General features: G+C 49.5%; 1 protein-coding gene across 1 annotated transcript; it reads right to left on the minus strand.

Annotated features, from left to right (window-relative positions):
* Window positions 1-1,679: 1,679 nt before the first annotated feature.
* CTR9 (CTR9 homolog, Paf1/RNA polymerase II complex component) lies at window positions 1,680-31,163 on the minus strand. Its single transcript, XM_002708814.5, has 25 exons — window positions 30,777-31,163; window positions 29,357-29,455; window positions 26,051-26,290; window positions 25,446-25,563; window positions 25,007-25,096; window positions 22,698-22,846; window positions 20,360-20,467; window positions 18,795-18,902; window positions 18,430-18,666; window positions 18,119-18,208; window positions 17,882-18,010; window positions 17,593-17,776; window positions 13,517-13,605; window positions 11,613-11,798; window positions 11,439-11,526; window positions 10,767-10,915; window positions 9,027-9,143; window positions 8,762-8,907; window positions 7,741-7,812; window positions 7,094-7,229; window positions 6,767-6,913; window positions 5,848-6,005; window positions 4,829-4,925; window positions 4,502-4,614; window positions 1,680-2,741 (listed from the first exon to the last, which is right to left on the minus strand). The coding sequence occupies exons 1-25, from the start codon at window positions 30,819-30,821 to the stop codon at window positions 2,315-2,317; spliced, it is 3,522 nt and encodes a 1,173-aa protein (XP_002708860.1). The 5' UTR covers window positions 30,822-31,163; the 3' UTR covers window positions 1,680-2,314.
* Between the last annotated feature and the right edge of the window lie 39,603 nt (window positions 31,164-70,766).

The raw sequence follows: 70,766 nt of genomic DNA on the forward strand, positions 1-70,766 counted from the left end.
CTGTGTCTCCCACATGGGTGCAGGGGCCCAAGGACTTGGGCCACCTTCCGCTTCTTTCCCAGGTGCATTAGTAGGGAAGTAGATCAGAAGTGGAGCAGCCAGGACTAACTGGGACTCATGTGGGATGCTGGGGTCCCAGGCGGCGGCTTAACCTGCTGCACCACTACACCGTCCCACAGAGGGCACTTTTGTAGCTAAAACCTGTAGTGGGAGGCAAGTCACAGAGAAATCACAACACACACCCAGCCGACTCCCTTTGTAGGTGGCTTTCCAAGGGCCTCGCTCCCAAGCTACATCCATTGAGAAACATTCTTTAACTCAGATTCTTGTCACTTGGGGTTTAACAAATTCATCTCAAGTGACCCATGGGAACAAGCATGGAAAGAGACAGACCTGGGTTCTGGTCTGAGCTTCACCAGTACCAGCTGCACCCCACCAGCCAGGCTCCGCCACTTTGAAAGCAGGGTACCTGCAGGTTCCTCTCATGTAATTGTTCCTAGCGTTGCACGTGAGACTCCCTATGCCTCCCGCCCCCTCTCTGGACATCTCCACTGGGCCGGGCCTGAGTCAGCCCGTCTCCTGTCCTTTAGGAAACCCTGCCTTAACCAGGAGCCATTTGACAACTGCTTTCGGACCAACGTTAGCCCCCCAGTTCTCACACCACAGGGACAGGCAACTTGTCTCCACCAGATTTTTGAGGACAGGAAGAACAGTTTATTATTTAAAAAATATTCCTTTTTTTTCCCTCATCTACCTGAGAGGCCGAGTGACAGAAGGGGAGACAGAGACACAGAGAAATCTTCCATCTACTGTTTCACTCTCAAAATGCCTGCAACAGCCAGGAGTGGGCCCAGTTGCAGACAGGAACACAGAACTCCCTCCAGGTCTCCCTGGTGGGTAGCCGAGGTCCACACACTTGGGCTTCCCAAGATGTGTCAGCAGGAAGCTGGATGGGAAGCTGGGACTCAAACCAGCACTGACATGGGATACAGGCAACCCAAGTGGCAGTATAACCTGCTGGGACCCCGCCCACCTCAGGAAGGGCATCTTATCTCAATGTTCTCAATTCTGTGTCTAATACAGTATACTTAGTATGTGCTGACTGCATTCATTAAAGCTCTTTGCAAATGGCTACATAAGATTATTCTTACATTGATGACTGAAAATAAAAATACATACTAGTATCTCTCCACAAACCTCAAAAGAATTACAAAAGTCTTGAGAAAGCGACCTTTGGCCTAATGCAAGTTATTCCAAATATCCACATAATTTCCTTATGCTAAATTTTCATATACAGAGGCTGGCATTGTAGCATAGCAGGTAAAGCTGCTGCCTGAGACACCAATGTTCTATATGTGTGCTGGTTCGAGTTCTGGCTGCTCCACTTCTGATCCAGTTCCCTGCTAATGGTCTGGGAAAAGCAGCAGAAGGCCCAAGTGACTGGGCCCCTGCCCCCATGTGGTAGACCTGGATGAAGCTCCTGGCTGTGGCCTGGCCCAGCACTGGCCATGGCAGCCATCTCGGCCATCTCAGAAGTGAACAAGAGGATGGAAGATCTTTCTCTCTCCCTCCCTCTTCTGCTGTCTCACCCACTCTGTAACTCTTTCAAATAAATAAACAAATCTTAAAAAAAAACTCATATACAAACATTACTGAGAAAAAACACACAAAGTTACCCATGAAAGTTGGTAAAGAATTTTATTACGTGGCTTAGGTAGGCTTTTGCAGTCTAGTAACAGAAAAGGGGTTTCCACACCTCATTCAACCTAACAAATTATAGATTTGTGATTTGTAACTGCATGGCTGCAGTATCACCCTCCTTTCATATGTACTTTGGTGCAAGAATACAGTAGATACCTCTTCCTCCAGAAAATAAAAATGTTCTCAATCTAAACTCAAAAGGGAGCAAAGACATTAACACCAAGTTTCTGCAGCACTTGGCCAAAGATTGCAATAAAAATCAAAACAGGATGCTGCTGAACACACAAAGGAGATGCGGGAGACATCTGTGCCGTTTCAGTCCGGTCTTGGTAGGAATGGTTTAGCATCTGCATTTACTTTTACTGCAGCTTTCACATATGACAGGTGGAACTGTACCACGATGAAGGACAGTCTCATTATCACGAGAGACTCAGATACTGGAATTGAGCACTGGAAATGTCTCTTGGGGCATAATATACAAACAGATAGGAAAAAAATTGCCTTAAGAAAAAACTTCACAATTGTTTGACTAAACATCCGAAACGTGTTTCTCACAGCTTTCATATATTAAAAAAGTTTCCTGCAGAGATGCTGTTTCTTTATGACACACAACCTAGTCGCTGTCATCTGACCCACGCTCTGAGCCCCGATCCGAAGCCTCGTTGTTGGAGCCCTCGGGTTCCGATTCGTTTCCGGAGCCTTGGCCAGAGCCCTCGTTATCCGATCCCCTCTCGGATTCGCGATCAGACTCGGCGCTGGGGGAGGCCGGGCGGGAGTCGTTCTCGGAGCCTGCCGAGCGGCTCCTCCCGGACTGCACGGACTCGTTGTCAGACTGCTCGGCCCCTGAGGCCCGCTGCCGGGACGGCCGCTCGCTGTCTGAGTCCTCGTCGGACTGCTGTCTCCGGGGCCTGCGGGGACTGCCCGCCTCGCTGCCGGACTTGTTCTGGTGCTCGTCCGAGTCGCTCTCCTCCGACGAGGCCCGTTTCTTCTGCCGCTCGTCCTCGTCCGAGTCGCTGTCACTGTCGCTGTTCCTGGGACGTCTGGCAAAGAGAAGGAAGGGTACTTGTCTGTCCTTACTAACAAGCTCACCTCTACAGAGGCCGCGCCAGGACCTCTGCTGGCCAGTGCCACCAAGGGCCGGCCCCTCCCCGGGCTGCAGGAGTGGCCCACCGCGCCTCAGCCCCCTACTGTCAGGGCCGTGTGAAGGGAGAAGGACGAGCCGCTCTGCTCCGCGGGGTGGTGGCACCAGCGAGTCTTGGCCGGGAGAGCCCCTGCCACCGGGACAGCTGCTCTGGGGCGGACACGTTTCCCCAGTGGAGTCCCTGCTTCGGGTTTCTGTGGGAGAAGTACTGACCCGCACAGAGCTTAGTCTGGGGGAGGCGAGGGAGGTGACACACAAGGACATCACCGCAGGCGGGCAAAAGGCTCGAACTGGGAAAGAAACCCAGGTATGCAACAGGTGACCCAGTCCACTCTGAGAACATCAAGAGTGATGCGGAAGGGGGCTCTGTATATGTGTGCAGGCCCAGTGGGCCCACTAGCTAGGACTCGGCTCACTTCATGTCACCTGGGCAAATAAGCACATGCACTCCATGCTGGCCAGGATGAAGGTTAAGTGAGGCAAGTGACTTAATAAACTCGGCCTTGACTTCGGGTTGGGTGTGGCGGCAGGTTGCCGCCCACACTGGGCCTTCCTCTCTACGTGTAGTCTCCACAGTGCTCATATTTAAAAGCCACACACTGCTCAGGCGTGATCAAACCAGCAGACCAGCATGGGGGTGAGGACAAAGCACCACCTTAGGGAAAGGCGCCCCAAATGCGTGTCCGACGGAGCTGTCAGAGGGAAGGGGTGCAGTAGACCTTACAGCTGCTTCTCTAGAGATCTCTCCCCCGCCAGGCCGGGCCTGCACCGCACCCTGTGCTCTCAACATGCTGACCCTCTCCCTCTGCCTCACCTCCGACCCCCAGGACGCTGTACTTCAATGCAAACACCTCTTCTTTTACGGAAATACATCTTAGACTCCTACCATCACCCCAACTCCAGATTAGGTATGGTCCCTGGAGCGCCGTAAACACAAAGCAAGCGTTAAACTTGTTCTGTTGTTATTCTCCAAAACCCCCCAGGGGGAATTTATGGGCTCTGTTTTCTTCCCTAAACCCCCCGCACTTCACGCATACAACAGATGTTCAAGTGTCTGTCGAATGAAGGAATAAAACAATGGCCAAAGAAGCACACGGTGCGGTGCAGGTGCAGTAGTGAGCTCGAGTCCAGGCCTCCACAGGGAGGCGGCTGGAGCCTGAGGGGAAGTTTTGGACACACAGTACCCTGTACCACCTCATCAGGTGAGCGGTGAGCTGAGGGAGAGTCGAGGCTCAGCCGCCTGGGGAGCAGGCCGAGGCGAATCCCACTGCCCGGGAGGGAGGACGGGGTATCCCGTCTCCAAAGTCCAGGCGCAAGCTACTCGCTAACACTTTTAGTCAGTGGCAAGGCAGTAAAAGGATTTGTCTCCTCTAGGAGGCTGTCATCTAAGAAACACCAGCCAGTGTCCATGAAGGAACGAGACTGAAGAACAGGTCTTCTTTGAGGGAGGAAGGAGTCGAAGGACAAAGTGAGGGGTGAGGACAAGATGTCTGCTCGGGCTCTAAGAAGCCAGAGAGAAGACATCTGGCACCGAGGCTATCCATCTGCTCCCTCTTATTAAAAGACAGGCATATTTTCCCTAGTGCAGACAGCCAGATTACCAACCACTTCTGCTTTACCCACAGCACTAGAGGGATTCCCCAAGGGAGCAAGTCCTACCCTTCGTCAGCAATCTTCAGTTTGTCCTCATCTGAAGAATCATCGCTGGATGATATTATGGCTTTGGATTTTATTTTTCCCTTCATTGAAGGAGGCAGACGTTCTGGCTTGGGCTGAAGAAGAAATGTGACACATAACGGATCAGGCAAGACTCTTCCATAGTGAAGACTTCCTGCTGAACTGGATCTGTACTACAACGAAACCATCAAGCAGCCTCCCAAAGGATGCCAAGCAGCACTTGCGCCTGTGGGAGCTGCGGGGAGGGAGGCCTTCCAGGGCAGGTGGTGGTCTCCACCTACGGGGCAAGGACAGAGCCCTGAAACTTACAGCCTTCTTCTTCTCTGCTCTCGGAGGACGGCGCTTTTTCGGTTTGGGGCCATTTTCTGTCTCATCGTCGTCAGACCCTTCTTCTCCCTTCGGAGGTCTTAGAGAACACCGAGAGAGAGTTTGTCAGCAGTCACGCAAGCCTCTCACCTCACACTACTCTGCCATCAAGACACTCTTCATTCTGAAAACCCCGCTGAGCAGGAACTGTCCTCGACAGACCCGACACTCCGCGGGGGCGGAGGCCGCGGCTCAGGACTTGGCAATGAGCACGCCGCGTGCCCGCGACATCTGCTGCCTGACTTAGTCAAGCGTGCACTCTCTCAGCACTCGAAGTTTGCATCTGGCGCTGGGTGGGGTGAGAGCAACTCTGTAAAAACACCCGCTCCAGACCCCCACATCTTGCCCCGTTCCTTCCTTCCCAACGACTAATTCCAGGCCTGCTGCTAATGTCCTCATCACAGCTTCAACTCCACAGGTCTGGCTGGGCCTGAAAGAATTTATCAGGTTCTTTCTCACACACAGCTGACCACGACCGGGAAGGGCAGCCTAAGGAAGGCAGCCGGCAGGGGCTCCTGGACACGGCAGTGCTACGTGAGGGCACGGGAGAGCTGCGAGAGGGGCAGGGCAGCCCTGACCGGGCAGTGTAAGAGGAGCTGCCATACATTCACATTCTGCGCACGCAGCCAGGTAGGCACTGCTGTTCCAATGCACCAGTGGGACTGGAGGCTGAGACTGTGTGCACAGCTGAAGCGCACACCTTCAGAGAAGACAGAGAGGTCTTCTCTCTCTCTGTCGCCTACATCTGCCAACAGATACCATGGTTGTAAAGACACAAGAGGGCCCCACTGACTGAGGACTGCGGAAGGGCATGTGCTCTGTTTTAGGGTTCCGGTAGGAAGCAGGAGCACACAGCATCACTGGGAAGATCACGTGATCCGGCTGGCAGACAGATTCAGAAGGTGAGGGTTTCTCCTGCTATTTTCACAAGGTTATCTAGGACACATTACGGATGGTACTACCTTCTCCTCTTTTTCTTCTTTCTCTCACCACCCTCCTCTTCTTCACCTTCTTGTTCACTACCACTGCCCTTTCTTTTCTTCTTCTTTTTGGAGACAGGTAAGTCATCGTCTGTGTCATCATTGACAAATTCATCAAACTCTCCTCCCTTCTTTGAACGCTAAAATCCAAACAAAATGAACTCAGTTATTTCCTGGAAGGTGGAGTGCGGCCGGAACTCTAGGGTATAGGAAGTTGGCACATTCTAGCAGCCATGTGCCAAGTGAGGGATCTTTTACTAAGTCACATGCAAGAGATGCCTGACCAGGCCCAGATGTCTACAACTTCTAATTGGGTTGACTGTCTCAACTGGTTAACACTGCGCAAAAGTCATCAACTACTCCAAGGCCATTACAAGGTAAAACGTACTTAGCTAACCTTGGAATGCACTTCTTTTTTTTTTCTTTTTTTGACAGGCAGAGTGGACAGTGAGAGAGAGAGACAGAGAGAAAGGTCTTTCTCTTGCCGTTGGTTCACCCTCCAATGGCCGCCGCGGCTGGCGCGCTGTGGCCGGCGCACCGCGCTGATCCGATGGCAGGAGCCAGGTGCTTCTCCTGGTCTCCCATGGGGTGCAGGGCCCAAGCACTTGGGCCATCCTCCACTGCACTCCCGGGCCACAGCAGAGAGCTGGCCTGGAAGAGAGGCAACCGGGACAGAATCCGGCGCCCCGACCGGGACTAGAACCCGGTGTGCCGGCACCGCAGGTGGAGGATTAGCCTAGTGAGCCGCGGCGCCGGCCGGAATGCACTTCTAAACACTGGATGCCATTCTCTGTGTCAGAAGACTGTCTCTTAGTAAAGGAGGAAGTCAAAGCTAAGGACTAGGGACAGAGGGAATGTATCAGATTCACTTCTGTCAGCGCCAGCAGGGGTCGTGTCTTACCCGCCCACCGCCACCACCTCTTTTCTTCTCTTTTGTTGCTTCGGTCTCGCCAGTAAACATAAGAATATTTTTGGTCTTCTCCACATATTGGGCCCGCTGTTCCAAAAGTTTCTTTTGCTCTTCCTTTTCTCTGAGACGTTTCTCTTCCTGTGAGGAAAACAAGGTAGGCGGAAAAAAAATCCCATCAAAATGTTCTTATGATGAAAAAAACTGAAGGCTACCATAATGAAAAAACTGAAGGGTTTAAAAAAAAAAAAAACCGAAGCACGTGTATGCACACACTTCTGTAATTCTAGCACACCTGGGAGACCCGATGGCACGAGGTACCTGCTCTTTCAGAAGTTTCTGCCTTAACAGCTCCTTTTCTTGCTCTTGTTTGGCCCGCAGCTCCCGCTCTTCCTCGTCCTGTTTGCGGGCTCGGGCCACGTGGTACTGCGCCTGGCTCAGCAAGTCAGAGCATTGTCTGGAACATGTTAGGGTCGGAGAAATATGAAAGTAGAAAGGACACGTTCTTAAAACAAACGAGAAATTCAAGAGCACCTGATTTTTCCTTAAGTTAACAAATCTGAAGCAGAATCATTAGATGACATCTGTGTGAAGCCTTAATTAGCAAGACTAATTTTCTTTAGCACGTTAGTTCCGTCAACTATGTTAAGTTCCCAAATCACAAACACCCTCTCAAGGCACAGCTTAACAGACTTCTAACATCATCTTCAGGTGACTCAAGAGAGAGCCAGGCACCATGCTGACTGGTGACACTGCTGACATTAGTGAAACACACAGGTATTTCCCCACAACTTAAGTTCTTGTACTCAATCATTTGTGCCAAACTCCTTGAAAGAAAACAGTGTTGGCATGGGTTAGGGAGTCCTGACGTGTGTGAAAGACCGAGCCTTGCAAAGCCAGCAGTCCCTGTTTGCTGCTGTGTTGCTCTCCCAGCCCAACCAGGCACTCGCCACAAACAGTAACATTACCTTGCTTCTGTAGCAGCAAGCGCCAAATCAAATCTCATCTTGTCACCCACTTTACTCAGGTAACTGAAGTATCTAAATGGAATGAGGAAAAGAAAATACTTAAAAGAAAGGGTCTAATTTAAAAAGCCTGTTAGATTTTTAATCTGTTCTACCAAAACAAACTGAAGAAAGGCTTATGTCTTGACTGGCTGATTTACATGGATGCACAGAATGTACAAAGGACTATCATCTCAAGAGGAAAATTACACACCCAACTCACCTAAAAGAAGGTTGTTATCAATAAGCCACTCACCACGTTTAATAAAAGAGGAGTTTAGCAAGACGGGCAATGTTGTTTAATACCATCAGTAAGCTCACAAATAACAACAACAAAAAAAATCAATTCAACCAACGAATACTGACTGAACAGTAAATTTATGAAACACGTCAGCATGGCAGCCAGGGCACTTAGGTCAGGAAAACACCTACACTTCACTAAGCAAGGAAGAAATGTTAAACGAGATTCAAATAGGTTGCATAAAACCTGAAAAGATGTCAGGTTTTAATCTCACCACACACCGAATTACTGAAGAAATACTATCAGGTTAAGTAAATTTTGAGCTGAGCTGAATAAACCCAGTAAGCAGTATTCTAGAGTTAAGAACTTAATCCTAGTTCAACGAAAACCAACATCTCATCAAGACACACTGGTATAAAAATAAAACAAGCCTAATTGGAATCTAAATTTCTCACATGAATAAAATGCCAAATCAAATTATTGTCAGATTACTGAAAAATCTAAGGCAAGCGACCAAGCCAGTCAGCCAGTTCAAAGGGTGGGGCTCCATAAGCCACTGGTGGCTGGATTCTGGCTGCAGTATGGCGCCACCTGATGGCAGCCATCTGCCTTAGCACAAATATGCCTAGAATGATTCTGATGGAGTTTGCTTTTTAGGGAAGAATCTTTCAGCACCTCTGGAGACAAATGACTTAAAAAAAAAAAAGCATTTCAATTCAAAGGTGTTCCCCACAGGCTTTTTACCTGTGCGCAAGCTCCAGTTCTTTCACAGCATTAAGAACTTCCTTCAGATTACTTTTTTCATCTTTCAGGACAGAGGTAGCTAATCTCTGTAGGACCAGGGCCACATTAAACATGAGAACCGTATCACTGGGCGCCACATGTCTAGCCTGCAAGTAAAAAGTAAACGCAGACTGTTAGTAGCTATGTGAAAACACAGACGAAAGAATTAAAAATACACAGTCCAGCACAGAAACGCACGGGAGCCCCAGTGAGCTCTCGCTTTTACCTTCAGCAAAGTCTGCTTGCATTCCTGTAACTTGCCACACTTGAACAAGGCCCGGGCCAAATACAGCACAACTTCGGTGTTCTGGTGCTTATAGAATTTCCGGAGGCAGTTTTCATACTACGAAACAGAGTGAAATCCAACAGGGATTAAATGGTCTTTTCATTTTGCAGCAAAACTTCAAGTGATTTTGAAGCTTTGTATTTTACCCTGTAGGGTTATTTTCAGAGAATGATTTTGGAAATGATTTTTGGCATTCATCTAGGATACATTTTCACAACATAAAAATCTGATCCTTAGAAAAACTAGACACTTGAAATCATTTTCTCACTTGAAATTTGGACCAACACTTAAAGAAAGAGTAAGCAGGTTGGGAAGCCACGGAGAATCGGTTTACTGACCACTTATTAAAAGTCACACACCCAGCTCCCGTGGGCATACTCTCTAGGACCTTGCTGTAGGATTGCTGGAATCTACTGGCATGAGCATGAGAATTCTTACTGTTCTGCTTCACTTTTTGGTAAGATCAACGCAATAAAATTGTTAATTTTGACATGAATATCACACTTTTTGACCATGGAACACATCTTGTCATAGGAAAAGACCAGTGTCTCTGATAATTGATTTGCATTTATAAAAGACAACATTACAATTTTGCAGATCAGGAAGGCCCACTTCAAAAAACACAACCTCTCAGGTTGCCATATGCAATCGCAATTCTGTGAGTCCCTGTGATCATTGCCCTTCCAATATTTTGAACACCAACAGTAACTCACTCTTTTTAGAATAAAGGTAAACCTCTTCCAAAAGCCTCATCTGGTCTTTTTCTACCTTACGTAAGAAGCTAGTTCTTTCTGACCATAATATAACCTGCAGGTCTTTTTACTTTTTAATATATACATGTATCTTTAAGATTTATTATTTATTTGAAAGGTAGAGTTACAGAGACAGGGATAGATTGATCTTCCATCCACTGGTTTACTCCCCATAACAGCCAGGGCTGAGTCGGGCTGAAGCCAGGAGCCTGAAATTCCATTCACGTCTCCCACGTCGGTGGTGGGGGCTCAAGAATTTTCTGCTGCTTTCCCAGGTGCATTAGTAGAGAGCTGGATAGGAAGTGGAGCAGCCGGGACCTGAACTGGCGCCCATATGGGATGGCAGTGTCGCAGACATCACTTGTACTGCACCACATGCCGGCCCCACTTTTTAATATATTAAAGATGTTGGGTGCAGCTTTTATTTCAAATTCAAGTACTCAGCAAATAAGATAACCACAACAAAATTCTACAGTTACAAAAGTTTATCCCTATGAAGTTTTCTTTCTTTTAAAAAATATTGTCATTTCAGCTTTCTGAAACTCTGCAGTTTCAAAAACCAAGCAAACAAATGAATACTAAATCCTGTTTACTGGGTATTCAGTAATATGCTAGGCAAGTTAGTGCCAAGTACTTTTCATATGGATCCTGACAATATTCTATAAGGTTAAGGTACAATCATCTCCATTTGAAAGGTAGGATAATTGGCTCCGAGAGGATGTCCTTTGCCCAAGACATGCAATTAGTGGCAGAACCAGGACTCACATCTCTGGACCACAAAGCCTGGCCTTTACATTATGTAATTACAAATCTCTGAATAGACACAGCATCAGAGAGATAGCAGACAGCTCCAAGACAGGGCCAGCAAGGTTAAGAAAACATCTGCTCAACAATGACCATGACATAAAGATATCTTACAAGACATTACCATCTGAACGGCGCTGATATATTGCTTTTGCTCCACATAGATGTGTGCCAAGTTCAGCCACACATCACTGATATCTGCTGTTGCTTCTCTTACTTGGGCAAAAACATCACGAGCTTCACGGAAATACCCTTTGTGGGCCAAAACAGCTCCTACAGGTACAGAAAGGTTCACATTTATGAATTCTCTAATCATAGCCAGTAAAACAATTAAAAGTCTTATTTAAAGCAATTATAATTATCTATTACATTTGGAGATAAAGTCTGATTTACAAATACTCCTTCAAAATAGTCATTTCAGAAATCATTATGGATGCTCACATCTTTTTTTTTTTTTTTAATTTTTAAATTTGTATTTACTTGAAAGTCAGAGACAGGGAGGACAGGGAGGGATGGGGAGAGACATAGAGAGGTTCTTCATCTACTGGTTCACTCCCCAAATGCCCAGAACAGCCTTAGCTAGGCTGAAGCCAGGAGCTCAGATTTCAACTCAAGACAGGAACACAAATACTTGAGCCATCACTTGCTACCCTACAGGGCGCACATGAGCAGGAACTTGGAATTAGAAGTGGGGCCGGGATGTAAACCCAGGCACTGACAGGGCATGCGGGCCTCTCAAGCGTGTCTCAGCCACTGCACAAACACCCACCCCTGGATACCCACATCTGATAGTCACCTATGCCGTTGGCAGCATACAGATTCTTCGCATCATTTCTGAGTACCTGCTTGTAGATGGCCAGAGCACGATCCTGGTGACGCTTCTCCTGTAAAAGGAAACAAGTCTTATTTTAAAAAATTCAAACAAGAACACAGAATATAAGGTTAGTTTAAAAAGGCAAAAAGAGATGACCTTTTCTCGATCTCGAGTGGGCTGATGCAAAGTTTGGAGCCACACATTGCCAAGAGCTAGCATAGAGTACGTGTCACTCTGTGTGGACGGCTGTTTTAATATCCTCTCAAATTTCTTCTGGCCTGGACCCCATTCTTGTTTTGCCAGATGAAGATTACCAATCAAAGACCAAGCATCGGGATGATCCTGAAACACACATACAATGAAACAAAATCTGTAATTATAGTTTGAGAGAGTTCAATCAACTTCCTACAAAGATGGTTTCTGAAGAGGTTATTATTTACATTAGAACAGTGGTTTTCCAACTGAGAATTGAGACCCATTAGTAGTGCATAGTTTACAGCCCAAGAAATACAAAAGAAGGGGAAAAAAGTAGAAATATCAGCCCACTGACCACTGGCAAGAACAAATAATGACTTGGAAGCTTTTAGCTGTTTATACATATACGTATGTGTACACTAGACTCTGAAGTGAAATCTAATTCTTACTGTGGGCCACAATCATAAGGCTAACACGAGCTCTCCTCTATTGCTAAAATACTGTGATGCCACAAGCTTTTCTCAAATGGGACTAAAATTCCAAGTGAGGTAAACTACAGAGGGTAAGGCATACACACCAGGTCACATTTGTTGACGTGTATGTGAAGGGATAGGACGGGGGAGGGAAGACGGAATAAGGAGGTAAATAGAAGAGGCTATGGCCCCTATTTATTCCATGATTAATTAATAACAGAGGGGCAGGTGTCTGGCCTAGTGGTACCACCTGCATCCCGTATCAGACTGCCTCGGTTTGAGCCATGGTTCTAGCTCCTGATTCCAGCTTCCTGTGGCTGTAGACCCTGGGAAGCAGCAGGTGATAGCTGAAGAGGTTGAGTCCCTGACACCCATATGGGAGACCTGGATTGTGTTCCTAGCTGCTGGTTTTGGCCCAGCCTGGTCCTGGTTGTTTTGGGTAACTAGAGAGTAAATTAGCAGATGGGGACTCTGTCTCAAAAAAGTAAAAAATAAAATTTTATTTAGTTATCTGAGAGGCAGAGCGGGATAGACTAAGAGTTCTCAGGAACTAGAGAGAGAGAAGAGGAAGGGGGGAGAGAGAAAGAGAGAGAGAGCACATAAGCACTCCTGTTTGTTGGTTCACTCTCCAAATGTCTGCATTTGAGGAGTGAATTTTAGGGCTGAACCAATGCTGGGAGCAGGAAACTCAACCTAGGTCTCCATGTGGGTGGCAGGAACCCAAGTACTTCAGTCATCACCACTGCCTCCTGGGGTCTACACTAGTAGGCAGCTGGCTGGAATCAGGCATCAAACCCAGGCATTCTGATGTGGGACATGGGCATTCTTAACCAGTTTGTCTTTTTTTCTTTTTTTTGACAGGCAGAGTTAGACAGTGAGAGAGAGAGACAGAGAGAAAGGTCTTCCTTTTTCTGTTGGTTCACTCCCCAAGTGGCCGCTACGGCCAGCGCGTTGCGGCCAGTGCGCTGTGCTGATCCGAAGCCAGGAACCAGGTGCTTCCTCCTGGTCTCCCATGCGGGTGCAGGGCCCAAGGACCTGGGCCATCCTCCACTGCCTTCCCGGGCAACAGCAGAGAGCTGGACTGGAAGAGGAGCAACCGGGACAGAATCCGGTGCCCCGACAGGGACTAGAACCTGGGGTACCATTGCCTCAGGCGGAGGATTAGCCTAGTGAGTCATGGCACCGGCCAACCAGTTTGTCTTGACTGATAGATCAAACCCCTATCCCACTCTTCAGTATTCTTAATATATAAATGGAAAACAACAACAACAAAACAGAGAGATGCCAAAATACTACAAATATGACAGCCATTAAAAGAAAGAACTGATTTACAGGGTTCTTGGAAAGAAGTGAAAATATTATCTCTCAAACCTAAACATTAATATTACTAACCTGATTAATCTGAAGAGCTTCCTTAAACCAATCTGAAGCCTCATAAAAGTTTCCTTTATCTCTGGCCATGGCTCCTAGGCGCAAATAGCCTGAAAACATGTATTTAAAAGGTTTTATGTTCAAAATGTTAGCTATGCAGGATCACAATTTAAAGTCATACTCTAGAAATAACTCTTTCTTGTGAAAATGTCCATACAAGAAACACAAAGTCCCAGGGGTGAAAAACATCCAACATCAGCCTAACAAGTTCAAGTGTAATTTTGTCATGTCTTACTATTTGGAATCTAGGATTTATCTCTTCCATTCCATTCTCAATGCTAGCACCCTGGTCCAAGCCCTTATCTGAAGCTATATTTTAAAAAGCTTGGCTTTGGTCTCTGTTTCCAATTTCTCTCCAACACATACCACTGCCAGTAGTTTTTTCTTTTCTTTCTTTTTTTTTTTTAATATTCTCCACATGAAAACTTTAATTCAAGAAAACAAACATATTAAGAAGTTATTTCCCACAAATAACTGAAACAAATCACAACAGAATAAGAACAAAGAAGGAGATGACAAATAACACTCTCTGTAGTATAGAAAAAAAGCAAGAATAGTGCTTTTAAATGTTTCCAAAGACTATGGCATAAAAGTTAATGTCAGATTCCCCCAAACAATTGGAATTAAACTTTCAATTATTTCTGTAATATGATTCTAGTTTTTACATTCACCTAAATCTAAGAACAATAAGTAAAACACAGACAAGTATTACTTGTAGTATCTAAGGAATGTTTAAAATTAAAATTACAGCATATAGAGAAGCTAAGAATCCAGTAATTTTTTCTTAAAAGGTTGCCTGTCATATGACACAAGTGGAAGCATGTGACTATGGGGGACTACTACTTACTAGTCCTGGATTCGAACCATGGTTCTTGCACTTCAATGTACAACACAAATTCAAATTGTTTTCTCTAGAAAAGGTAATTCTCTTCAAGAAATCAATAATGGCTCAGTGCTATCAAGTCAATGTGAATTCAGTTTGACATTCAACTAAAATCTGATTTATTTGAAATCAGTTTTGCATCCACAATAGCTCTATAGATGCCAAGTTAATAGCTCCTGATGCGACTAAGACAAAATAAGAAAGTATGCGAGCTCTCTATCTGTCCTCTCAAATCCATAAACCAATGAAAATTACTTTTTAATTAAAAACCTTTCATATTTTTAATGTCTTGGTTGCAAAAACTCAAACTGGGGCCTTTCAGTGTGGGGAGCAATCCGGACTAGACTGTTACTCGAATTAAGACTTATTCTATGCATCTGCTCTCCCACAATATGGCGTTGGGAGAGAAGTAAACAGCTTCCGCACAGCTGCCTCGAGTTCAACTAATGAGCTGTAGGACTTGCTCCTGATTGGAGGAGAGCAGCGTACTCGGCGTGTGGGCAGCCGAGTTGGGATTGGCGGAGGAGGACTATAAAGGAGGAGAGAAACGGCATGCACCGGGAACATCTATGGGGAACATCTAAGGGAACCCGTGCAGCCCCCGAGAGAGCCGGCCGGCGGTGTGCCGCTCCCCTGCGGAAGTGGGGAATGTGGCCAGGGGGAACTGCCCTTCCACGGAGGTGGAAGGGATAGTAGCCAACCCGGGAAGAACCAGCAGCAAACCCGGGGAGGGCCGAGCAGACGAAAGAACAGCGCAGGGTCCTGTGTCGTTCCTCCACGAAGAGGGGGAGCGACATAATGGTGCCGTGACTCGGATAGGAAACCTAGGACGGATAAAAAACTTAGGAGGGAAGAAACGGGAAGAACTAGGGAAAATATCGGAGAGAGAGACTAGCAAACAGCCTAGGGAAAAGCCGGACGAAAAAGGAGCCGGAAGAAGCTATTGAAAGCCTAGGCATAGACTCGGATACGGACTACGGGGGGAAGCTGGGAGAAATCTCTAAGGTGGAAAGCGAAGGTGAAAGCTAGAACAAACAGACTCGGACGCGGACTGTGGGGAGAGGCCAGGAGAAATGAGGGAGGAGTATTGTTGGAGGAAAGCTTGGGGAAACATACCGGGTAGAGAAAAATGTTAGGGAAATTGAAGCCGTGGGGGGCAGGCCAAGGCGGACACGAAAGCCACTTTGGGATTCTCAAGTTAGCCCGGGAATAGGGGGCGAAAAGTTGAAACCAGAAGCTGAGACGTAAGCCAGATTGGGATCCGTCTGATTAGCCCGGGGAGCAAAGGACGGGAAGCCAAATCGTGGGGCGGAGACGTACGCTGGGTTGAATTCGCCAGGCTAGCCCGGGGAACTTAGATTGAATGCTAGTGGCGGAGACGCAAGCTACGCTGTGTTACTCGCGGAAGCCGCCGCGTGCAGAGAGAGCACGGGGCGTGAATAGATAGGGAACGCTGGCGTGGCTGTGGTTCAGACGCGAAAGGGTTAAGCGTGGAGACCGCGGAGCGCTTCGCGAAGCCAAGCCGCGCAAAGCCGAGCCGCGCAGATGAGGCGCGGGCTGAAGCTGCGCGGAGCCGTGAAGCTGCCGGCAGCGCGAGGCGCCGGGAAGCTGCAGGGATAAGAGAAACAGAAGTTTTAGAACTAAAGTGAGAAAAATAGGAATGCTGGAAGATAGAAGTAAAATGGGAGAAATAGGAATGCCCGGAGATAGAGAAATAGAGAAATAAAAAGGCCTCCCTACAACACTGCAATGTGAGAGCTTGGATTCGGTCTGCCTAATCAAGTGAGGCGATGAGCACCTGCGGGCAGCTAGCAGCTTATGCGCCGCAGGTCACCGAAGACAGGCACGAATTAACATCAGTAAGGCTTCCCCACAATACAACAATATTAAGCTTGGATTCGGTCTGCCTGATTTAAGGCGGTAAGCGCCAACAAGCAGCTCGACCAGAGTATGAGCTGCAGGTCACCGAAGATAGGCACGAACCAACACTAATAAGTCTCCCCCACAATACAGCAATGAGAAGGCTTGGATTCGGTTTGCCTGATAGGTTTTGTAAACACCTGCAGGCAGTTCTAGCAGAGCAGAGTATGCGCTGCAGGGCACCGAACACAGGCACGCATCAGCGCCTAAAAACCTCCTCACAATGGCGAAGAGAGGACCCGGATTCGGTTTTCCTGATTGATAGGACTTGTAAGAGCCTGTGGCAACTCTAGCAAGTAGAGCAGAGTGTGTGCCGCGGGACACCGAAGACAGGCGCGTATCAACGCTAAAAAATAAAAAGAAAGGGGGATCTGTGGGGAGCAATCCGGACTAGACTGTTACTCGAATTAAGACTTATTCTATGCATCTGCTCTCCCACAATATGGCGTTGGGAGAGAAGTAAACAGCTTCCGCACAGCTGCCTCGAGTTCAACTAATGAGCTGTAGGACTTGCTCCTGATTGGAGGAAAGCAGCGTACTCGGCGTGTGGGCAGCCGAGTTGGGATTGGCGGAGGAGGACTATAAAGGAGGAGAGAAACGGCATGCACCGGGAACATCTATGGGGAACATCTAAGGGAACCCGTGCAGCCCCCGAGAGAGCCGGCCGGCGGTGTGCCGCTCCCCTGCGGAAGTGGGGAATGTGGCCAGGGGGAACTGCCCTTCCACGGAGGTGGAAGGGATAGTAGCCAACCCGGGAAGAACCAGCAGCAAACCCGGGGAGGGCCGAGCAGACGAAAGAACAGCGCAGGGTCCTGTGTCGTTCCTCCACGAAGAGGGGGAGCGACATTTCAGTAAGAATTTTTTCAAGGAAAAATACTTTTTCACTATTATAAGCACTGCAAAAATGTTTACATGTCATAACATGTCACCATAGTTATAAAGGTAAATCCAGTATCGAATATATCAGAGTTGTTGGAAGCCTAATAAAATTAGCTGATTCCACTGAACACAGCCTAGTAACTGAGTATGGTCCAACTGGGTTACCTGTTTCTTTTGAGCATAAATTATAAATAAAGCTGCACTTTTTTTGTCACAAATTTGTACAGAAGGGAGACAATCAGAACCCGCAAATTTTTTTTTACTATCAGTTCTAAGAAAGATGCTTTTCCTGCAGGCTAAATTTTTGCTATTGTGGGAATTTGGGGATTTTATTCCATAAATTCAAAATTCTTACAGTCAACATAATTCGGATGTTCTCGTAAGATGTTTTTATATAGTTTTTCTGCTTCATGGAATTCACACATTGCCTCATACAACCTGGCTAGATTGTATGACGTCGTAACGGAAATGGCATTATAATAATGTTCGTCATGCTCGGCTTCTGCCTTTGCACGATCCAGTGATGCCAAAAAATATTTCTAGAAGAAAAGCAAAGCACGTTGTTAAAAGACCTGGTCAACACGTCTTTAAAAGGTGTACACTGAACTTAACCAACTATTACGAGAGTACTTCTAGTTCCCTACCTTTGCCTCCCCTAGGTTGCCAAGCCGGAAATGGAGGGCACCCACGTTATTCAGAATCTCGGGGGGGACATCAGCCTGCACTTTCTCCTGAAGGATCCGCGTGGCCGTTCCATAAGCCGAAAGGGCACCCTGCATTTTCATGATGGACAGAAGACGCGGAAGCGAAGGTCAAAGACAAATACTAGGCCAGGCTCACACTGAAAACATCATGTAGGAGAGAAAAAACAACGAAAATACCTGTATATCAGTCTGTTCTAAGATTTGCGCCAATTCAATCCAAGCTTCCACATCATCAGGATACTGTTCTGTGACCTTCTTCAAATGGCCCTGTGATGAAGAGGAGCACTAAGCTATCACATTCCAACCACAGGTGGTCAAAATGCAAAATGGTGGCTACTTCACTGTTTAGTAAGTCAGCTACTGTTATCCAAGCTGGAACAGGTTCAGCTAACAACTCTGTTCCTGCTTATCTCTCGTAGCAATAACAAGAAATGAGGAATGCAAGTCTTGGGATAGCTAACAAAATAGCACAGATTTTTCAAATGTACCTTGGCAATATCTCTTTTTTCTTGATCTTCTGAGGCAGCGTAAAGAGAGCCAAGAATTTTCATAGTTTCATAATTATTCGGATAAGCTTTCAAAACTTTCTCAAAGCACTGAGATGCATTTTCTTTGTCACCTCGATAAATATACATTTGTCCCAAACCAAAAAATGGTAGCACAAAAGAAGATGAGGCAAACTGTGTGGCTTGATAGTAGTACTGAAAAGCCTGGTCATAATCTTCCTAAAAAACAGAAATGAAACAACACCATAACAGGTATAAAAGTGTTAAAAAAAAGACTTGAAGAACTGTAAATATTATAAATAAAACAACAGGACTGGATGCTTAGGAAAGTTTTAAAATTATCTCACCTGCACGTGGAATGACCTAGCCAGCTGATAGCAACTTTCAGCTTGCATAGCCTCTACTTCTGTATTATGGAATGCATGGAGAGCCAGGTGCTGGACTTTACTATAATCCTGAATGATACAGACAGAGAGTTAACTGGGAGAATGAAATTGAGTCTGCGTAGTTATTTCTTCTTCAACAGTGACACTTCATTTACCTGTAAGATCCATCTCCCCTACACGGTTGCCTTTGGGTCCTGTGACACTTAAACACCACAGAGCTTAGTCAACAGTTCCTCATGGAAGGCAGGAAGCTTCCACAGCCAGAGTAAAACATAGTGGCTAGCAGCTGGGTGACTTTAGACTATTAACTGCATCAAATTACTCAAGCATAAAATGGCAGTAAGATTACCTATTTCATAAGCCTGCTATGAAGAGTACCTAAATAAATACATGGAATACATTTTAAGCAGCACTTAGCATTTGGTAAGCATGGAATGTATACTAATAACGAACAACACAGTAGCTATCATTAATAAGGATTGATTTGGTTTTGTAGCTTTTATTTAAATTGCTATTAAACTAGCTTAAAGTACCTGGTTTCAAAATGGAAGATTACATTTTCATGAATATTATATAAAAACTTTGTCAAATCTTTTTTAAGATGTATTTATTGGAAAGGCATAATGACACACAGAGAGAGATTTTCCATCTGCAAGTTTGCTCCCCAAAGGCTTGTAATAGCTGGGACTGGGCCAGGCTGAAGCCAGGAGCCAGGAACTTTATCCAGGTCTCCCATGTGGTGGCAGGGACCAAAGTACTTGGGCCATCATCCACTTCTTTCCCAGGTACATTAGCAGGAAGCTAGATTGGAAGCAGAGTAGACAGGAATGAACTAGCACTCCAATGTGGGATGCAGGTGTTGCAAGCGGCGGCTTAATCTGCTGTGCCACAACCTTAGCCCCATCAATGAATTCTAGATTTAGTATCTTAATTAAAATGCCATTGCTTCTACAGAATTAGTGGCAACAAATATATCATAATCAACAGAAAAATGTCACAAACTCCTTGTTGCCCACATCTGTACATCCAAATGTTTCTGACACAAGTCCTCATGCTCGAGATGCAATGCTTGCCCATCTCATGCAATGCTATTACCACACCAAACTGCTAAGACTGTTTTCCAGATCTGTGCCATTCCCTTCAACCACCTAGTGAGTGCCTCCAAAACACCTGCACTTTCAGAGCTCTTCCATGTTGGTGAAACCCTCTCTAGACGCCTGATCACTTCCTCATTTCTTTGCCACAAGTGGGTGCAGACCTTTATTTTTACATTTGTTTATATGGCTGTGTTTTCCATGAAGCTGAGTTCCTTGAGTACAGAAACCATGTCTTACTCATTTCCACATCCCTATCAGTGTTGGCTATGGTATAAAGGGTCAATAAAAATGAACAAATATACCTACCCCAAGGTAAATAATTTGGAAAAGCAAACAAACTGATATTTTCAAGTTTCTTTCCAAGTTAAAATACTCTTAACTGCAGTACAGAAAAACAAGCATCAGAATAGAAAAGTAAATGACTTCTACCTTTTTGAAGAAAAAGTGATTTGCCAAGTGGTTCAATACCATAGGGTTGCTAGGGTCAATAGTATAAGCTCTGGAAAGAAGCTGGACACCATTTTTGATGGAATCAGCCTAAAAAAAATTGCAATCAGATGGAGTGAAAAACATTACTTAATTAGAAGTTTTTTAGTTTTCTTTGTAGTCTTAAGAAATAATATAACTTTAAAATTCAGAAAGTGAAATATAGCTCTTGTTTTAGTTATTCTTTATCAGGGACCAAAAATTTCAAATAGTGAGTTACAAAATCATTAGAATTTAGTTTTCTTAATTGTGGAAGCACCCTCCATTGTAAAGAACTCCCTGTCCTCTGATATTGGGTGCATATATTTAAGTCTTTTTTTTTTTTTTAAAGCTTATTTATTTTCATCTACCTGAAAGGCAGAGTGACAGAAAGTGAGAGGGAGAGTGAGAGCAAGAGAGAAAGAGAAGGAGGGGGCTGCTGCTTCACTTCCCAAATACCCACAATAGCCAGGGCTGAGCCAAGCTTAAGCCAGGAGCCAGGCACTTGCTCAGGACCTCCCATTGTGGGTGGCAAGGGCCCAAACACTTTGCCCATCATCTGCCATGCCCCAGATTGCATTAGCAGGAAGCAGGATGGGAAGCAGAGGTGCTGGGACTGGATCTGGCACTCCATTATGGGATGCAGGCACCCCAAGCAGTTGCTCACCCACTGTGTCACAACACGCACCTCTGATACCAGTTTTAACTATGATTTTTTAATTGAAGATTTATTTGTTCATATGAAAGGCAGAGTTATGGGACAGAGCGAGAGGGAGGAGGAGAGGGGAAAAAAGGGTGTGAAGGAGGGAAAGGGACTAGAATTGGGGGTTGAGGGAGCAGAGAGAACGAGAGAAAGCTTCCATCTACTGGTTCATTCCCTAAATGGCCACAATGGCCAGGGCTGGGCTAGTCTGGAGCCAGTAGCCAGGAACTTCATTCAGGTCTCCTACATAGGTAGCAGGGGCCCAAACACTTGGGCCATCTTCCGCTGCTTTCCCAGGCCATTAGCAGGGAGCCAAATCAGAAGTGGAGAAGTGGAGCAGCTGGGACACAAATCGGTGCCCACATGGGATGCCAGCATCACAGGCAGCAGCTTTACCCATTTTGCCACGATGCCAGCCCCTCCTCTTTTTATTTTCCTGTCAATTCTTACTTGCCATCTGCTTTATCAGTTTCTGCCTTCCAAGAGTCACTTTTGGTGTTACTGATCTAGCCATCTTCTTGGAGTGGCAGATACTGGTGGATTACTCCACAGCCATTTTGCCCTGCCTGCAGACTATGCAGCCTCTGTAACTCTTCTTCTGATTTCTGGAAGGACACCTCCTTATCCTCTTTGCCAACACCAAAGAATGAATCGTAATTAACCAGTTGAGATAATCTACTCCCTTTCTCTGGAAACTGGCCTTATGTGCTGATCCTCAGCTGAGGACAATGTCACTTTTGATTATCAAAAATCAGGGTGGTGGTGGTGGGGATGTGCTACTGGCATTTAATGGGAAGAAGCCAGAGATGCTGCAATACATTCAATGGATAGGATAATTTCCCACAACAAAAGATGTAGCCTCAAGTGCCAATAGTATTGAGGCTGAGAAACACTGGAAACCTTGCTTTGCAGAATTACTATATGAAGGAGAGAATGACGGGGAGCTTCCTTCTCAGTGTAACAGGGAGTTTCTCAAAGAGAAAGCCTCTTATCCCTTCCTCCTCTCCGCCCATATATGACTACATAATGAGAAGCCTGAGATGCAGCAGCCATCTGGCGACTATGAGGTGACAGACAAGGATGAAGAAAGACACACATTAAAGAAAGAAGGAAAGATAAAACCCTAGATCTGATGATGCTGAGGTGCCAAATCTGAGACCTTAGACATTTGGTTTAACAAACAATAAAAATCATTATGTTATGGGTTGTGTTCTTGTTCTTTGCAATTCTTTAAAGTATTCCAAACTGGCATACAGCTCTATAATCCCTTAGCTGAAATTAAGAAATCCAAAAAGCTCTAGAAAACAATATTTTTCTTTTTGAATCTTGGAGCAAACTCATTTAGTGGCAACACTTTCCCTAAATTGTCATGCTAACCTACAGGGTGTGAAAAGTCACTCACCTTGCCACAGACCTGTTTGCTTTGGGGATGGTGCCCCAATAATGGGGGTGCTGACATCATACCGTATAGGCACCATGTTAACTTTCTATCATCTGAAATCTTTCATTTCTAAGACATAAGTAGCTCTAAGAACTTCAGATAAGGGACTGTGGGCCTTATCAGTCAGTCAGGAATGAGACACTTTTTCAGTTACATACCTCTTTATTGTTGAGTTCTAGAACAGCCAGTCCAACCAATGCTCCCACACATTTGGAATTGAGTTCCAGGGCTCTGCTGAATGCCAGACGGGCTTTCTCTAGTTTGTTAAGTTTCACAAAGCAATGGCCCATCCCTAAACGAACTTCCGCTAAATAAATAAAGTCAATCTGTCAAGCTAGAGTATTTTTAGGGTTCAAGTCAATTATAAAAATGCTTACACATTTTCCATTTCTGGGTTGCAAAATCTCCAAGATTAACCTCAGTGTACACCCTAAAATCTTTTGGCTTTCCACAAATTTGCCTTCACTGGAGGTTAGATGCACCCCTATCTCCTTTCATGGATGCCTCTCACACCACAGAACAGAACACCTGTAATACTATTTTTCTTGTCTTTTAACACCTCTGCTATACCAGACCTTCAATTTCTCAGAGAACAAAGTTCCAGTCAGACCTTCAATATTGTGATTGATTACAGGCACACTGTCATCCCCTTCAGAGCTATGCCGGCACATGCAGCCTCATCTCAAAGCCATGCCCAAACACAAACCTGTCCCTGAGGCCAGTCTGTCCACTGAACAATGGATGCTCTCTCCTCTACTGGCAGGCACTACTTCAATAATCCTGTCCTGTTTTTCCTGCATTGTAAAAGGGTGCTCCTCTACTGGATCATATTCATTCACATAAGTTTTCTCCCATCTCATAGAAAATCCTCATGATTTCATTTTCCTTTCCAGTTGCCAACCCATCTCCTTTTCCTTGACAGCAAAATTCCTTCAGAGATCCAGCTACACTTGTTGCCTCTGATTCCTTTCCTTCCATTTTCTCTTGCATTCACTCTAATGAGGCTCTCCCTTGCACTGTTCCAGTAGAACTGCCTTGATCAAGGTCACTGATGATGTGCATGCTGCTAAACGCAATGATCAATTCTGTCTGTTTAACTAGGGTGTGCCTTCAGAATTTGACAGTCACCTGCTCCTAGAAACGTTTTCCACCTGGCTTCTCCCCGTAGTTCTGGCTGCTGCTTTGCAGGCTCCTTTGCTGATTCCTTGCTGTTCTCCAACTCCCTAACCACTACTGTGCTCCAGGGCTCTGTGCCTGGGTCCCTTTTCTACCCACAGGTTCCTCTGTTAACCTCATGCCCCGTTGTGGCCTTAAGCACCATCCACAGGGTGATGGCTTCCAAATCAACTACTTCAGCCCGATCCATTTCCTGAGCTCCAGCACTTCTGATCTCTTCTTGTAGGTCTAAAAGGCATTTCAAACTTTTCCTGTCTAAAACAAGTTCTTCAAATGTAGTAAAATTTTCAGCACTCTTCCAACTGCTTAGGCAAAGAACTTATCTCTATTTGTCTCATATATCACTTCTACTCTATCAGCTCTCCCTTTAAAATCTATTTCGAATCTGACCACGTGTACCACTGCCACTCTCCCCACTCTGGTTAGAGCCACAGTCTGTGGCCTGAAGGACTGCAACAGCCGTCCCCCTGCTCTCCCTACTTCAGCCCTTGCCCCTCACTCCCCACTCTTCTAGAAGTGCCGATGACCCAGGTCAGGTCGTGTTCCTCTGCCCCAAGCCCTCCAATGGCTTCCCATCTCCACCAGAGTAGAAGCTGAAGCCCTGTAATAATCTACGATGCCTGACATGACGAGTTCCCCATGGGGGTTTTGATCCCATTTCTTGCCCCTCTTCTCTCTCCAGACTTGCTGGCCTCCTCAGTAGTCCTCACCCTTGGCGGGCACACTCCTTCCTCAGGGTCCTTACATCTCCTCTGCTTGCTCACTCTGGGAATGGTCTCCTCCCATGTATCTGCACAGCTCTGAAGTTGTTCAGTCTACTCAAATAGCACCATCTCTGATGCATTTCCCTGGTCACCCTTTCTAACTCGAAAGCTTCTCACAGCTCTCTCCAGCTTTCTTCTTCTCCTTAGCCCTTGCTACTAGCTTACATAGGATATAACTGACTCATCTTCCCCACTGCAAAGTGATTTCATGAAGGCAAAGACTTTTGTCTCCTTGGTTCACTTCTGCATTCCCAAGGTCTACTGCGGTGCATGGCACGTCACTGGTACGCAATAAAAATTCACTAAATGAATGAAATTTTGCAAAGAAAAATAGTACAGAGCAAAAAGCTTACAATTTGATCTCCTATCCAGCTTTTGAATCAAACAAAACACCAGAAAATCTTGATTCCATCATTTCAATAATCCAAGTGTCTTTTCACAACTAACTTCACAAGCAACTGCCAAATTCTCAATATTTTAAGTTGGGTCACACACAGCTTAGATCTAAAATAAAGTTCTTCTCTCACCTGGACATCCTGGGTTGGTACGCAAGGCTTTCTTATAATAAGCAAGAGCTCCTCTGTAATCCTTCTTGTTAAAAGAAATGCAGGCTTTGCCTGTAATGGTTTTTAAAAATAAACACATACTCTTATTACAGAACACAAGTCTACTATTCTTTACACTAACTCACTTAAATTAAGTACATCTCTTGCTAAGAAATACTTGAAACTAATAAACACATTTTCATATTAAATCTTCATTTTCCATAAGGGCATGTCAGTTTATGAGCAAAAATAAAAGTTCCTTTCTTTATATAAAATATTATAAAGTAATGATCAAAATGGCTTGGTATTGTCTAAGGAGAGATTGCTTAGTGACCCTCTAGAAATGGATAATAAATTATTCTTTTATTTCTGCAATTTCAAAAAAAGGAAAACTCTTAAGATGGTTGTCAAGATCACTTACCAAGAAGGGCTGGAATATTATTTGGAGACTGGTTGAGTACAAAATGAAACTGTGCATCAGCTTGATCCATTTTGTCACCTTCAAGGAGACAGAAACAGGCTCTTCCCAACAAATGGTTCTGTAAAGCAAATCTTAGATGTTACTAAAACTAATATCACTTACCATTACTGTGTACCACCAAACTGAAAACCATATAGGAAGGAGGTAGAGTGTAATTCAAAGTTTTCTGTCAATTGTAATGTGTTTAAACCACCAATACACTTCTTAGTTACAAAATGAGAAATTATCCTGAAATCCAACTTTCCTGTGCCAGTAATAATGACAGAAAGAAAAGTTCAAATTTTTAAAAATATGCTTAAATTTCCCTGTAGATGTTAGAATTGCTGACTCAGCATGTGAGAAAGTTTTATACTAAATTTGCCCATATTACTTCAACAATACAAAAACCAAAGAAATTCTAAATTTAATGAGGAACCCTTCTTTCTGGCCATATAAACCATGTTAAGAAAAATTTGTTCAAAACTCTGCCTATCATATGCATTTGGTTTTCCTGTGGTATTTCCTCCACTCTCTTTCATAAATTCAAAGAAATTGGCTGAACTTACTTGATCATACATGATAATTTTGTCGGCCATTGTATACAGCAAGGTGGCCTGTGTAATAAGATCCTTCTTATTGTCCTTATTCTTCTCTTTCCGAGCTTGTTGTACATAATAGGCTGCCAGTGTGTCTAAGCAAGTCATCTGGTCTTTCTCATGGTCTCTGTAATCCAAATTGCCATCTATACGTGCTGCTTCCAATAACTTCACAAACTCTTCCGTTTTTCCTTGCTTGTAGTATTCCAACTATAAGGTAAAGGATCCAATTAGAATTACTTAAGCATATGTCCATATAAAAAGCTATACACAACAGTTTTTAGCAGCTTCACTGGTAATAGCAAAACTCTAGAAACAATGCAAAAGATGATTTGTAAGTGAAGAAGAAATAAACAAGCTGTGGTATATCTGTATAATGAATACTACTCTGAAATAAAAAGGGATGAATTTTTTTTTAAAGATTTATTTATTTGAAAGGCCGAGTTATGGAGAGAGGGAGGGAGGGAGGGAGAGAGAGAGAGAGAGAGAGAGAGGCAAAGACAGAGAGAAAGAGACATCTTCCATCCGCTGGCTCACTCCCCAAATGGCCACAGTGGGCTGTGGCCAGGCCACAAGCCAGGCCAAAGCCAAGAGCTGGGAACTCCATCCAGGCCTCCCATGTGGGTACAAGGACAAAGGGACTTGGCTCATTTTTCGCTGCTTTCCCAGGTGCATTAGCAGGGAGCTGGATTGGAAGCAGAGCAGCCAGGACTTGAATGGGTGCTCATATGGGATTCTGGTGTCATAGGTAGCAGCTTAACGGCCTATGCCACAATGCTGGCCCCAAAAAGGAATGAATCACTGACACATGATACAACATGGATAGATCTCAGAATAAGTACGTTGAGTCAGAAGCCAGACCCTTAACCCACTAAAGAGTACATACTATGCAATTCCACTTATAAAACTCCAGAAAATATAAATCTTCAGTGACCAAAAGCAGATCAATGGTTGTCTTGCACAGACAAAGTGGGGAAGACCAGTACAGCAGAACCTTTTGGGGGTGATGGATATATTCATCATGATGACTATGGGGATGGCTTCACAGGTACATAAACACAACCAAACCTAACAAGTGGCACAAGCTAGGGTCTGGCTACTTGTTCCTTCAAGACTTAGGTTAACTCTTAATCCCCAAAGTCACGTGTTAATGGTACCTGAAGATGTGGCCTTTGGGAGGTAAGCGGGATTAGATGAAAGTCATGTGAAAGGGACCCCATGACTGCAATAGTGGCTTTATGAGAGACAGACCAGAGCTGGCAAGTATGCTGTCTTCAACAGATGCCACCTTGGACACTGCCAGGTCCCCACCAGCAAAAAGGACCTCACCAGAATAGCTAACAGATCTTAAATTTCCCAGCCTCCAAAAGTGTGAGCCAAGCCTTTATTCTTTCTAAATTACTCAGTCAGTGGCATTCACTTATAGCAACAGAAATGGACTAAGGCAGGAAACTTTAAATATGTGTAGTCTATTTTAGATCAATTAGATTTTATTACAGCTGTTAAAAAATTGGGGCTATTAAAAATGTTTCCAATCTGTTTCCTAACAAGAAGTAGTTGATTTCAAGCTTTAATCTTTTTTTTTTTAACTTTTTTTTTTATTTGACAGGCAGAGCTAGACAGAAAGAGACAGATAAAAAGGTCTTCCTTTCTGTTGGTTCACCCCCTAATGGCCACTAGGGCCGGCGTACTGTGGCCAGCGTGCTGCGCCAATCCGAAGCCAGGAACCAGGTGCTTCCTCCTGGTCTCCCATGAGGGTGCAGGGCCCAAGCACTTGGGCCATCCTCCACTGTCTTCCCAGGCCGCAGCAGAGAGCTGGACTGGAAGAGGAGCAACCGGGACAGAATCCGGTGCCCCGACGGGGACTAGAATCTGGGGTACCGGCACCACAGGCGGAGGATTAGCCTATTGAGCCGCAGCACTGGCCTCAGGCTTTAATCTTTAAATTAGCAGAGACTGAGAGAAAAAGTCATAAAGAATTCAAAGGCAAGGAACTTGGGTTCTGGTTCCAGATCAACCAAAAATTGTCTGTGACTTGGGCCTACTGAATAACTTCCCCAGTGTGTTTCACTGATAAATAGTAAAAAGCAGTATCTATCATTTATTAACCACCTACTGTGGGTCACAGTCCAAACAGGAACTTCACATACATTTCTCTCTGATCTACATCCACCCTATGAAGTAGGGACTCAAACACCCCCCTATGTTACAGGAGGAAACAGGTTCAGAAGTTAAGCCACTTGGCTAAGGTCACACATCTACTCGGCAGCCAAGCTGGGATTTGGACAAAAGCCTCTAACCCCAAAGCCATACTCTTTCCCCTGTAACAACCTATATTCCACAGTTTCACTAATATATTCTACCACAGATACCATGCAATTTCTCCAGTACTCCAATTTCCCTATTGGCGCTGCTAAAGAAGGCAGATAAACTAAAAACAACCCAAAGTTCCTTCTGGTTTTAAAAAATGTGTGATAAGTAGTCATGGGTTGGTCTTCATGAAACAGGAAAACTTGAAATTTAAGTCAGGATGGCACTACTTGTTACTGAAAGCACTCTTTCACCTCTCCACATCCAAAGGGAAGATACTCAGAACAGGCTTGCATACTAGCGACAAGCCCAATTGCAGGCCTACTCCTCCGGCCCTTCTAGGCCATACTGGGATCCTCCCCCATATATGAAGGCAGCCTGCTCGCGAACAGTGAGGGTGGTGCTGACACTGCCTTGCCCTGTAAGAGGAAGCATCGCAGTGCAGCAGCCCTGGAGCGCAGGGTACAGATGAGATGTGGCCTTTCTGAGATTTTCCCAAGGTTCTTCATAAACATTCAGAGTATGGAGGTCACCAAACAGGACAAAACCCATCAGCTTGTGATAAGCTTTGACCAAAATGGCTTGTGTGGGTTAGCCTGGAACCTAATCACCTTGTAGAGTTTTGTAGTGAAATCTTTGACTTTCTGGAGAGCAATGTGGGTGGCCATGTCCACACTGCAGTATCTTAATTCTTCTCAGCTTAGCCATAACCCACAACCAGCTGTATTAAATAACCACCCAACAACCAAATACTCCTTACTGAGGGTGAACTTTGCCTCTACCAACAGATACTAATTTACCAGTTGAGCTGCTGCACATAATTTAGGAAATGGTCTTACTGTTCCACAAATAATATAATCAACAATTAATTTATTTATCATGAACCCAAGCTGGCCAGTTCTATATCTGAAAACAGAGAACACATTTTTCCCCGATCAACAAATAGAAATGATTTATTATACTGACCGCCAAAGCAATCCATATGTGCAGTTGTGTGTGCTCTTGTTTCAAAATACTGATAACTTCATCTCCCTCCGGTAACTGATCGAAGTCAAGCTCAATGACCTAAAAACACAAAATGTAGGCTTTATCTCTTATTTCCTTTTTTTTTTTTTTTAAAGATTTATTTATGTAGGGGTCAGAATTACAGAGAGAGGGAGGGAAAGAGAGAGATCAATCTTCCATCTGCTGGTTCACTAGCAGGGAGCTGGATCAGAAGTAGAGCAGCCAGGACTCGAACCGGTGCCCACATGGAATGCCAGCGCTGCAGACAGTGGCTTAACCCACTGTGCCACAGTGCCGGCCCCTCTTATTTCCTTTTGAAAGTGACGTTTCTTCTGTGATTGTGGCTATTGTTGAACATTTGTCAATATGTGTAGATACAGAGTCTGAGCTCACCTGCACTGGCACTGAGCCAATTCATGTCAACATTTAGAGAGTATGTGACAAAGATGCTATACTTCAATATTACAGTAACAATATGGAGAAGAAAACAATCTTGCCAACTGTTCCCACATCACTAGAGCTATAAAATGCTGACTCAAAAGCAACAGAACAAAATGCTACTTAACATACAACACAGGTTAAGGTGCAGTTAAGCCCCCTGAAAACGGTTGATGCCACAGGTCTGACACCTTGCGAAGCCGTGCACAGTTGCATACCTCTGTACACATTAATCATGGAGGCAGCTTCTGTGTATCACAGACGCTCCTGAATGTGGGCATGAAAATTACAGAAAAATGTTCCGGAATTGGAGACGATGATACACAACTCTGTGACTACACTCAGAACTCCTTGATTGTATGGTAAAACAAATAACAGTATGAAAACTCCAAGATGACTGGACATCAAAGCTGAGCGCTTCCTTCAGACGAGCCACGGGCCACCCACGAACGAGGCGCTGGTTGAGGGACAGCGCATACAGCAGCGCGCACCGTGACAGACTCGAGTTTCCAAGGGTGAAGGGGCAATCTCCCCTGCATTCCCAGAAGACACCGAGCTGCAGCGGCAGCCGGATCTCGGGGACCTCGGCGCCCACCTCTGTCATCTGCCGGGTGCTTTGCAGCTGACCGGGTACTCTCACACCTCTGCGCTCGGGCACCAGTTAGGAGAACAGGAGGGCATTGCCGAACACGGACAGGTTGGAGGGGCAACTTTCAAGAACTCCTTTTGCGAGCGGCCCCGGGGCTGCCGGGACACGGAGTTCCTAGCCTGGGAGGGAGAAGGGCTGGGGAGGGAGGTGATCGGAGCTTTGCCTGGGGAACTCGACGCGGCTCCTGGGGAGGAAGGTGCTCTCGCTTCGGAAACGGAGTCTAGCAAAGTCGGGGTTTGGGGGGAAGGGATCCTCCAAGTTCACGGCCCCCACCCCCTTCACGCTCGGCACTACCTCGTCAGTGTCCCGGAGGGGAATCTCGATGGAGCCTCGCGACATGGTGGGATCAGAAAGCGAGCGGGCGTCTCGCCCCGCCGCTCCGCAGTCGGTTGTCCTCGCTTCTGGTTAGTCCAGAGGTTCGCGACGGCCTGGCTCTGGCCGTGACTGCCGCCCCGCGGCGCCGCCGGAGCTCCGGCTTTCTCCTTCCCGTCAGCGGCTTAAACAACGAGCAGCGGACGGTTACCGGCCACTTCCGGGGCCCCGCCCCCCGCCCCGGAAGCACTTCCCGTGAGGGGGCGGGCCCGACGCGAATTCTGCCGGTGGCTCAGGTGTTGCCCTCTGCGGGCTGACAGCTCCAAGGTTGCGGATGGCCCCGTCGGCTGTCTGTGGTCCGAGATCCTCGAGGCCTGTGGCTTCGGAGCCTGGCCCAGATAAACCTGGGCAGGCGTAGCCGCTCCGTGCTGCGCCAGGAGAAGCCCCTGACTGACGTGGCCTCTGCATGGGCCCGGCCAGTCTTGCTTTCTTCTTGAGATTGTTGCGGATAATTCAGCGCTGATCTTCATTCCGCACCTCGATCATCCAGCATCTGTTCTGCGCCAGTCACACCTGTTTATAAAGAAATGTTACAATGAATCTGTAGTCCTGGCGATAATTTGTGTATTTTAAAACATGGTTCTTTGATGCAAATACAGAGGACCTGCTATATTTGTGACATACAATTCTGGGAGAATTTGATAAACCTTTTGATTAAGATTTGTAACTAGTCATTTCATTAAATTAGTGGCGCAGCGGGTTAAAGCCCCGGCCTGCAGCACTGGCATCCTATATGGGCTCTGGTTCGAGTCCCTGCTGCTCCATTTCCAATCCAGCTCTCTGCTATGGCCTGGGAAAGCAGCAGAGGATGACCCTTCCACCCACGTGGGAGACCCAGAAGAAGCTCCTGGCTGCTGGCTTCGCATTGGCTCAGCTCCCCATTGCGGCCATTTGGGGAGTGAACCAGCTGATGGAGACCTCTCTGTCTCTGTCTCTACCTCTCTCTGTAACTCTTTCAAGTAAATAAAAATAAACCTTAAAAAATTAAATTAGTTTGCGGCCAGTGTTTTGATGAAATCAGAGAGGAAAGTCATTGAGTAAATTTAGTGTCAGTTGTAATGCCCGAGTATCTCTCAGATGCATCCCCCTTCTCTTCATTTATTTATTTGAAAATCAGAGTTACACAGAGAGAGGGAGATAGAGAATCTTCCATCCACCAGTTCACTCCCCAAATGTTGGCAATGGCTGGGGGCTGGGCCAGGGAGAAGCAAGGAGCCAGGAGTCAGAAGCTTCATCTGGGTCTCCCATGTGGGTGCAGGGGCCCAAGCACTTGGGCCAGCCTCTGCTGCTTTTCCAGGTGCATTATCAGGGAGCTGGATTGGAAGTGGAGCAGCCTGGACATGAACTGGTGCCCATATGGGATGCTGGTGTCATGGGCGGCAGTTTAACCCACGAAGCCTCAATGTAAACCCCTATCCTTATCTTTTAATTACATTTTTTCACATACTTGTTTCACGTACTTGTCAACCCTATGGGGCTCTTTCTTTGGCTTATATACAACTGCTGTCTCCCTGTGCCTTGGCAGGGTTAGCTCCCTGTGTGCATCCAAATTCTAACATCTTCTTCTAAGAACACGAGTCATACTGGATTTGGACTCTTCCTGGTGACACTTTAATTTCATTACCCCTTTAAAGACCCTGTCTTTAACTATAGCCACATTTGGAGCTACACTAGAGTTAAGATTTCAACACAGGAATTTTTTCCCAGCAGATTAGAATACCTAAAAACGCCTGGATTTGCTGGATAAAACCAGCAAGCCCTGTGACTGTCCTTCTAAGTGCATAGCAGAGCCGTCTACTAACCCAGATACCAAGCACCTAAGCCTCTGCGGAGACTGCCCAGGTCTCTGCGAGAGTAGGATGCTGTTTTCCACGCTGCAGCCGTCTGCGCTTTGATGCTCACGTGCAGACTGCATTAGAGGGTCGGGTCCTAAGTAACGGGGGACTGAAAGCGACTGCACCAGCGAGCACACGTGACAGCCTGGTCTCTGGGCGTAACAGTTACAGTGGCTGCGCAGCAGGTCTGTATCTCAGGCAGGCTTGGTTTGCTATCACCTGCTTACTCTGGGAATCCCCGAGCACAGAACTGATCCCTAAGTGCGAGTGTCTTTGGGCTGCCGGGGCAAGTTCCTTAACCTTTTTGATTGATCCTTACTTCTTCTCGTAGTAATTAAATAATAGTCACGTATAGGAGCTGAAAGCTTACTTGTATCTGAAGGGGGTATCCCAATACTTATTTAATCTCCAGGAACAACCCCAAGACGTGGTACAGTGATTTTGTCTTTGGTGTGGGGTGACCGGGGTAGAGGTGGGAGTGGAGTGGGGGTGGTCATACCCCCCAGCTAGGGGACAGCAGTTAAGCCACCACTCGGGATGCCAGCATCCTACGTTGGAGTGCTTGGGTCCAAATCTCAGCTCTGCTTCTGATACCATCTTCCTGCTGATGGGCAACTTTTACTTGAGGATGGCTCAAATAGTTGGGCTCCTGCCATCCACATGGGAGACCCAGATGGAGTTCTGGGCTCCTGGCTTGGGCCTGGTCCAGGGCTGGCTGTTGTGGGCATCTGGGGAGTGGAACCGTGCAAGAGAGCTCACTTTCTGTTTGTCTCTATGAAAATAAAGAAAATAGGCTTTAAATCCTCCCTTCTTCTTGGAAGGATTTTGTTACTGATCCTCATTGAAAGAAGGAAGGAAAGAGGAGAGGACTGATGTGGGTCTTGAAAGCTGGGGAGGATCTACATAGGCAGAATTGCAGGGAGGCTGCTTCCGGCACAGGGGACACGTTGGGCAGAATCCTGGCCAGAATAACACTCTAAGCGACGATGGAACATGTACTAGCATGACAACTTACCAATTCCTCCACAGCCCGCCTCGCTGCCATCCTTCTACAAAGCTCTCCCTCCATCATACTTTTCTCATTGTCTTCAAAAATCACTTGGCATTGAACTATATGCAGTTTGGGATAATAGTATATATTTCTCTCTCTTTTTTAAAAAAGTTTTATTTATGTTTCTGAAAGTCAGAGTTAGAGAGAGAGAGAGAGAGAGAGAGAGATCGATCAATCTTCCATTTGCTGGTTCACTCCCCAGATGGCTGCAATGTCTTGGGCTGGGCCAGGCTGAGGCCAGGAGTCAGGAGTTTCATCTGGGTCTCCCATGTGGGTGGTAGGGATCTAAGTACTTGGGCCACCTTCTGCTGCTTTCCCCAAGCCATTAGCAGGGAGCTGGATCAGAAGTGGAGCAGCTGGGACTTGAACCAAAGCCCACGTTGGATGTTGGCATTGCAGGTGGCAGCTTTACCGACTGTGCCACAATGTCGACACCCTATACTTTTATTTATTTATTTATTTATTTATTTTATTTTTTTTTTTTGACAGGCAGAGTGGACAGTGAGAGAGAGAGAGACAGAGAGAAAGGTCTTCCTTTGCCGTTGATTCACCCTCCAATGGCCGCCGCGGCCGGCGCGCTGCGGCCGGCGCACCGCGCTGATCCGATGGCAGGAGCCAGGAGCCAGGTGCTTTTCCTGGTCTCCCATGGGGTGCAGGGCCCAAGCACCTGGGCCATCCTCCACTGCACTCCCTGGCCACAGCAGAGGGCTGGCCTGGAAGAGGGGCAACCGGGACAGAATCCGGCGCCCCGACCGGGACTAGAACCCGGTGTGCCGGCGCCGCTAGGCGGAGGATTAGCCTAGTGAGCCGCGGCGCCGGCCTACTTATTTATTTTTAAGATGTATTTATTTACTTGAAAGGCAGAGTTACAGAGAGGCAGAGGCAGAGAGAGAGAGATCGGTCTTCCATTTGCTGGTTCACTCCTAAAATGGCTGCAATGGCTGGACCTGGACTGATCCGAAGGCAGGAGCCAGGAGCTTCTTCCAGGTCTCCCACATAGCAGGGGCCCATGTACTTGGGCCATCTTCCACTGCTTTCCCAGGGAGCTGGATCGGAAGTGGAACAGCCAGGACTCGAAACTGGCACCCATATGGAATGCTAACACTGCAGGCAGAGGTTTTACCTGCTAAGCCGCAGCACCAGCCCCACTATACTTCTCTTTTAAATACGTGTGTGTGTGTGTGTGTGTGTGTGTGTAACTCTGACCCTCTGGAAGGGATTCTTTCTGAATACCCCCTTCTTCCAGTGTGAGGCATCCAGAAGGCGCTCAGAATGTAAACAGATTTGGGATTGTTTACTGGAAGCCTGGTTGGAAACACAGCAGAGGACTCTGTTTCCGAAAGCAAAGGTGCACGTGGAGTTCGTGTGTGATGCTTGGTGTGCACGAAGGGTTGACGTAAATGTTTTGAAGATATTTCCAGGGCCTTCATTGTTCTTCACATACATTCCTAAAAGTTGTAAGAAGTATTTCCAGTTCAAGAAAAAAAAATGAATCGTTTCAACTGGATTTTCTCAGACTTTGGATATGGAACAATCTTTGTTTATACAGCGAGTTCCAACTGTTTTAAAATACTTTTTCCTGATTCTTTTTGTGCATCTTTTCATATGCGACAAACATGCCACTGGGCTGGGACTTGTTAGGACAGAGGGGAAAAATGGAGATGCACTCCAGTGGGAATTGTTTTTACATATCCCTGGGGTGAGATCAGGCCTTAAGAAATCTGTTATAACAATTTGAGAAATTCTTTCCAGAGTATCCTTCCTGCCTCACCCCTGTGTTAGTGGGGAGACCCACGTGACCATCGCTGGTAACCGCTCCGGTGCTTTGTGTCAGAGGGCTTGGGTCACGCTGACATGTCCGCCCTGGAGGACACACAGGTGAGGCCTGTTTTCTCAGCAATGTGATTACAGAGGGCAGGCAAAGCAAGCCATTTCAGTGCTTTTTAAAAATTGTAAGTCCCCGTTTCGTTTAGAAAGACTCTTTTCCAGTGTGAATCGCATTTTAAAATAGCTTTATTGTCTGGAAGCTTTTCAGGTTTTGGGGAGATTTTCCATTTTTGTATCCCAGAGACAGGCCAGTCCCTAGAGCAGTGCTTCCCGAGGTTTTAGAGAGCAGCAGTCCCCCAGGAAACCCAGGAACAGTCCACCTTCTGGGCCTCACTCTGTTTCTGGCTCACTGGGTGTGGGCTGGAGTGGATGGTTTGCCTGGCCTGTGTGTCCCTTGCGATGCTGATACTGCTGGTCCAGAGACAACGCTTTGAGACCCACCACTTAGAGAAGCGGGGATCACAGAAGCCTGGAGGGGACCCTTGGAAAGAAAAGCTCGAATTCCTTTCATGCTTTCGCTGCTCCAGGCACTGTGCAAGCCGCTTTACACACATTGCATCCAATCCATACCAGTGGGAGTGATCACTCCTAGTATATAGGTCGAGAATTGGGAGCTCACTGGGCTGGCGTTGTGGGGCACTGGTTAAGCCACTGCGTGCAATGCTGGCATCCTATGCGGGAGACCTGGATGCAGCTCCTGGCTCCTGGCTTTGGCCTGGCCCAGCCCTGGCTGTTGCTGCCATTTGAGGAGTGAACCAGAAGATGGAAGATAGATCTTGCTCTCGCTCTCTGATGCTCTGCCTTTCAAATAAATAAATACAATGTTAAAGAAAAAAAAGAAGTTAGATCTCACAAAGTGAACTAAGTTATCACCTATCACAAAGGCAGTAAGTAGCAGACGCAGGGTTTGTTTTCTGTCCCCAGACCCACGCCATTTCCCGGGCCAACTGGAGAGCAGCGGCTCCCCACCGCCCCAGGGCTGAACGGGGCGTGGGGTCCGACGGGCTCCAAGAGCTCTCCAGTTTTCGTTGGGAGGGCTGTGGGAAGGTTCTGCAGAGGCTGGGGCTGCAAGGCTGCCGGCGCTCTGTGCCTGGAACTGGGCAGGGCTATCGTGTGTCCCACTGGGCCCCGCGTAGGTGGTGGACGGCCGGAAGTGGCAGGGAACCTCTTCCTCCTGCTGTGTCCCTCGGGCGCTTTCCACCGAAGACCTTAGCTTCTGTCTGAAGGAGTGCCGGCGCTCAGCGCAGGCGCGGATGGGCTGTTCCTCCAGAGCCGAGCGGCGAGGCAGGGACAACTGACGGGAAGCCTTGGGCAGCGCAAGCTAAGAATGACATTAATCCAAAGTAAAACTTTTCAGTAGCTTCACCTTTACTCCAGAAAAATACAAAACAAAAACAGAGACTCTCATTCCTCCCCTTCTCTCCTCGAAGGGAAAGAGAGTTTCCTGTGATTCCTTAGACACGCACACGCGCACGCGCACACACACACACGCACACGCACACATGCACACTGCATCCACCCACAGATGCACTGATGTGATAATTTATACAAAGGGGGCCATCTTCCTCCACATCAGGCTTTTCCCATTTAATATGTCCTGAAAAGCATTCCATAGCAGCACATCCAGCTCTCCTTTAATCTCTTCCATTGCTGTATAGTATTATGTGGAGGTGGATAATGTATGTATTCTTAAAATTGTGGTTTCTTTTCTTTTTTTTTTTTTTAAGATTTCTTATCTGTTTGAGAGGTAGAGTTACATACAGTGAGAGGGAGAGACAGAAAAGTCTTCCTTCTGTTGTTTCACTCCCCAAATGGCTGCAACAGCTAGAGCTGCGCCAGTCCAAAGCTAGGAGCCAGATGCTTCCTCCTGGTCTCCCACATGGGTACAAGGGCCCAAGGACCTGGTCCATCTTTCATTGCTTTCCAAGGCCACAACAGAGAGCTGGATTGGAAGAGGAGCAGCTGGGACTTGAACCGGTACCCATATGGGATGCCTGCGCTGCAGGCGGAGGGTTAACTTACTGTGCCACAGCTCTGGCCCCAAGTGCTTATTTATTTTCAGTTTTCATTGGAGAGAAGTGGGGAGGAGGAAGAGGGAGAGAGAAAGATCTTTAATCTGCTGGTTCACTCCCCAAATGCCCACAGCAGCTGGTGCTGGGTCAGGCTGAAGACAGGAGGCCTAAACCCAATCTGGGTCTCCCTTGTGGTTGGCAAGAGAGCAAGTACTTAAGCCACCACTTGCTGCCTCTCAGGGTGCACATTACCAGGAAGCTGGACTTGGAAGTGGAGCTGAACTTGAACCCAGGCACAATATGGGATGTGGGCCTCCCTAGCAGTGTCTTAACCAGCCCCAATTCTACTTTTGATGGGCATTTGGGGGTTTTCCTTTTATAAAAATTTTGCCAAGAAGGTCTGTGCATACCTATTGCTTGATTGTGAAGGCATAATAACACAAGCATATTGTAAGTCTTTTCTATGTGAAAGGAAATGTGCCTTTTACTTTTTAAACATTGATACATGTTGTTAAATGCACCTGCAGTGGGACTGCAGCGATGCACTACCCTGGCATGCAATGTGGGCGAGGGTCTCCTTCCCTCGCGTTCCAGCCAGTTTGGTAAGTGGGGAAAAGCTTTCCTGCTATTTTGATTTGTATTTCTTTGGTTGTCCATGAAGTAGAGCATCTTTCCATGTTTACAGTCTTTCAGATTTGTTTTTCTAGAAACCATTTCTCTCCTTGGCACGACTTTGTGTTGGGTTGATCTGTTTTTCATATTCATTTCTATCAGCTCTGGTCAAGTGCAGGAAAAGAGCTCTTTGGCAAATGGTTTTCAAGTATGTTCTCCCTGGTTTGGAACTTAGTTTTTGGATTTAGTTTGTTTTCTTCTTCTCTTCTGTTTTTCATACCAGAGCTAGATTGCTTAGGCAAGTTCACTAACTTTTCCCTTTAAAGCTCCTGGGCTTTATAGCATCTCAAAAGAGCTTTCATGGATCTTAGATTAGTAACCAATTTACTCACAGTTTAAAGTTTTTTTTTATGACCTTTTTGATTGTGTACGTATGAGAAGGAGAAAGAAAGAGAGAGAGAGAGAGAGAGAGAGAGCTCTTCCATTTGCTGGCTTACTCCCCAGATGCCTACGGTGGTCTGCACTGCATCAAACCCAGGAGGAGGAACTCAGTCCACATCTTGCATATGCATGGCAGGGACCCAGTTATTGGTGCCTTCACCTTCTGCCTCCCAGGGTCTGCACTGACAAGGAGCTGGAACGGGGAGCTGGAGCTGGGAAGCAAATCTGATCGGGCTAGAGGCATCCTAACCCATGTCTTAGCCACTAGGCTCACCCCTGATTTATTCTTTCCATTTGACCCTTTGATTTGTCCAGAATTGGTCTGAGGATAAGGAGCTGTTGTCCCAGTGGGCAGTGACCAGTGGTGGCATCAGCATTTCTGCACCGATCTTTTCCCAAGCTGTTTGCATGCACACCATTACAGTCCACGAAATTCCCGATTGAGCCTAAACTGATAGTTCGTTGGTTCCTCTAATTTCTTCTCTTCTATCAAACTGCTTTGTTGATTGAAGTTTTAAAAATCTGCGTTGATCACATTAGATTTAGGGTTGGGGGGACCGAGAAGATCTTGCTGATGGGGGCATTCAGGCTGATATTTGAAAAATCAGGAAAGATGCAGGCAGGGGCATCTCAGGAAGAGGGCACGGCCCACACCTAGGCTGGAGGGAGCAGCTGCTGGCATGTCGCAGGGAACCAAGACCAGGCGGTTGTGGCGAGCACACTGGGGAGCTGGAAAGCGAGGGCAGATGTTGTCAGACCCCAGAGGCCGTGCTAAGGAGCTCGGTTTGGTCCTCAGCACAAAGGGAAGCAGTTCACCAGTTTGAAATCGGAGAGGGTTGTGCTCCAGTTTCCCAGGGTATGACACGACCACGCAGACGTGATATGGAAATGGGTCGGAAGAGAGCCAGCGTTGCCCAAGGAGGCCAGTTCTGAGGTTGCAGCAGTGTCCAGGCCAGGGATGGTGCTGGTGAGCCACTGGCCGGGTGGTAGACACAGGGAGAAGCGGACACGTCTAGGAGTTATGTTCCGGAGGTAGACCTAGCACGACTGCTGCTGGCTCGGTGCAGGCAAGTGGTAAGGGATCATGGCTGATTGTCCGTACCTTTGCACCTTTCCGGGCCAGGGACGGTCTCCCGCCTTATTTATCTACAGAGTTGGCCCTCTGTCTCTGCAGGTCCCACATCTGCATATCCAACCAACGGCAGAGAGAACATATATATATATATTTTTTGACAGGCAGAGTGGACAGTGAGAGAGAGAGACAGAGAGAAAGGTCTTCCTTTTCCATTGGTTCACCATCACCCCCAGTGGCTGCTGCAGCCAGCATGCTGCGGCTGGGGCATTGTGCTGATCCGAAGCCAGGAGCCAGGTACTTCTCCTGGTCTCCCATGGGTGCAGGGCCCAAGCACTTGGGCCATCCTCCACTGCACTCCCGGGCCACAGCAGAGAGTTGGACAGGAAGAGGAGCAACTGGGACAGAATCTGGCACCCTGACCGGGACTAGAACCCGGTGTGTTGGCACCACAGGAGGAGGATTAGCCTATTGAGCTGCGGCACCGGCCAAGAGAGAACATATTTTTTAAAAAGTTCCATCTGTATTGGACAAGTACAGAATGTTTTCTCATCATTATTCCTTAAATAATATGGTATTATAACTATTTATGTAACATTTAGGTTGTATTAGGTATCCTAAGTAAACCAGAGATGAATTAAAACATACAGGAGAGAGTGTCTAGGTTGTGTGCAAATACTCTGCCATTTTCTACAGGGGACTTGCTCGTCTGCAGACTTTTGTGTCTGATGGCTTCCAGGAACCAGTGCCCTGCTGACACCAAGCCTGGGGGAAGAAGGGACCGTGTCTTTCCAATGGAACAATGGCAGTGCTGCCAGAGCCTTGGGGGACTGTGAGAAATAATGAATTGGTGCTTACATGTATTCTGAAGTCTCCGCAAGAGGGTTCCTTTGTTGAGATGGGGAAACTTAGGTTTAGGCTGAAGGGGGTTGCAGCAGGAGTGCAGGGTGGAGATGTCTGAGGAACCGGAAAGTAGACAGCAAACAGGCAGTTCTTGGACGTGTGGCTCTGCGGACCCAGGTGGAGCCACCAGCCCACATCAAGCGCTATTTGGAATGTTGAGAATGGCAAGAGGATGCAACCCCAGAGAACACAGCGTTGGTGATGGGTGGAGGAGAAGGCGCCAGCCAGAGGGACTGGGAGCAGAGGGAGGGCACCATCTCGACTCTACTGCCCAACCCTTCTGCGGCTTCCACTGCACTTAGAAGCAAGGCCGATCTCCTTTCCACCCTGCACCAGGCTCTGCCCACTCCGGCCAATGTCCATGCCCCCTCCTCTGTTCTCCCTTCTCCCAGCCCGGGTCACTTTCTTTGGGGGCTTCTCTGTCTCACTGCACAGAAGACGCCTCCACATCCCTTAACCCTCAGGCGTGACCCAAAGGCATCCTCACGTTGCCTCCCTGTCAGCCAAGCGGCTTTCCCTTGTTAGTCTCTGGCATCTGATTTGTCTCCTTCATCCTGACTCATAACTGTGTTTGTTTATCCTGGGCAACAAGCTCCATTAGGGCAGGGGTTGCTGCCTTTTATTCCTTTTTGTATCTGTAGTCCCATGGAATAAACACATGACTCATGAATGAACGGGTAAGCCCTTGTGGTCTTCACCGTGGCCCTGGGAGGTGGAATGCTAACTCTAAAAAAAAAAAAAAAAAGAAATTGAGGACAAGACTCAGAACACTAGAAGATTGTTCCAGGGTAGTGATTAGTGAGTTATGGGGTGGAGGGGAACATTCGTGAGACCTGTGTGTCCTGTTCCAGTGGCCATTCCAAAAAGTGACAAAGGGAGAACTGGCAAATTTGGGAGGCTTGGCCAAAATGCCCTTGGTTCATTTGCTGGAGAGCGCCTGGGAGCTATGTAAGAAAGGCTCCAGCAGAGGGCAGCAGAGGGCCGCACAACAGGCCCGTGATCAGCAGGCCACCGCCAAGCAAGCGGTTAGGACTCAACTTGGCCTTAGGGGAGAGGAGGTGGCCTATGTAGGCTTTTTTTTTTTTTCCTTATTATTTTTTTAAAGAGCCATTTATCCACTTGAAAGACAGTTACAGAGAGGAGAGAGAGAGAGAGAGAGAGAGAGAGAGAGAGGTCTTTCGTCCGTTGGTTCATTCCCCAAATGGCCACAACCGCCGGAGCTGGGCCAATCCAAAGCCAGGAGCTTCCTCCCGCTCCCACCCGCTCCCACCCAGGTGCAAGGGTCCAAGCACTTGGGCCATCCTTCACTGCTTTCCCAGGCCATAGCAGAGAGCTGGATCAGAAGTGGAGCAGCGGGGACTAGAACCGGTGCCCATATGGGATGCTGGCACAGTAGGCGGCTCTATCTGCTACGCACAGCGCTGGTCCATCTTTCCTTAATTTTTACTTATTTATTTTCATTTTGTTTTAAAGACAGAGAGAGGGGAGGGAGAGAAACAGAGATCTTCCATCCTCTGTTTCACTCCCCCAAATGCCTCCAAGAGTCAGGGCTTGGCCTGTCCAAATGCAGGAGGCCAGAGCTCAACCTAGGTCTCCATGAGGGTGGCCCAGCCCCTCGGACTTGAACCACCTCCTGCTGCTTCCCAGGGTCTGCCTTAGCAGGACACTGGAACCAGGAGCAGGGCCAGGACTGGAGCCAGATGCTCCAGCATGGGTGTGGGCGTCCAGGCCACAGCCATGCCAAACGCCCACCCCATCTTGCTCTTTGTAGGCCCCTGAAGAGTGCGAGGCACCACCTAATTTCCCCACAGGTGGATTCCACCGCCTGCTGCTGTCTATGGCCATCGGTGTGGGGAAGGGCAGCATGAGTGTGGTGGGGGTGGGGGGCGCGGAGGGCCCTGGGGCGGAATGCTGAGCAGATGTCCCGCCTCCCAGAGCCTGTTCTCACAGCAGGAAATACGGTGGCTGGGAAGGCTCAGAGGCAGCCAACCCCGTAGGGAAAATGGAAGGCCGTTCCAGCACTCGGCTTGGCTCAGGCATGGACATTGTCAGAAACTCCCTTGTGTGTTACTTTTCCTCTCTGAATTGGTTTCATTCTGTTCTTTTTGTTAAAATTGTTTTTAAAACTTACCAGTTTTCCCTTGGGGAAAAGGAGTTTAGTGTGGGCACCAGGGGAGGGCAGTAGAGGGGAGTAGAGTACCCACTAGGGGCTGGAGAAATGGAAGCCACAGAGAAAGGCAAGGCCCAGACCTCGAGTCTCCTCTATGGATGCACGCACTGCACATGTACGCACAACCATACACAACATATATACACGTGCACACGCATCTCACACAGACACATCACACCTGGCGTGCGCGCTCACACACAAGCACACACTCATGCCCGGGCATCGCACATACACACAGGCACCTGAAAGGCAACACCCCCACCTCCACGCTGGCCGGCAGCTTGTGGTGGACATTATGGTTGTGTCTCCAGCAGCTGCTCCAGTTTTCCTGGTGTCACTCCCATTCCCCTGTGTACAGTACTGATGTGGTTTAAGACTAGGATCGCAGCTCTCTGCTTCGGCCTGGGAAAGCAGTAGAAGATGGCCCAAATCCCTGGGCCCCTGGGCCCACATGGGAGACCCAACAGAAGTTACTGGCTCCTGGCTTCAGATCGGCCCAGCAGCAGCTGTTGCAGCCTTCTGGGGAGTGAACCAGCAGATGGAAGATCTCTCTCTCTGCCTCTCTGTAACTCTGCCTTTGAAATAAATTTTAAAAAAAGACTAGGATCAAATCAGCTCTCAGTCTCAGGCATGGGTTCCATTGCCTTAAACCCTTCAATGCAATCCTAACCCTCTGTGGCACTGCCTTGACACCTGCGCTTGTGGCAGGAGTGGGTCTCCCCCACCTGCATCCTTTGGAAGGGGCCAAGAAGGCTGGGAAGCTGCCAGCAGCCATCCTGCTGCCCCAGGACAAGGCTGGTTTAGACTCAGCTGATGGGAGGGAGGTGAGAGAGTAGCAAAGCTATCCAAAAAGGTCAGCGTGGATCAACTTCCCCCAGCACTGTCTTGTGGGGGGTGGGGGTGGGGGTGGGGGGTGGCCTCTGCTATAACAAGGAGGACTGTTCCTCCTTCCCCTTCTTCTACCTTTTGCTACTTAAAGTGACCGCAAGGCACCTGGTGCAGACGCATGTAACAGAGCGGAAGGCAAACAAGGCCGATTGTACCTTTTTGTCTTGTAAGGAAAGGGACTCGATTCGAATCTGAGGAGGAAGAAAGCTCCAAGCAGAGATGAGCCAAGATGAGCCAACGTTCTTGAATTTCAAAGAGCAGAAAGCCTTGGCTAACATTCATTTAATCCCTTTAACCACTTGAGAGGTGAGCATTAATTACCCATTCTACAGGTGATAAATGAGGCTCAGAGACCCTCTTGTCTCTTGTTTGGCTGCAAAGGAGTGGACTGGTTTCCAGTCCAAGGCTCTTTGGCTCTAAAGCTCATGTTTGCCCTCCAGAGTGGAACATCATCCACCACGCTGTGGGTGATCCTGTACCTGGCTGGGAGGCTGCCCATGCAGGGGTTAACCTGCCCGATGGCAGGCGGCAGGAGCCCTGGGCACATTTTCCCCATCCCCACCAATCAGATAAACTGCTCCAGGGTAGGGCCCAGGCCCATCAAGCATAGCGTGCCAATATGGGCTTCATCCTATAGCATTAGTGTTGCCCTGAATTAGCTGTGCCCCCTCTGCCTACCCTTTGAAAGGTGTGCTTGATTGTTAATAAAGCGGACACGTTCACTGAAAATTGTCCCTGGTGCTCCCCTTGGGAGTGAGTTGGCAGGAACTGAGATGGGCTGAGCCATGTGCTGCCTCTGTCCTTGACCACTGGTATGAGCTCTTTACTACACAGAGCAAAAGAGCATCCTTGCTCACGGAGATGTCAGGGCAAGGGCTGGAATCCATCAGGGTCTGCTGTCCCTCTGCCATCTGGCCTGGGGATCAAGCCTGTGGAAGGAACACAGGTTAGACCCGCCCTGGGAGCTGGCTGGAAGGAGGGTGGGGTGAGCGCGGCACCCAGGGCACAGCGTTGAGGGAGCCCTTTGCCCTCAAGTGCTGGCCTTGTGCTTTCGCGAGCTGGAGAGGAGCGTCTTCTCCCGTGCTGCACCCTTGCCTCACTCCCGTCTTGGCCCTGCTGGTGCCGAGGGAAGTAGGCTTCGCATGACTGCTTTAGCTTCTGAGTGGGAGACGCAGCTTTCTCGCAAGGTGGAAGGCGTACCAGGAAGTGTGGCCCCGCACCTCAAGGGTGAGTGTTCAGGCCAGAGACGCTACCTTCCAGGCAGGCCTGGCGGGTGCACTTGGGTGAGGTCAGACAGCAAGGCACTCTGCCAGAGAGCGTGTCCCTTCTCTTCACGCACAGAAATGGAAGCTGTACATCATGACGGGGAGTGTTTTCTTGTCTATCGCAGTGTAACAAATTAACTGTAAATTTGGTGGCTTCCAGCGACATTGACAGATGCTCTTTGACTTACAATAGGGTGACATCCCTGGAAACCCATCACACATTGAGAATATCACACAAAATACACACCTCACCCACCTGACCTGCTGAACATCACAGCACCCTGTAGAGTTCTCCCTTGTGATCACGTGGATGGCGGGGAGCTGCACGCCCCATGAGACAGGATCCTACCACGCATCACTAACCCAGGAAAACTCAAAATTCCACGCATAGTTTCTACTGAATGCATATGGCTTTGCAAGGTTGCAAACTAAGTCGTGGGCCAGCAGTGTGGTGCAGTGGGTTAAGCTTCTTCCTGTGTCGGGCACATCCTGAATCAGAGCGATGGTTCTAGTTCCAGCTGTTCTGTTTCCCCACCTGCACCCTGCTAATGTGCCTGGGAAAGCAGTGGAAGACGACTCAAGTTGTTGGGCCCTGCAACCCACATGGGAGATCCACATGGAATTCCAGGCTCTGGCTTCAGGTTGGCCCAGCCCCCGCCATTGCAGCCATTAGGCAGTGAACCATCAGATGGAAGATCGCTCTCTCTCCCTTTCTCTCACTCTGTGTTTCAAATAAATAAACAAATCTTTAAAAAATGTTAAGTCGGACTCTTGTAAGCTGGGGGCTCTCTGTGTTATTTAGGTATCCAGGTGCAGCTTGCCTGCATCTCGCGTCTCAGGGGGTCTCCCAGGCTAGAATCAAGTTGCCACGTGGAGTGCAGGGTTTGCAAGGCCCTCTTGCGGTTGTTAGCAGGATTCTCTATCTTTCTAGCTGTGGACTGTGGGCTTTCCTCAGGGCCTGGTTATGTGGGCCTCTCCAGCATGGCACGGCGTCCTGCTTCAAGGCCAACAAGCCGAGAATGGCAGAGAGGGGCTACACTCAAGGTGCAAGTCATGTCCTTTATGGCTTGATCTCAGAAGGGGCACCCCTCCATTTGTATCATATTCTAGATGCTCAAAGCAGCTCACTAAGTCCGGTCTACACACACACACACACACACATGAGGGGACCGTGCCAGGGTGTGAGAACCAGAGCCCAAGTTGCCAGGAGCCGTTTCAGACATCTGCAACTAGGGGAGGGAAGGGAGGCACCTGTGCCTTTGTGAGGCCGGGACAGGTATTGGCGGTTCCTACACACCACACCCCAGTAAGTTCTCCCAATAGGCTGGGGAAGAGACTGGCCCAGGCTATTCTCTGCCAGAAAGAGTATGGAGGCAGACCCTGCAGGACATGGAGGCCGGGTGAGACACTGACATAAATCTAAGACAAGTCCAATGGCACATGGCGCCCTGAGGGGGCAGCTGGGAGGATAGGCAAGTTTGTAGCCTGGCTGGTAAGCAAGCAGCAAGCAGACTTCATGCCCAAAGCCACGGGGCAGGCGTTTGGTGAGGCTAAGACTCTGGTTCAGACACCTGCACCCCATGTTGGAGAGCCAGGGCCCGAGTCCTGCCTCTGCTTCCCAGCCAGCTGCCTTTGAATGCACATGTCAGGAGGCAGCAGGTGATCTTCCAGTCCTTGAATCCCTGCCACCCCGTGGGACACCCAGATTGAGTTCTGAGCTCTTCATGTTGGTCTGGCCTGCTCCTGGCTGCTGTGGGTATTTGGGAGGGTAACAGAGCAGGTGGCATCCTGGTTGGAGGCAGGGCATCAGCTCAGTGGGTGGCCCAGGTCTCCTGTGGGGAGCCTTCCTGGAAGCTTACCCTGATGTCTTTTCTAATCCTGCCTCCTTGTTCTGTAAGACACCTAATACCCTGCCATAAATCCTCTCTTGCTTAATTTAGCCAGCATGGATTTTGTTCTTTTATGTCACAATGTAAGTGGGATGGGGCAGTTTCCACCACTGGATTCCTCTCGGAGAAATCAGCATGTGGACGTGTTTGGAAGAAAGCCTTGATGGGTGCTTGAAGAGAGGGTAGGTCCCCTTGCACTGTGCCAGGTGGGTGTCAGCTCCCAAGTACATGTGGCAAAAAGACAGAAGGACCTGGTGACAGGCGTCCAGGTGCTAACCAGGTGTTCACCAAAACGTTTACTAGAAAATGGGATGAAAAGATAAGTTTCGGGGCTGGCACTGTGGTTTACCAGGTAAAGCCACTGCCTGCAGTGCCGGCATGCCATATGGGCTTTGGTTCAAGTCCCGGCTGCTCCACTTCTGATCCAGCTCTCTGCTGTGGCCTGGGAAAGCAGTGGAAGATGGCCCAAGTCCTTGGGCCCCTGCACCCACATGGGAGACCTGGAAGAAGCCCCCTGGCTGCAGATCAGCAGAGTTCCGGCCATTGCAGCTCGGGCGGTTCCGGCCAATTGGGGAGTGAACCAGCAGATAGAAGACCTCTCTCTCTGCCTCTCCTTCTCTCTTTGTGTAACTTGGACTTTCAAATAAATAAATAAAACTTTTTTTAAAAAAAGATAAGATTCTGTTTGTGCCATGAGTTTTTGAAACATCATGCATGCTTTTTCCATAACACACATTTCCATGGGCTTCTTGAAGTCCCCTAATGCTCTGTGACCCTCTTCCAGGACTTCCCGCCCCGCATTTTCCGCAAAGCTTGTGTAAATGCTTGCCCTGAATGACTTTTCTTCCTTTTTGTCATGGAAACCCAAGAGGGACTGAATTTCACCTTGGGAGAACACAGTCCAGGGGCAGAAGTGTCGAGAGAGGAAGCAGAGAGGCCAGGACCCTGTGGGTCCTCACAGGGAACCAGCAGAAATGCTGGGAGGACACTGAACTTCTCAGTCCCGGGGGTCCGGAGGCCCAGGGGTATCCGGCTTGGGTGTCCAGGTGCAGAGCCTTAGTGGGCATTAGGAGTGCACAGGGACAGCCTTGGGGGCCCACGGCTTCGTGCTCTCCTGGGTTCTTTCCCATGGGACTTGGTCTGTGGCTCCCTCAACTCTCCCAAAACTAAGCTCCTCCGCCCCTCAGAGCACTGGTCACTGCTCATTCCTAACGTACAGCACTTCCTTGTTGCTCTGGTTTCCTTTCTCTGCAAGGCTGTCAGCCCCCGGAAGGCAGAGGGGGGGTCTAATGCATCTTTTAGTCCCTGAAGTTACTACAGGTAAGGGTTTATTTATTTATTCAAATGGCGGAGTTACAGAGTTACAGAGAGGCAGAGGCAGAGATAGAGAAAGCTCTTCCATTCGCTGGTTCACTCCCCAAATGGCCGTGACGGCGGGAGCCAGGCCAATCCAAAGCCAGGAGCCAGGAGCTTCTTCTGGGTCTCCCACGTGGGTACAAGGGCCCAAGTGTTGCATGTATGAGGGCATCTTCAAAAAAATCATGGAAAAAATAGAATCATAAAGTTGTTTTGGTGCAAAAATTTTGAAATCCGTGCATAGTTTTTCCAAAATATGCATTTTCCATGAACTTTTTTTCTTTAAAGATTTTATGTATTTGAGAGGGAGAGTTACAGTCAGAGAGAGAGAGAGAGAGAGAGAGAGAGAGGTCTTCTGTTCGCTGGTTCACTCCACAAATGGCTGCAACAGCCAGAGGTGGGCCAATCCGAAGCTGGGAGCCAGGAGCTTTATCTGCATTTCCCACGTGGGTGCAGGGACTCGAGGACTTGGGCCATCTTCCTCTGCTCTCCCAGGCCGTAGTAGAGAGCTGGATTGGATCTGACGAGGAGCAGCCAGCACTTGAACCGCAGCCCATAAGGGATGCTGGCGCCACAGGTGGAAGCTTAACCCACTAGGCCACAGCGCCGGTCCCTCCATGGACTTTTTAAAGACCCCTGTCCTGTGTGCCTTTTTCTGGGGAAAACTTTAACCATATTGTCAAGGGCATGTTTGGAAGCTGCACGAGGAGACCTTGTAGGGGATGCCTGGACATGGTTCCTTATGCAAACAACAGTCATCTTTGCAGAACCAAATCCGTCCTGTCCTCACGCTTGTCTTCATCAAGACTGTGCTCCCACAGGGCGCTGAGGCTCACAGGCAGCGCAGGGAAGCTCGAATCAGGGTCTGATGTCAAGATTCTGTCCACAGGGGCTCTGCCAAGCAGTGCTTGTTTATAGCCTCTTCCCCAGGACGCCTTGCCCCGCTGGGGCTCAGAGGGGTTTACAAGCCAAGCTGACACTGGGGGCTGGCGGGGGGGGCTCCACTGTGGGTGGCATCCACGGCTGTTGTGTGCTTTCCAGTCTGCCGTCTCTGAAGCTGTAAATATTTATCGAGTGAATGTGGGGAAGTCGGGCTCTGAAACAGGGCGGGGGCAGTGCATGTGTGTCTATGGGAAGGGAGGCGGTGGTGGTGCCAGGACAGCGAGCGCCCCATGGCTGTGGTAAGGACTGAAGACAAGAGCCATTAAACATCCCATCAAATGTCCGTGTCTCTGCAGCCCAGGGCTGGCAGGAGGTGGCTCTGCTGTGACCTGCACATCTTGGCCCACAAACCTTGGGCATCATAAAGCAAATCTGGGTTCCCGACACTGCTGAGTTTATGGATTTTCTCAAGTTGCCATATTTGTCTCTTAAATTCATCCAGCCACACTTTCTATTTGGCTGACAGCACTGCACGTGGGTGTGCGGGTGAGTTCACGAGGGAGACAGGAAAAGACAAGAGAGGGCCAGAGTTTTTTGTTGGTGGTGGTATTTTATGGTTTTTAACTTGGAATAATTGGCTGTAAACATAGAACTGTTTAATTCTCGGCAGCAACCAAGGCTCCAGAATCCTGACACTTTTCAAAGTCACATCACCTACGAGTGCTGGCAGAGGGATGGCCCTTCACCCACTTACGGCTATGAAAGAGTTGAAGTCAAGGTGACCAGGAGCAGTTGACACTGGAAGGAGAGTTTGTCCATGAGCTTGGAGTCCCCCCACCGTAACTTGAGAAGGCGTTCTGCACGATGTGAGCATTTTCTACGCGCGTTTCCTGCGCTAGCCACCAGCACCACACCACTTCTCTGTGGTCTCATGGCCTTTCCTGCTCTTGCTCAGGACAGCCACAAGCCAATGTCTACCTGTGCCACAGACAAAGCCAACACCTCCATGGCCCAGCTCGGCAGCGGAAACAGCAGAAGGGATAGGAGCTTGACCCACGCTTAGGCCCTCTAGGTCTTGCTTGAGTGAATTTTACTGGTAGAACCCAAATACCACGCAAAGTGTGGCTTACGATGAGTCTGGGAGACGTATTCTGTCTCGTCAGCTTCTGCAGTACAGGGAGGCGCGGCAGAACCAGCTTGCAATGAGCACTGAGCCTCGGTTCTTGTCTAACACACTCCTACTCCTACTCCAAGGCCCGCATCAAACACTGCCTCTCTTCTGAGACTCCTTTTCTACTGCCCCCAGCCCCCAGCCCGGTAGAAAACCTCTTCCTGCCTGGGTGATGTGTCTGTCTCCTTTGTTAAGATGAGTGTGTGTCTTGAGGGCAAGGTTTTATCTGACCCATTTCTATGTATCTAGCTTCTAGTACGAGGCCTGATAAGGTAATAGGTACTGTGTTATTAACCTATGCCCACAAATGCTTTAACACTGCTCTCTTCGAGAAGTAGAACTGAGGTGGTCATTTGGCCTAGTGGTTAAGACACAGGGTGGGATGTCTGTGTTCCAGATTGGAAGGCCTGGGTTCAAGTCCTGGCTCTGCTCCCCATTTGAAGCTCCCCACTAGTGTGTAGCCTGGGAGGCAGCAGTGATGGCTCAAATGGTTGGGTCCCTAACACCCACGTGGGAGAACTGGGTTTGGTCTGGTCCAGCCTGGCTTTTGTGGGCATCTGGGGAGTGAAACAGCAGAAGGGACATCTCTGTCTGTCTGAGCCTTTGTGCGTGTCTCTCTCGCAGACACGGTCTCTCTCCCTTGCCTCTCCTGATCCACTAAGGTGATTCAGAACCACAGCCTGTTCACTCATCCTCTTTGTTTCCTACGAGTGGAGTCATGGTGGACAAAAGGAGAAGGAATTAGGAGTGGACAGATGGACCGGAGGCTAGGAGTTTGTTTTCATTCAAGGTTACAGGTTGGGGTTTGGCCAAACGGCACCACTCCTGCCGAGGAAGACAAGGAAAGGCATCTGCCACGCAGCGCTCTCTCAACTCCTGTCATCTCGGAGGAGCTCGTGGACCTGGAGGACCCGAGTCACTGGCGTGGGGAGCTCATCAGGGCGCAGTCTTCCAGATCCGGGCCACCACGTTAAAGGCAGAAGCCCAAACAGCACAGCTATACAGAGTAAAAATGTGGGTGATCGGTGACCTCCTGCACAGCCTGCCCCCAGCTCACTCCCTCCCTGCAGGTGACGATGGCTTCCAGCTTGACAGGTGGCCTGGCCGAGCTCATGGCTCTGTAGGCGGCACACACTGGGAGGTCCCCTGCAACCGTGGGCCCTTTTCCTCACTTGATGACAAATCATGCGCATCTTCTTTCACAGCAGTACATACAGATCAAACTCATTCTTTCCCAATAGGTGCTAATATTCCACACAAGAGAAAGAATGTAATCATGCTAAGGACAGCCACCTCCCATTGCGCTCTCTTGTTCAGCCGAGCGTCGGGAGAGCTCTGGGTGGGAGAGTGTTGGGAAAAAGTTGTGGAGAGGCCGGCACAGCGGCTCACTAGCTAATCCTCCGCCTTGTGGCGCCAGCACACAGGGTTCTAGTCCCGGTCGGGGTCCGGATTCTGTCCCGGTTGCCCCTCTTCCAGGCCAGCTCTCTGCTGTGGCCAGGGAGTGCAGTGGAGGATGGCCCAGGTGCTTGGGCCCTGCACCCGCGTGGGAGCCCAGGAGAAGCACCTGGCTCCTGCCTTTGGATCAGCGCGGTGTGCTGGCTGCAGCGCTCCGGCCGCGGCGGCCATTGGAGGGTGAACCAACGGCAAAAGAAGACCTTTCTCTCTCTGTCTCTCTCTCTCTCACTGTCCACTCTGCCTGTCCAAAAAAGAGTTGTGGAGAGCTGAATTACTCTTTATAGTAGGCAGGATCTGGAGTTTCTGAAGTCATCTGGGGTGGGGGAGGACAGGGGCAGAAAGAGGCTGCTGATTGGCTGATTACCAGAGCTCTGCACAGGGGCTCCTTCCTTGCCCTCCCACCCTCAGCATGCCTGCTAAATTCATGAATGGAAACATCCCCCATCCTCTCAAGGGTTTCCTTAGAGTGGCATCGCCCAGAGGCTAGTACTGGGTCAAAGGGAAGGGCTTTCTCTATGGTTCTTGAGACACTGTTTGTTAAATTGTTATCCCAAAGGGCTGCAAGAATTATGCTGCCACTTAGGATGTCTCCCTGGGCAGGGGAAAAAAAAAAACCAGTTTAGGATGTGTGGTTGTAGAATCTGAGAACTGAGAGGTTCTTCACCAGGTCTGACAGACGGACACATAAATACAGATGCCTGCTGGGTGCCAGGCCCTGTGCCCCATTCTGGGCCAAAGGGGCTGAGCTGGCTCAGGTAACAACCTGAGCTCCCAGCCTCCTAGGGATGGCAAGCTTGAGGGTCAGGGCATGCCTGCAGCAGGTGGCCACTAGTTCTAGGAAAGTCACAGGCCGGGAGTAATGACTATCCCAGACTGATGATGAAATTCTCTCTGGCTGAGCCCAGATGCTTCCTTAAAATCCTGCTCAACACAGTGCTCCAGGCAGCCATTATCCAGCAGTCAGAGTGAGATGCTGGGTGGGACATATCTAGAAAATACTTACCTTCCCTGCTATAGATTCAGCTTAAAATTTTTCCCTTTCTAGAAAATTATTTTTCATAATGTACATGAGAAAATATATATTATATATGTGTATATAGCTAGCAACATTTAAAATATCTTTTCATGCCCCACCAAAGGCTGATAGGCACACTTGAGAAAATCCTGGCATGGTGGAAGAAGGGTGAGTAGTGCAAGTCCCTGACACCAACTTCCTGAAGCCTGGCCTCCGTGCCATCTGCTGAGCCCGTGGGCCCATATCTGGGCCTCCAGACTCTCAGGGAAGCGGTGGTGGCCAGGATAGTGGCTGGGAACCGCTCTGGGGCGTATCTGCTGGGTCAGTTGCGGTGCTATCTGGAAGGAAGTCAGGGCCTAGACTCAGAAGAACAATGAGGCGGTGGCGTGGGGCTGGGGGGAGTTTGCCCAGCAGTTGTTAGAGGCCTTTCTTGATCCTTGGATTGGAAAACAAGGGACCTCCCATGAAAGTCACAGTGGCTCTCTGCATGCAGTGGGACCTGCCTGGCATAGACTTTGTCCCTTTCTTTGTTTGCCCAGAGATGCTTATTATTATTTCTCCAGCTCGTAGACACGAAGTCTTTTCCTGGCTCTACTGAGATCCCACCAAAGTCAGATCAAGGGGATCAGCCTTAGAGACTGGTTCCTTCTCCCTCTCCCTCTATCTCTCACTCTCCTCCTCCTTCCCCTCTTTATTCTTTTTTTAAAGATTTATTTATTTTATTTGAAAGGCAAAGTTACAGAGAGGGAGAGGGAGAGGGAGAGGGAGAGGCAGAGAAAGAGAGAGAGAGAGAGAGAGTCTTCCATCTGCTGATTCACTCCCCAGATGACCACAGCTGCCAGGCTTGGGCCAGACTGAAGCCAGGAGCCAGGAGCTTCTTCCGGGTCTCCCACATGGGGGCAGAGGCCCAAGCACTTGGGCCATTTTCCACTGCTTTCCCAGGCCTTAGCATGGAGCTGGATTGGAAGTGGAGCAGCGGGACTCAAATCCGTGCCCGTATGGGATGCTGGTGGTGCAGACTGAGGCTTAGCCTGTTGCACCACCACTCCAGCCCCTAGTGTCCAGTTACTTCTGCCCTGAGGAACTCCTGTGGCCTCACCACACCCCACCCTCTGACCAGCCTGGGGTCACTGACATTGAATTGCAGCGTCCCTCACCTCTGAGGGTCCCACTGCTGCCCGCCTGCCACCTGTTTTGCTCCTGTTCCTCCCCACGCCTGTGCCGCAGAACTGCCCATTTATTTCCTGCCTACCCTGGGTTCTCACAGGCTTCTCCTGGGGCCTAGTGCTAAGTGCTCCTTTGTAAAACTGACTGACTCTGCCAGGCCAGTGAATCCTGGCCTCCCCTCCCTGGCCCATCTGCAAACAGGGTCCCATTGACCACCTGGCTCCTATGTGGCCAACGGGGAGCTACCACGTGGTGTCTGTCCTGAGTGGCATGAGCAGGAAGCCGTCTGTGTGGCAAGTGGAGCAAGCCCACAGCTGCCAGGACCCAGGACGACACTGCTCGCGAGGACGTGTGTCCAGGGTGAGGCAGCCCAGGGCGGTGGGGAGGAAAGGGCAGGGACTTCAGGCCAGCGGCGGGGTTCAGATAACGGCTCAGCAGCTCCACACCTTGGCAAGCTCCTCAACCTGTCAGAGCTTCGAGTCCTCTTGTGGACAATGAGGATAAATAAAAGTAAAACTCGCTGTCAGGATAAGTGAGCCTGAGTTATGGTGAGAATTTCTCAAGTGTTCCAGCTTCCTAGGGCAGCCACAGCCAAGTGCCACACGCTGGGCGGCTGCAACAACACAGATTTATGGTCTCCCAGTCCTGGGGCGCTTGAAGCTTGGAGGTGTCGCAGGGCCGCTTCCTCCCAAGGACTGTGCTCTGTGCTTCTCTCCTTGTTTTTGTTCTTGTTTTGTTTTTAAGATTTATTTATTTATTTGAAAGTCAGAGTTACACAGAGAGAGGAGAGGCAGAGAGAGAGAGGTCTTCCATCCGCTGGTTCACTCCCCAGTTGGCCACAACGGCTGGAGCTGCGCCGATCTGAAGCCAGGAGCCAGGAGCTTCTTCCAGGTCTCCCACGCGGGTTTAGGGACCCAAGGACTTGGGCCATATTCTACTGCTTTCCCAGGCCACAGCAGAGAGCCGAATGAGAAGTGGAGCAGCTGGGACTAGAACTGATGCCCATATGGGATGCCAGCGCTTCAGGCCAGGGGATTAACCCACTGAGCCACAGCGCCGGCCCCTCTCCTTGGTTTGTAACTTGACATCTTCTCCCTATGTATGTGTGTCCATGTCCAAACTGCCTTTTTAAAAATAAGGGTCCCAGGCATGTTGGATTAAGGCCCAGCCTAATGAGCTCATCCTAACTAGTCACATCTGCAACAACCCTGTCTCACCACATTCTGTGGTCCTAGGGGTTAAGACTTTAACCTATAAATGTTGGTTGAGGCAATTCAGCCCAGATATCTGATCTCTGATGTCACCAGATATCAGAAGTCTTAATAAAGCCCTGTTTGCTTGTGGAATTTTAAAGAATCAAATGGTAATCGCTCAGTCTTGTACAATGGGCTGCATTCTGCTTGTAACACCGGTGTATCAGCCACACACTGGTGGTAGCAGGTCTGTGGGTGGCCCCTAAAGCCTCTGAGTTCATACCAAGAGGGTATTTTCTTTCTTCTTTAAACAGTGTCAGTGGTGGTAATGGTGGTGGTGGTGGTGGTGGTGCTGGTGGTTCAGGTGGTGGTGGTGATGGTGGTGGTGGTGGTGATGACAGTGATGGTGTTGGTGTTGGTGACTGGTGGTATTTTTGGTGGTCGAGGTGGTGGTGATGGCGTTTCAGGTGGTGGTAGTGGTTCAGGTGGTTGTGGTGTTGGTAATGGTAGTGATGGTGGTTGTGGTGTTGGTAATGGTAGTGATGGTGGTTGTGGTATTGGTGATGGTGGTTCAGGTGGTGGTGGTGGTGGTTGTGGTGTTATTGGTGCTGGTGGGGGTGGTAGTGGTGATGGTGATGGTGGTTCAGGTGGTGGTGATGGTGGTGGCAATGATAGTGATAGTGGTGGTGATGGCGCTGGCAGTGGTGCTGGTGGGAACGGTAGTGCTAACGGTGAAGTGGTAGTTGTGGTGGTGGCAGTGGTGGTGGTGGGAACGGTAGTGCTAACGGTGAAGTGGTAGTTGTGGTGGTGGCAGTGGTGGTGGTGGCAGTAGTGGTAGCCGTGGTGATGGTGGTGGTGGTGATGGTGGTGGTGATGGTGGTGATGGTGGGGGGGGTGGTGATGATGGTGGTTGAGGTGTTATTGGTGCTGGTGGGGGTGGTAGTGGTGATGGTGATGGTGGTTCAGGTGGTGGTGATGGCGGTGATGGTGGTGGCAGTGGTGCTGGTGGGAATGGTAGTGCTAACGGTGAAGTGGTAGTTGTGGTGGTGGCAGTGGTGGTGGCTGTGGCAGTGGCAGCCGTGGTGATGGTGGTGTGGGGGGTGATGGTGGTTGTGGTGTTGGTGGTGGTGATGGTGGTGGTGGGCTCCCAAGGGTCATACAGGCTACATGGAGCCAGGCGTTCATGTTGGATCCCTAGGGTCAGGGCCAGAGCCTGAGCTGTCCCTCTCCTTCTCACTCTACCTCCAGTCCAAGTCGATGAAGAAGCCTCAGACCGCACAGCAAGTTCCAACATCTCTGAGAATTCTTTCTCCACCTAGAGGGGCAGGCAGCCCTCCTGAGCCTTTCACTCTGGTGTAGGAAGCCTGTGTTCTCAAGGAGACAGGGACATATGCAGTGCCCAGCCGCCGATGACCAGGCCCTTTTATGCCACACCAAACCAAGAGGAAAGCAGAAAGCCAGGGGGATACTGGGCAGAGCGGAAGAGAAGAGCGTTCGTGATCCACCTCTGCACACCCAGTGCAGGTGAAGCTAATGCCATGGCTGCCCCTTGCCGCCCTCTCCTCCACGGCGAGCCGCCTTCAAGAAGCATCACTTCCGGCATCAGTGCCTCCGCATGTCAGGGCTTGTGTCTCCCTCTCATCAGGACAGGCTCTGCCGATCGGCGGTGCAGCAGGACGTACCAGGCTGGAGGCAGCTGGGGATGCGTAGTGGTCCGCGCCTGGGGATGCCCTGACTCCCTCTCAGCTCCATCCTCGAGGGCCTGCTGGTTTCGTGGAGGGCCCGTGACTCCGCCCTCTCTTCTGTTAGCTGCCCTGGACTTTCCTTTCCAATGTTATCCTGCTCAGTTCAGATTCAGCAACTATTTATTGACCATCCGCACCCTGCCAGCAACGGTGGCTGGACACTGACTTCAAGTTTACACGCAAGGGAGGCTCAAAAAAAGACACAGGAAAAACCCACTGGAGGAGAGGTGGGGAGTGGCAAGGATGGCAAGTCAGATGCTGGCAAGTGCTAAGAGGAGGAGAGAAAGGACGTTACTTTCTTTTGTTTGATTGGTTTAAAGATTGATTGATTGATTTGAAAAGGAGAGTAACAGGGAGAGTAGGAGAGAGAGAAACTTCCACCTGCTGGTTCACTTCCCAAATGGCTGAACAACGGGGTAGGCCAGGTCGAAGCCAGGAGCCAGGAGCTTCTTCCAAGTCTCCCAAGTGGATGGCAGGGGCCAAAGCACTTGGGTCGTCTTTCACTGCTTTCCCTTAGCAGGGAGCTGAATTGGAAGTGGAACAGCTGGGACTTGAACCAGGGCCCTTATGGGATGCTGGCATTGCAGGCGGTGGCTTCAACCACTATGCCACAGCAGCAGCCCAGGACGTTACTATCAACTCGTCTATCTGGAAGGCTCCATGGAGAAGATGCTACTGATCTTGAATTGTGAAGAACAGGTAGGATTGCAATGAGCAGAGGGAGGAGTGGAAAGAACACACTCAGACAGGAATATTGGAACTTGCAGGGCATTGTGGATGAACAGGTGTTTGGGTGTGGCTTGCATGTGGGTGGCCCAGGAGTCAGTTGTATTGAAGTTATGAAAGTATCAGGGGCTCCTGGGTCCTGGGGGTGCCCTGTTATCCCCAGAGAGTCTACTTGGGGCTCTTCTAACAGTTCCTAAAGCGGCAGGTTCAGGCAGGGGTGGGCAGGTTTGGGCAGCCTCAGCAGACCCTTGCTGTGTTCTAGATGGAGCTCCAGGCAATGGCGCACCTCCGATGGCTCAGGCCTGGGCGAGGGGACCACGACCAGCTTCTTCTCCCAGCGCCAGTGGCAGCCAGGCCCACGCTCGCCCACACGTACAAGCTTCTTCATCGCTGCTTCTGTGGCAATCTCTTGACATCTGTTTAGTCACCCCAGCTACTCCACCTCTCACGGATACTCCACTCCCGAAATGCTGCACATTGGATCAGGTTTTGCTTCGGCCGCTTCATCCTCTCTGGGGTTTTTACAGCTCCGGTGATGAGCTGCAAGCTGGAGAGGCCTTGATCAAGCCCGGGGCCTTCTCCTCAAACAGGGTGACATCCTGCCCCTGTCATCCCGCTGACACCTGGGGCCCCTTTTGTAGCTGAGTTCTGGAAAAGGCTGCCCCCGACCCCAATTCCAAAGCCCAGGGAAGCCCGAAGCATCCCAAGTCCTCTGTGAGTCCTTGTGGTGCTTCTGCCTTTGGCTCTTGTGGCTGTGTGAGCTCCTGATTTAACTGCCCGTGGGTCCCAACCCCTCTGCTGCTGTCCACAAGGAATCCACTCATGGTATCTGCGAACTTGGAGTGGAGTCACTTCACACACCCCAGGGCCTTCTTGGGGGCTTCTCTCCAATTTCTGCAGGTCTCTCTCCAGGCTGTCCAGCAGTCTCTTCCTCCTGCCTGTGCGGAGACCATCCCCCGCCGGGCACCTCTTGCCCAGCTGGCACTCAGATCCTTGAAACCCCCCTCTTTCTATCCTAATAGTTTGCAGGGTGTTTTTCCCCTAAAAGCCATCCTCTCCCCAGAGGAAATGCCAAGGTCAGTTTTTTTTTTTTTTTTTTGACAGGCAGAGTGGACAGTGAGAGAGACAGACAGAGAGAAAGGTCTTCCTTTGCTGTTGGTTCATCCTCCAATGGCCACCACGGCTGGCGCGCTACGGCCGGCACACCGCGCTGATCCGATGGCAGGAGCCAGGTGCTTCTCCTGGTCTCCCATGGGGTGCAGGGCCCAAGCACTTGGGCCATCCTCCACTGCACTCCCGGGCCACAGCAGAGAGCTGGCCTGGAAGAGGGGCAACCGGGACAGAATCCGGCGCCCTGACCGGGACTAGAACCCAGTGTGCCGGCACTGCAAGGTGGAGGATTAGCCTAGTGAGCCGCGGCGCTGGCCAAGGTCAGTTCTTACAATAGTAAAATTATCTTTCTGATATCACATTTATCACATACAGAATTGGGGGTTTTGAGAAGTTTCCTCTCTGTGAATTAGGACTCTTTGGGAGTGTAAGTTAACAGGAACCCAACTCAAGGTGCCCTAAATGATAAACATAGTTATTGTCTCACAAATTAGAAGCCCAGAGATAGATTGGCTGCAAACTCTAGGGCCCTGGCTCTGCTCCTCAGCTCTGTTCCAGGCTCAGTCTCAGACAGGTAGCAAGATAGTTGCTGCAGTTCCAGACATCACAGCTGGACTCCACAGTAGGCAGAGCAAGAAGGGACGGTCTCCTCTTGCATCTCTGTCTTGGCAGGGAGGATGCATTTCCCAGAAGCCCCTCAGTCAATGTGGCCTTCCCACCTCACCGGCCAGGTTTGCTTACCAGTCTACACCCATGGCTGGAAAGGGCAATGGGATCTGTGGTTGGCTTCAATTAATAAGGAAGTGTCCCCGACTGAGGAGGCGTGCCAAGCACGTGCAGAAGCACGTGGCTATCTAGAGGAGCCTGGACACCTCAGGAAAACTGGGGCTCCCCTCGGCACTCCTGCTGACTGGCAGCCAGCTCCGGGCAGCTGCCACCTGCCAGCCAGAGAGGGCACTCTCCTCCCAGCTCTGCACCACAGCAGCTGTCCCCTGCCCAGCATCAGTTATCCCGAGATTCCCAGGGATTTGTCTTCTTGGTTTCTCTGTAATTGCACGGATTGTTTTTTGAGGGAGGTTACAGGCGTTTGGGGGATTCCCAAACTTTTACATGAGCTCACTAGAGTCTTTGTGTTTTCAGGTTGATTTATTTTGTCTTTTACCATTCAGGACAGTGGTTCTCAAGTTTCAGCGGGAACTTGTTTGGGGGAGGGGCTGGACATGCGGCACTGCAGTGTCACTTGGGACACCTCCGTGTCACACTGGAGTGCCTAGGCTTGAGTCTTGCCTTTCTTGCCTGGAAGGCAGCAACTGATGCCTGGAGTACTTGGGTCCCGCCGCCCACATGGAGACCTAGAGATTGAGCTCCTGGCTCAGGCCCAGTTGTTGTGGGCATTTGGGGAGTGATCTGGCAAATGGAAGTTCTCTTTCTGTTTGTCTCTGCCTCTGTATCTTGGGCCCTCTACCTTTCAAATAAAATGAAAACAGAAAAACAAAACTAAAAAGAAGAACCAGATGCTGTGCTCTCTCCCTCCCCACCTCCTGTCTGGAGAAGAATCCAGAAATGTATATCTAAAATATGAGTGTATGTTAAGTATGGTATGTATTTAAAGTCTATTTTTAAAAATTTATTTACTCAAAAGGCAGAGTTACAGAGAGAGAGAAGGAGAGAGAGAGAGAGAGAGATCTTCCAACAGCTGGTTTACTCCCCAAATGGCCACAATGTCTAGGACTGTGACAGGCTAAAGCCAGGAGATTCTTCCGGCTCTCCCACATGGGTGCAGGGGCCCAAGGACTTGGGCCATCTTCTACTGCTTTCCCAGGTGCATCAGCAGGGAGCTGCATCAGAAATGGAGCACCCAGGACTCCAACCAGCACCCATATGAGGTGCTGGTGCTGCAGCTGGTGGCTTGACCCATTGTGTCTTAGCTCCGGCCCCTTTAAAGCCTTTTTTTTTTTTTTTTTTTTTTTTTTTTTTTTTTTGACAGGCAGAGTGGACAGTGAGAGAGAGAGACAGAGAGAAAGGTCTTCCTTTGCCGTTGGTTCACCCTCCAATGGCTGCCGCGGCCAGCGCACCGCGCTGATCCGAAGCCAGGAGCCAGGTGCTTCCTCCTAGTCTCCCATCCGGGTGCAGGGCCCAAGGACTTGGGCCATCCTCCACTGCACTCCCTGGCCACAGCAGAGAGCTGGCCTGGAAGAGGAGCAACCGGGACAGAATCCGGCGCCCCAGCTGGGACTAGAACCTGGGGTGCCGTCACCACAGGCGGAGGATTAGCCTAGTGAGCTGCGGCGCCAGCCTTAAAGCCTCTTTAAAAGTGACCATATGTTGAGATATCCTCACTACCTTAAGAGAACTTGTCCAGATCTAATCCTGCTTTGACAGATGAATTTGGAGTCGAGGCAATTTCAGCTTCATGTAGTTTCAAGTTTGTTTATACAAGGAACCTGTTGGGTGCAAAACCAAATGCAGTGTGAATTTCAGGTCACCAGGAGATATTCTTTCCTTCCAGGGCACTTGCAACTCAGAAAAGAGATGTCTTACCAGACCATCTTCCTAACTGAACCGTGTATAGGTGCCATCTGTTCCAATGTGGGGCTGACCACTTTCTTTTCAGAGGCCAAGGTCAGCCCGCTTGAGACCTTGACCAGTCTGGGCCAATAAAGGAAAGACTGTGGCACTTGGAGTATTCTCGTGCATAAGACCCCTGAGCTGCTCTTCACTGGCTTGCTTCTAGAAATGGTGGCCCCCCGTGTGCATTAGGCCAGGTTAGCAGGCGCCATGCACTTGCTGCAGGGGTCCTGCCCCTGATGCTGCAATGCAAGGGAGGAGATTCAGACAGGTACGGACTGGGGGCAGCGCAGTGGCCATCTTCACAGGGGAAGGTGAGGCACGGAATCATGGGTGCCCCGGGGCAGCCGCCACCTTTGGAGTTGGAACTGAGCAGCTTAAAAAATTCCTTTTTTTAATTATAAAAAATTTAACAAACATAGAAATCACACATACTTATGGGGAACTATGTGATGTATTGTACGATGTCCAATCAGGGCTGCTCTAAGTTTCAATTTTCAGAGCCTCAGAAAGCTTTTTCTCTTTGCAGAAAGCTCCCAACCCTACAGCAGCGGAGGGAATGTCCGGAAAGCAAAGACGTGGGACAGGGAAAGCCAGGGACAGAGTCCTTCCAGTCTTGGTACCGGGGCCTCTCTTGCCTGAGCGGCATTTTATTTCTTATTTATTAAAGATTTATGTATTTATTTGAAAGGCAGAGTTACAGAGAGGCAGAGACAGAGAGAGAAAGGGCTTCCATCCACTGATCCACTCTCCAAGTGGCCCCTGCAATGGCTGGAGCCGTGCCGATCTGAAGCCAGGAGCCAGGAGCTTCTTCCGGGTCTCCCACGTGGGTGCAGGGGCCCAAGCCTTGGGCCATCTTGTACTGCATTCCCAGGCCATAGCAGAGAGCTGAATCGGAAGTGGAGCAGCTGGGTCTCAAACCAGCACCCTTATAGGATGTGGCACTGCAGGCGATGGCTTTACCTGCTATGCCACAGTGCTGGCCCCCTGCGCAGCATTTTAAAAGAGTCTCTTTGGCTGCTCTGGGGAGGTAGGGTTTGGCAGAAGCAAGAGACAAGGAGACTGGCTTGGGGGAAGTGGGAGACAAGTACACGTTGATTGAAGTTAGTGGACACTAAGCCGTGGCTATGAAGCTCCATCTTTTGGTGCCATGTTCCGTAGGGGTCCTGGTGGGTCTTTAGACTTCCGGGAGAAGAAATCCCTTGGCTTCCTGCCCAGCTCCACCGACCCTCCTGACCGCCACTTCTCCCCTTCCTGGGAAGTCGCTTTGGCTGTAGTCCCCGGGGTCCCCGTTTTCCTCTGTGCTCTCAGACGTGTTTGGGTTTCAACTGCAGGCTGCTATTCCGCCTGGCGCTGTGCGTTGGCCATCTCCGCTTCGCCTCCTACGGTCTGAGCTGTGTCTTGCTTAGCCGCACACACTATCATTTCTCAGAGCTGGGCTCGTTCCTGCTGCATTTTCAGCCCGCCAGAATTCCCACCTCAGCCCTCCACGCTCACTTTCAGTCTCCGGGCCACGGGAGGACATCTCTCCTGCAGAGCCGAGGTGAGTGCCACTTACCTTCGGAGGGTACCCCCTGCTGAGGCCCTTGCTGCCCCCGAGGAACCTGCCACCCAACTGCCCCAATTCTCAAGGTCTTGCCCTGCAGTTTTGCTTTCAACATTCAGGAAAAAAAAAAATAATGACAACAGGCATCACTCCCACCCAGGACGGACAAAGGGAGGCTGGCACTCCTCCAAACGAGCTTCTGGAGACTCCAAAACAGGCTTGGATGCTTCAAGAAGTTGTCTTTTGCTGTTCATCCACAAGAAGGAAGGAAGCGCACAAAGGGAGGCGCGGATCCAAAGTGAATTCTTCTGTCTCGTACATGGTTTATTTTAAATGTGAAAGTTCAAGGTTACCAAAACAAATGGTTTGGATGGGGCATTTGTGAATTCTGAAGCATAGCTATTTCTCCATGTTTGGAGGATGTGCTCAGATATTTGTGCAGTTTTTGTCCTTGTTGAAATAAAAGAGGTACTGAGGCTGTGAGACGTTGCACCCATAGCAATGTGAAAAATAAATAAATGACAGTGCAGGGCCCAGAGTCCCAAAGAGGGGAAGGAGGGAAAATGCGGCCTGGTTGGTACTCCCCTCGTGTGACGCCTGGTGGAAAAGCCTCCTTGCCGTGTGCAGACCACAGGCTGGGGGACTGACTGGTTGAACCGCATCAATTGGCAGGGAAGCTGCTGTTGAAACCCTGATCCACAGAGGCGGCCTGCCTGCTCCCCCTCCACCTCACTGACTTGATTTTTTTTTTAATCCTGTATGAACTTGATGTTAGATTGCATTGATTCAATCAAGCAGCTTTTGGAAATGGGGTTCCGGGGTCCCGGGGGGATTTGAATTTTGCTTGAGGATCTATGAAATCTACAAATTGCCCCACGTGGTACCCGATACAAAGTAAGTCAAGGTACCTGATACAAAGGGGTCCAGGTACCCTCTGGCCCCTTGTACCTCCTCTCCCCCTGCCCCTCCAACTTTTCTGGGTGCCCACTGCGGTTATCACACTTAGATCTGGGTTCAAATCTTGGCTCTCATCACCTCCAAAATCCTAGAATCTCAGTTGACTCCTTTGCAAAGTGTGAGTTGTACAAGCATGTTGGTCGGTATCCAGCCAACTCATTCATTTCTGGGCTCCTTCATGTAAACAATCAAAAAGTATTTACCGGGTGCTCACCTATGTGCCAGGCTCTGTGGCCCGGATCAAAGCTGGAAAAGCAAAGTTCCTGCTTTCCCATTTTGGGGGCAGGATCCAGACAACAAAAAAACAAATCTGTAACATGTTAGCTAATGGTGCGTGCTTTAAAAGGAGAGCGAGAGAATCACGGGGCAGAGTATGATGCTTCAGACAGAGTGGTCGTGGGAAGTGCCCCTGAATAAGGTGACACTTGGACAGAGACCCAAGAGCACGGAGGAGTGGGCCTAGCAGGTGACAAGTCGGGGAAGAGTATCCCAGGCAAAGGAACAGTGAGGGCAGAGGCCCGGGGTGAGAGCCAGCTTGCAGGAGCAGTGAGGCTGGAGATGAGGTGCCAGACACCAGGGTGGGATTGGGAAGGGTCTCTTGGAAAGGATGTGAGCTTTTTTATTATTGTTTTTTAAGATATATTCATTTGAAAGGCAGAGTAACAGAGAGAGAGAGAGAGAGAGAGAGAGAGAGAGAGAGAGAATGAATCTTCCATCTGCTGTTTCACTCTCCTAAATGGCCACAACAGCCAGAGCTAGGCCAGGCTGAAGCCAGGAACCAAGAACTTCATCCGGGTCTCCCATGTGGGTGGCAGGGTTCCAGGCATCTGGGCTAGCTTCTTCTGCCTTCCCAGGTGTGTTAGGAGGGAGCTGATTGGATGCAGAGCAGCCAGGACTAGAACGGGGACCGCTGCAGTAGAGGATGCCAGCATGGCCAGCTGCGGCGGAACCTAGTGATGGGGCTGCCACTGGTCGGGTCTGAGCAGAACAGTGACATGATCTAGCTCACAGTTCAAGACTCACTCCGCTGCTTCTTAGGGGCAGGGGAGCAATTAAGGGAATTGTGTTGGTTATGGGGCAAGAAATGCTGGTGGCTTAGAGCAGGGTCGTGGTGGGGAAGGCGGTTAGCAGTGCTGAGATTCTGGACACATCTTGGAAACAAATGGGACCATGGACTTTCTGGTGGGTTCTCTACAGGGCGTGGGGAGGAGGAAGGGAGTGGTGAATCACTCTTACGTGGGTGTGCGAGCAGCTTGCAGGAAGGACCTGCCATTTACCGAGATGGTGAGATGAGGAAGAGCAGAGCTGGGGGCTGGAGATGCCCTGAGACACCCCAGACTGCATGCAGAGGTGGCGTGACTTGGGGGCCGGGGAGGGGCTCAGGCTGGAAACAGGCATCTGAGAGTCTTCAGTGTGCGGATGGAATTTAAAAGCATGGGCATGTACAAGATGAGCTTGGGGCTGAGTGTGGGTAGAAAAGAATCTAGGTTTGCAGGCGAAGCCCTGGAGCCACCCAGTGTTACATCAGGGAGGCGAGGAGGGACAAAGGCTTTCCCCTCTCCTCCCCCTCCCCTTCCTCCTCCCCCTTCCCCTCCCCTTCCTTCTCCTTCCTTTTCTAGTTTTTTGAGTCATCATGGAAAACAGCTCCTCTACTTGCTTCAGTTAGCCCTCACTTGCTCAAAGCTGCTTCCGAAACTCCTTTGGAGCTTGCGCTTCAAAAGTGATACGTGCTCTTTGCAACTTCAAAGCCTTTTTAAGAGAAAAAACCCACCAAGCCCCGGGCTGTGGAAGAAGGCCTCGTGGTGCAGGCACTGAACCGGCAACGCCAGTGCATCTGGAGATCAAGTTCCTCCCAGGATTAGTGAAATCGAGCTTTTGTTAGCATTCATCTAGCGGTGGAATGTCAACTTGCAAACCTCAAAAATCCTTTTCTGCTTCACATCTCTCCCTTCTCCACGTAACAGAAAAACTATGCGAAGCCAGAGGGAGAATGTGCGAAAGGTTTGACTCCTCCTTTGGTGAGAGAAGCAACCTGTTGTGTCTTGGCACCAGCACAGAAACCCCGAGATCTCAGTGTTAACTCAGGATAGCTAGGGGAGGCCCACGTAGGGATAGCTCAATCCCGGGAAAACGATATGAGGGTCTCAGGGGACTACGGATGTTCTTTCTTTCTTTTTTTTTAATTTTATTTTTTTAAAGATTTATTTATTTATTTGAAAGTCAGAGTTACACAGAGAGGAGAGGCAGAGAGAGAGAGAGAGAGTTCTTCGATCCGCTGGTTCACTCTCCAATTGGTTGCAACAGCCAGAGCTGCGCCGATCTGAAGCCAGGTACTTCCTCCAGGTATCCAACGGAGGTGCAGGGGCCCAAGGACTTGGGCCATCTTCTACTGCTTTCCCAGGCCATAGCAGAGAGCTGGATCAGAAGTGGAACAGCCAAGTCTTGAACTGGCATCCATATGGGATGCTGGTGCTTCAGGCCAGGGTATTGACCCCCTGCACCACAGCACCGCCCCCCCCCCCTTTTTTTTAGTTTAACTTATTTGAGAGGCAGAGGGAAGGAAAGAAGGAGAGAGAGCAAGTGCACTCCCATTCACTGGCTCACTCTCCAGAAGCCCGCAGGGGCCGGGTCTGGGCCAGGGCCGAAGCCAGGAGGGGGAACGCAGTCCAGCTCTCCCACACGGATGTACAGCTACCTGAGCCACCGTCGCTGCAGCAGGAAACTGAAGCCGGGAACGGAAAGCACATCCTCTAACGTGGGACAGGGTGTCTTAACCTTGGTCAAACGCCCACACCCTGTGGGTATTCCATGAGCCCAGTGACGACACGGCTGTCACTTGGGGATGCAATGAGCCAGCACAAAGTAGTCTAAGGCCCTGGCCGTGGTGCTATGGGGCGAAGGGTCCCCAGTTGTTTTACTATGGCTTCTTGTCTCTGCATCAGATAAGAATTCAAAGCAGAGATATAGATAAAGTGCAAGAGTAGGATTCATTTAAAGAGGTAGAGAAAATACATATTCAGAATGACTGCGGTAGCCTCACGAGGAGGGAAAAGGCACCCCACTCTAGTTCAGCCACCTCTTTACTGGGGGGTGGTACCCTAGTTGAATATGCAAACAGGGTGGAGTCTGGGTGGCGTTCAGTGTGCACGATGTTCTTCGGGGGAGTTTTATGGCATCTCCACCTGAAGCTCAGTGCACACGTGTTCCTGGTATCTTCTTCATGCAGGAGGCCCGGTGCATCATGGGAAGAGAATTGCTGAACTGGCATGCATGGGAGTGGATTAGGGCACAGGGCTTGGAGACAGAAACCTCTTAGCTCCTTCCTTCTGTAACTGACTCCCTGCCTGGCCCTGTCACTCAGAAAGCAGAATTCCATGAGAAAACAGGCTGCCGGCTGGTGGCACAAGCAGTCCCCTGTGGTATTGTGGGCATTGTGTTCTAAGAAGGAGGTTGGCAAAGTGCGTGGTGCTTGTCGGAGAGACGCCAGGATGGAACAAGGGTTTAAACCCACAATAGGATTAGGGCCCCAGCTGGAGCCCAGGGTATGCCGTAGCCACTGTCTGTGGACACTGAAGGCTGCTGGGAAGACTGGTTCTGCATTTCTCCACGGGGAGAGCCAGGCGAGTGGAGGAGACATAGAACGTGTCAGTGTTGGAATGGGCCGCCATATAAAGGCTGGAGCTCTCTCTCCCGCGAGGAATTCAAGTGCGATAGGAGGAATGGTCGCTGGTAACAGATGCTATCCTGCAAAGACCTGTAGTTGGAAAACAGAGTCAGAGTGGAGTCTGTAGCTGGTGTCAGACCCTCAGGGTCATGAGAGAAAAGTCTGCCCCAGCAAATACCACCAGGCGGGAAGGCTGTGGCGGCTGCGGTCCTCAGACTAAATGCAACGGCGCTGGCCAGCTCTCATACCCCCGTTCCCTGGTGGTGTGGTCCTGGGGCGGGAGCCGTGGCTTTATAAACAGACTTCAGTCTCAGTTCCAGCCCAACTACCTTCCACCTTTGAGACCCTGGGCAAGTTGCTGGACTTCTTTTAACCTCAAAGTCTTCACTACTCAAATAGGAAGAATCAAAAGTATGTCACGGGGCAGTTACATAGCACAATACCTGCCACCCAGCACAGTTCTTACTTCGTATAACAAGAGCTCATAAATGTGAGACCCCTCCTCACTCTTTTTCTGTGACATCTTTTGCTGCCTGTCGCATCCACAGCCTCCGAAAAGGAGCCACCCTACCCAGCTATGACGATTTGGTCAGAGAGGGATACCTGCCCCAAAGGACGACAACGACTTATGAGATGAGCTGGGCCCCCCACCTCTCTTGTCAGGTGGTCAGGGTTGGGGGAAGGAGAGAGCTGGACCTGAGAGGTCACATTGGGTCACTGCAAGGTGACTGGGCTGAAAAAGCTGCAGAAGTGGGAGGAGAGGAAGCAGATGAAGGGAAAGAAGGAGGGAGAGGGAGAGATGGAGAGAGAGATCACAGGGCTGCCGGAGACAGAGGGGCAGAGCAGCAGCCTCCGCTGTCAGTGGCCCAAGCCCCCTTTACACTTGACCGAGCCAGAGTTGCTTTCTGTCCTATGCAATTCCAGGAACCCTCCATTCTTCCCACCTGATCTGGCCGTTAGGTGCAGGGTGGTCAGCTCAGCCAGCCCTGCCAGCTGGAATTCCTGAATTCCTTCTTCCTCCCGACTCCCCTGTTCCTCTCTGCACTGAGGGCCCTGCCGAAGATCTGACCTCTCTCAGAATGGCCTTCCCGACGGTCAGTCTCACCTGAATTCTGCTGCTCTTCTCACCTTCCAAGCCCTGCCCCGGGTTCCTATGGGCAGGCCAGCTGGAGGTCTCCTTGGGGCCAGAGCCCATACCTCACCTCACCCCCTGCTAGTCCTGGTCTGGGCTGGGAGCCAAGCAGGACTCAGCAGCCAAGTGTCCAGTGGCTTCACTCATGCATCTGCTCCAACCAGCCGCCTCTGGGCCTCTCCTGTTGCCCAGCAGGGATGTGGCTTAAATTCTGGATTCCCAGCTCGCTCTCTCGCTCATTAATAATCTCTCTGCTGAGCACTGTGGCTCACTTGGTTAATCCTCCACCTGCAGCACCGGCATCCCATATGGGCGCTGGGTTCTAGTCCTGGTTGCTCCTCTTCCAGTCCAGCTCTCTGCTGTGGCCCAAGAAGGCAGTGGAGGATGGCCCAAGTGCTTGGGCCCTGCACCCACATGGGAGACCAGGAGGAAGCACCTGGCTCCTGGCTTCAGATCGGTGCAGCGCCAGCCGTAGTGGCCATTTGGGGAGTGAACCAACGGAAGGAAGACCTTTACCTCTGTCTCTCTCTTTCACTGTGTATAACTCTACCTGTCAAATAAAAAATAAAAATCTCTCTGCCCCACCCAGAAGCCAGAACCTTGGAATCGCCTGATCTTTTCTTCCCACCCCTTCCGTACAGTTAGTCCTGGTCTACCTCTTACACGCTGGCCTCCTTGCGGCTGTTACTTCTCTGGGCAGCTTCACATATTCAGGGATCCATGTGTGTCGTCTGCACTTGAATGTCTCACACTTGGCACATGCACAGAAGGACACTGAATCTGTCACTCAGCTGCCCACCCACTGCGCACTTTCCCATCTCAATGAATGATTCTGCCATACACCCAGTGGCTCAGCCCGGTCACCAGTGGTGTCTTCCTCTGTCTTCAGGGCCACATCTTTATGGGGCACTTCAGGGGGATCCAGGCTAGGGTTCCGCCCAGTCACCCCACTATGGCTATGCATTGTTAAAAGATGGAGCTACTTGCCTGCCAGTTGACAGCTAAGCTGCTGCCTGAGGTCCCGGCCTGCTCCCCGCATCTCCCCAGTTGCGCTGGCCTTTCCCAGAAGTCCCTGGACCAGGGAGTTGATGTCTGGTAGTGCAGGGGAGCTCCGGGGCCCTGCCGCAGCGGGACAGCCACTAGCAGCTGCTCTACTCTGGTTAATATTTTGAAGGCGACCCCCCAGGGCTTTTTGTTTTGAAGAAGAGGTACCCGACCCTGTGCGGGTTCATTAATTTCCCCACAGTTCCTGGAGTCTTTCTGACTGGCCCCTTTGCCCAAGGGCAATCTTCCCAAAGCCCGGCTCTCATCGAACACTCCCTCTGCTTAGCAACTGTCTGGGGCTCCCAACCTTCACACAGCTAAGTCCCAGTTCTGCAGCCTGGGGTTCAAGGACTCCTTGTTAGTCTGACCTATCCAGCCAGCCCGAGGACAGACCCCTGCCACCACGAGCCCGAACACTTTGCCCCACCAAGTCGGCACCACCTCCTCCTCTTGGCCTCACTCAGTTCTTTTTGAAAACTTGACCTGTTTGGGCTCACGACTGCCTCAAACGTCAACTGTTTTAGGAGGCGTGTCTCCCCAGTGCCCTGCCACTGTTTCCTTGCACCTCCTCCTGGAGGGGCCCAGTGACTCCCATCAGGTTCACAAACCCCATCCTGGCCTGCTTGTGGTACTGAGCACACTCTTCCTTAGAGAAAAGTGGCTTTTTTTTTTTTTTTTTTTAAGATTTATTTGAAAGGTAGTATTACAAAGGGACAGGGAGAGAGAAAGAAAGAGAGAAAGGTCTTCTGGCTGGTGCCGTGGCTCAATAGGCTAATCCTCCACCTTGCGGCGCTGGCATACCGGGTTCTAGTCCCGGTCGGGGTGTCAGATTTTTGTCCCAGTTGCCAGCTCAGGTTTTCCAGGCCAGCTCTCTGCTATGGCCCAGGAGTGCAGTGGAGGATGGCCCAAGTATTTGGGAGAAGCCAGGAGAAGCACCTGGCTCCTGGCTTTGGATCAGCACGATGCGCCAGCCGCAGCGTGCCAGCTGCAGCGGCCATTGGAGGGTGACCTTTCTCTCTGTCTCTCTCTCTCTCACTGTCCACTCTGCCTGTAAAAAAAATAAAAAAGAAAAGAAAAGAAAAGAAAAGAAAAGAAAAGAAAAGAAAAGGTCTTCCACCCACTGGTTCACTCCTCAAATGGCCACAGCCGGGACTGGGCCAGGCCTGGAACTCCATCCAGGTAACCAGCGCTCTTATGGGATGCCGGCACTGCAGCG

This window comes from Oryctolagus cuniculus, chromosome 1 (assembly GCF_964237555.1).
Source record: "Oryctolagus cuniculus chromosome 1, mOryCun1.1, whole genome shotgun sequence".
Lineage (NCBI taxonomy): Eukaryota > Metazoa > Chordata > Mammalia > Lagomorpha > Leporidae > Oryctolagus > Oryctolagus cuniculus.

What these genes read in the sequence shown, in the direction of transcription:
- CTR9 (XM_002708814.5), bottom strand. Translation starts at nt 30,821, where the DNA reads ATGTCGCGAGGCTCCATCGAGATTCCCCTCCGGGACACTGACGAG. An exon ending in AAATTATCATGTATGATCAA is followed by an intron (nt 25,564 to 26,050) that starts GTAAGTTCAGCC and finishes TTTGCTTTACAG; the next exon opens with AACCATTTGTTGGGAAGAGC. An exon ending in ATATCAGCGCCGTTCAGATG is followed by an intron (nt 9,144 to 10,766) that starts GTAATGTCTTGT and finishes TCTGTTTCGTAG; the next exon opens with TATGAAAACTGCCTCCGGAA.